Here is a 72,089-nt window from a genome sequence, read left to right as displayed (position 1 = left end):
GGACTTCAATCTACTCTCTCCTACATGCTGCAAGACGGAGGCTGCCAGAAGCGTAGTCTCCGACAGGATTAGCTATCCCCCTCTTATTCTGGCATTCTGCAGTTCAGTCCACTGATATGGCCTCCTTACACATATAACCATGCATATGTAGTGTAGTTCCTTGCTTGCGAGTACTTTGGATGAGTACTCACGGTTGCTTTCTCCCCCCCTTTTCCCCTTTCCTTTCTTTCTGGTTGTCGCAACCAGATGCTGGAGTCCAGGAGCCAGACGCCACCATCGACGATGATTCCTACTACACTGGAGGTGCCTACTACTACGTGCAGGCCGCTGACGACGACCAGGAGTAGTTAGGAGGATCCCAGGCAGGAGGCCTGCGCCTCTTTCGATCTGTATCCCAGTTTGTGCTAGCCTTCTTAAGGCAAACTTGTTTAACTTATGTCTGTACTCAGATATTGTTGCTTCCGCTGACTCATCTATGATCGAGCACTTGTATTCGAGCCCTCGAGGCCCCTGGCTTGTATTATGATGCTTGTATGACTTATTTATGTTTTAGAGTTGTTTTGTGATATCTTCCCGTGAGTCCCTGATCTTGATCGTACACGTTTGCGTGCATGATTAGTGTACGATTGAATCGGGGGCGTCACATTCTTCATAGTGATAATATGATAATAATCCCAAGTGACTCAACAAATATAGCTATGCTCCCTGGTAACGGCGCCAGAAAAAGGTCTTGATAACCCACAAGTATAGGGGATCGCCACAATTTTCGATGGTAGAGTATTCAACCCAAATTTATAGATTCGACACAAGGGGAGCCAAAGAATATTTGAAGGTATTAGCAACTGAGTTGTCAATTCAACCACACCTAGAGATTAATTATCTTCAGCAAAGTGATCAGTAGCAAAGTAGTTTGATAGTTTTGATAATAGTGACAGCAGCAATAGTAACAGTAACAGTGATAGCAGTAATTTTGTAGTAAGTGTAATAGTGATGATAGCAGCGGTTACTTAGCAGTAACAATAATGGAAAGTTCGTAGGCATTGGATCAATGACTTGTTGGATGATATTCATCATGAGACAGTTATAACCTAGGGCGATACGACACTAGCTCCAGTTCATCGATATAATGTATGCATGTATTCCGTAAATAGTCATACATGCTTTATTAAAAGAACTTGCATGACATCTTTTGTCCTACCCTCCCGTGTCAGCGGGGTCCATATTGGAAACTAAGGGATATTAAGGCCTCTTTTTAATAGAGAACCAGAACAAAGCATTAACACATAGTGAATACATGAACTCCTCAAACTATGGTCCTCACTGAGAGTGGGCCCGATTTTTGTCACTCCGGGGTTGTTGGATCATAACCTTAGTAGGCGACTATAACTTGCAAGATCAGATCTAGAACATGGATATAATGATGAATTCATAAACAGTCCAGATCTGAAATCATGGCACCCAGGCCCAAAGTGACAAGCATTAAGCATAGAAAAGTCATATCAACATCAATCTCAGAACATAGTGGATACTAGGGATCAGGACCTAACAAAACTAACTCGATTACATGATGAATCTCATCCAACTCCTCCCCGACCAGTGAGCCTACGAAGGAATTACTCACTCCCGGTGGGGAGCATCATGGAATTGGCGATGGAGAAGGGTTGGTGATGACGAAGAACGGAGACCCCCCCTCTCTGGAGCCCAAACGGACTCCAGATCTGCCCTCCCGACGAAGAACAGGGCTTGGCGGCGGCTCCGTCTCGTGGATCATGATAATTCTTTCTCCCTGATTTTTTTCTAGAAATACGTGATTTTATAGTATCAGGGGGTCATCAGCGGGGCCACCAGGTGGGTACAACCCACCTGGGCGCGCCAGGAGTGGGGGCGCGCCCTAGTGGGTTGTGCCCACCCAGGGGCCCTCTTTGGTGGGTCTTGGCTCTAGTAATTCTTATTATTGATATAAAAAAATCCTAAATTTTTTTCGTTCCATTCCAAGAACTTTTATTTCAGCACAAAAACAACACCATGGTAGTTCCGCTGAAAGCAACATCAGATCGGGGTTAGTTTCATTCAAATCATGCAAATTAGAGTCCAAAACAAGAGGAAAGTATGAGAAAAAGTAGATACATTGTAGACGTATCACTAAGCACTTCTCCCATTGCAAGAAAAACCAATCTAGTTGGCCAAACCAAACCGATAGTTCGAAGAGAATTACAAACATATCAAATCATGCATAAAAGAATTCAAAGAAGATTCAAATAATATTCATAGATAAGCTGATCATAAATCCACAATTCATTGGATCTCAGCAAACACACCGCAAAAAAGTATTACATCGAGTAGATCTCCAAGAAGATCAAGGAGAACATGGTATTGAGAATCAAAGAGAGAGAGAGAGAGAGAGAGAGAGAGAGAGAGAAGAAGCCATCTAGCTACTAGCTATGGACCCGTAGGACTGTGGTAAATTACTCATGCTTCATCGGAAGGGCAATAGAGTTGATGTAGAAGCCCTTCGTGATCGAATCCTCCTTTGGGAGGGTGCCGGAAAAGGTCCCTAGATGGGATCTCACGGGTACAGAAGGTTGCGGCGGTGGAGAAGTGTTTTCGTGGATGCCTCTGGTGGTTTGGGGATATTTGGGAATATATAGGTGAAAGAATTAGGCCAGGAGGGTCATGGGGGCCCCATCAGGTTGGGGCGCGCGCCCTACCCACCTGGGCGCTCCCTCCATCCTAGTGGCTGCCTCGTGGCTCCTCCGACTTCATCTCCAAGTCTCCTGGTTGTCTTCTAGTACAAGAAAAATCATAGCGAAGGTTTCATTCCGTTTGGACTCCGTTTGGTATTCCTTTTCTGCGAAACTCAAAAACAAGGAAAAACAGGAACTGTCACTTGGCTCTAAGTTAATAGGTTAGTCCCAAAAATAATACTCCCTCCGTCCCAAAATTCTTGTCTTAAATTTGTCTAGCTACATATGTATCTAACACTAAAACGTAACTAGATATGTCCGTATTTAGACAAGTCTAAGACAAGAATTTTGGAACGTAGGGAGTATAAAATAGCATATTAATGCATATAAACATCGAAAACAGATAATATAATGGCATGGAACAATAAAAAATTATAGATACGTTGGAGACGTATCAACAACCACCAGGGCGCGCGCCGCGTGCCTGGGCCCCCAGGCACGCCAAGGTGGGTTGTGCCCTCCTCGGGGCACCCCTCTGGTACCTCTTTGGCCCATCTTGTGTCTTCTGGTCCAGAAAAAATCTCCAGAAAGTTTCATTGTGTTTGGACTCTGTTTGGTATTGATTTTCTGCGAAGTAAAAAACAAGCAAAAAAACAACAAATGGCACTGGGCACTATGTCAATAGGTTAGTCTCAAAAAATGATACAAAGTTGCTATAAAATGATTGTAAAACATCCAGGAATGATAATATAACAACATGGAACAATCAAAAATTATAGATACGTTGGAGACGTATCACTCGGGCATCCCCAAGCTTAGGCTCTTGCCACTCCTTATTCCTTCATCCATCATGATCTCACCCAAAACTTGAAAACTTTAATCACACAAAACTCAACAAAACCTCGTGAGATCTGTTAGTATAATAAAGCAAATCACTACTTTAAGTATTGTTGCATACCCATTAATATTTTATTTTTTGCATTACACCTACTGTATTCTAACTTCTCCATGGCTTATACCCCCTGATACAATCCATAGTTTCATCAAAACAAGGAAAACAATGCATCAAAAACAAAATCTATCAAAACAGAACCGTCTGTAGTAATGTGAACAATGACCATACTTCTGTAACTCCAAAAATTCTGAAAAATTGGGACAACATGGAAATTTATATATCAATCATGTGCAAAAAAAATCAGAATTTTATCACGCTCTAGCAAATCTAAACAATTCTGCTATTGGATGCAAAAGTTTCTATTTCTGCACAAAATCAAAGCAACTATCATCCAAATCATCTCAAAGGCTTTACTTGGCACAGACACTAATTTAAACATGAAAGCACAATCATAACAGTAGCATAAATGTTTCCACTCAAGAAAACAGAAAAATAAACAAAAAAGATTACTATTGGGTTGTCTCCCAACTAGCGCTATTGTTTTACGCCCCTAGCTAGGCATAACACATAGTTTCAAGTGTTGTCATCTTTCTTCTTCTTTTCTAAGGATGTATGCTCATCAGGAGGCTTTTCAAAGATAATATGAAACACATCATCCATGAGAATTTTAGCATTACTGTGTTGACCATCCTCAAACCCCTCTTGATTCCCTTTTACAATCCAAGAATATTATTTATTAATACCATTAAAAACTTGTTGGATTATATTTAAGGGAGGGATCTCCTTTTTAGTATTCTCATCAAAAGTATGATCATCGCGAAATAAATATATCAACAAGTAATCACTATTGTATAAAATCTCATCTATCACTAGTTTTTCACGATTCATATCGCAAAAATCAAAGATCTCTCTAGCTTCCCACACTATGTAATCAAATTCACTCACGAGGACAAGGGTAGCTATCGTCTTAGCACTAGGATTTTTTATATCTGGCAATTCATAAAACAACCTTTGCGAAGTAGGATGGGTATGGATAAATATTCTCTCAAGTTTAAGAACAGGTTCAGAAATAGCTTTGGCACAATTTTTGGTTCTTTTCAGTATAGGAGTCTCATCACAAGCCAAAGTTCCAGTGCAATTAAAGAATTCTTGGATAAGGATTTTCCCTATAATGTTCCCATGTCCCATCACAAAAGTTTTAGCATCTAAATTGGTAGGAATTTCAACTTTAGGAGTTCTACCATCCTCACTTTTTTCCATACCAAAATCATCCATGATAGCAATTTCAAGCAAGCAAACAAGAAATGGATTTTTACTTCTGTGCCCCTGGTTCCTTAGCTCTACTCATTAATCCCCATGCTCTTAACTTTTGCTCACTTTTCCCCACTCTCTTGTGTGAAACCCTCAGAAATGGTCACAAACGGTGTATGCCGTCGGGTCAGTGCTTTGACCATTAACTCTGATGAGTGGTGTCGCGCTGGACTGTGTCGCCCGTTGGACCTGACAATTGGGGCCATGTCAGACGGTGCTGCTGTTTGCTCGTTGGACCATGGTTAGATTGTTGGGCCCTGCGCGCGCCGCAACGACATGAGCCTGCTATGCATGCACGACATGTCCAGCTAGCCTACTATGCATGCACGTAGCTAGCCTGCCTGCATGCACTGATGCCCGCCGCCACAATGTGCTAACCTCCCCTCTTTCTGCACGCGAGCCGCCACAGACGGTGACCGATCTCATTCTACACACGAGCCGCCAAGGACGCAGGGATGATCACTGCCGCTGGTTCATCTCATCTCACACACTTATCTCCTCGATGTAGAGCATGGTTTCAAACTTTTCGATCCACTCGCATCTATTCAACGTGGCAATTAAAGTGACATATCGGTCGATGCCGCTCATTTGAATGTAGCAAATCCGAAGCGCGGCCGGTGCCACTCCCCTTCCCTTCCCTTTATCTATTTAAACCATCCACGCCTCCACCTATTCTCCACACATCATTTGCTGCACCCCTTCTCTTCTTCACCCAAACCAGAGCACTCTCAAAGCCAGGCGAGGATGCAGTACAACAGCCCCACCTTCCCGCTCCCACCGACCGTGCTGGAGAGGCGGTATCCCGCCAGTGTCGTCGTGGAGACGGCGCTCCGCATGTGGGTGATACGTCTCCAACGTATCTATAATTTTGATTGTTCCATGCTGTTATATTATCAATCTTGGATGTTTTATAATCATTTTATATCATTTTTTTACTAACCTATTGACATAGTGCCAAGTGCAATTGCTATTTTTTCCATGTTTTTTACGTCGCAGAAAATCAATACCAAATGGAGTCCAAACGCAAAGAAACTTTACAGAGATTTTTTTGGACCAGAAGGAACATAATGGGCCCTGGCTGTGCCTGGGGGCGGTGCTCCGAGGAGAGCACAACCCACCAGGAGGCCCAGGCGCGCCCTGGTGGGTTGTGCCCACCTCGGGTGCCCCTCGGACCGCCTCTTTTCTCTATAAAGACCCCAATATTCCCAAAACCCGAGGGGAATCGACGAAATATTGATCCAGCCGCTACAGAGTCTAGAACCACCACATCCAATCTAGACACCATCCCAGATGGGGTTCACCACCTCCATTGGTGCCTCTCTGATGATGCGTGAGTAGTTCTTTGTAGACCTTAGGGTCCGTATTTAGTAGCTAGATGGATTCCTCTCTCTCTCTCTCTTGATTCTCAATACAATGGTCTCTCGGACATCCATATGATGTAAATCTTTTGCGGTGTGTTTGTTGGGATCGATGAACTTTGAGTTTATGATCAGATCTATCCTTTTATATCCATGAAAGTATTTGAGTTTCTTTGATCTCTTTTATGCATGATTGCTTATAGCTTCGTATTTCTTCTCTGATATTTGAGTTTCGTTTGGCCAACTTGATCTATTTATCTTGCAATGGGAAGAGGTGCTTTGTAGTGGGTTCGATCTTACGGTGCTTGATCCCAGTGACAGAAGGGAAACCGACACGTATGTATCGTTACTACTAAGGATAAAACGATGGGGTCCATATCTACATAAATAGATCTTGTGTTCATCATGTCATCGTTCTTATTGCATTACTCCGTTTCTCCATGAACTTAATACACTAGATGCGTGCTGGATAGCGGTCGATGTGTGGAGTAATAGTAGTAGATGTGGGCAGGAGTCGGTCTACTAATCTTGGACGTGATGCCTATGTAATGATCATTGCATGGATATCGTCATGAGTATTTGAAGTTCTATCAATTGCTCAACAGTAATTTGTTCACCCACCGTTTGCTATTTTTCTCGAGAGAAGTGATACGTCTCCAATGTATCTATAATTTTTGATTGTTCCATGCTATTATATTATTTGTTTTGGATGTTAATGGGCTTCATTTTACAAGCTAGACCTCTAGGGTTTAGCCATTACGATCTTGAGGTAGATCAACTCTTGTAACACTCATATTCATCAATATCAATCAAGTAGGACGTAGGGTATTACCTCCATAGAGAGGGCCCGAACCTGGGTAAACATCGTGTCCCTTGTCTCCTATTACCATCGACCTTAGACGCACAGTTTGGGACCCCCTACCGAGATCCGCCGGTTTTGACACCGACATTGGTGCTTTCATTGAGAGTTCCACTGTGCTGTCGCTAAGAGGTTCGATGGCCCCTTCAATCGTCAATAATGACGCCGTCCAGGGAGAAACCTTTCTCCCCGAACAGATCTTCGTGTTTGGCGGTTCGTATCACGGGCCAATTCGCTTGGCCATGTGGAGCAGATCGAAAGCTACGCCCCTGGCAATCAGGTCAGACTTGGGAGCTTGAACTACGTTGCGGACATCCGTGGAGACTTGATCTTCGCCAGATTCGAGAACGCGGTAGCCGCTCCCGGCCACTCCGATGATCATGACCTAAATCTGTCATCAGGCCGCGTCCAGGAGATCGCTCCTGTAACCGCTCTGGCCCTAGATCCGGAGCAAGCTGCGCCACCCAAAGACGGGAGGATCAACCCCACCACGGAAGCCACAGATTCCACGGTGTTGGAGCCGCATACAGACTTAACCTCTCACGACGTCTCTGTTAGCGGAACTCTGGACTCATATCCGGCTGAAAGTTTTGAACCACGTGAGCCCACGGACGCCGAGCTTGATCGTTTATCGATCTTCAAATTCGGCGCCGCGGGCATCTTCTAGCACTCGCCTTTGGGTGATGTGCTAAATTTGTTAAAGAACCTGTCCTTGACAGAGGACTCACAGCCTAACTATATCCGGCTCGAACTAGGGGCTGACAGTGGAGAATTTTGTTTCCCACCCGCCACCCACTACATAGCCACGGTCGAGGATTTGACCGACGAGCTTGACTACGACTCCGAGGACATCAACGGTATGGACGATGACGCCGGAGAAGAAGAGGTCCAGAACCCGTCGTTCACCGGACGCTGGACGACCACTTCCTCGTATGATGTATACATGGTGGATGCACCAAAGGAGAACAACAGCGAGGATAAGGAAGATCCCGCTGAGAATAAACCTTCTGAAACACAGTCCAAGCACCGGCGTCTGCGGTGCCGCTCTAAGTCACGGCGCAGCAAAGACAGCAATACCGGCACAGGAGACGACAACACTCCAGAAGGTGCCAAAGACAATGAAGACCCCGTTGATACAACTAATGAACAAGACGAACGGGAAGGCGGGCAGGTTAGCCCCGGTAAACAGGCCATGCATGAAGATTCGGAGGACGATAATTACCTTCCACTCTCCGAGGACGAGGTGAGCCTCGGCACCGAGGATTTCATCGTGCCTGAGGAGCCTCTTGAGCAGGAGCGCTTCAAGCGCCAGGTAATTGCCACTGCACGGAGCCTGAAAAAGAAGCAGCAGCAGCTTCAAGCTGACCAAGATCTGCTAAATGATAAATGGACCGATGTCCTAGCAACCGAAGAGTACGCCCTCAAGCGCGCAACCGAAAGCTACCCAAAGTGCAAATTGTTACCTCAGTTTGACGAGGAGGCGCCGAACTACATACCTCCATCGTACAATGCGGCGGACCGACCACCACGTGGTCGAGGCAAAACAGCAACTCACGCTGAACACCAGCCTACCCCGCCTCAGTGCACAGGTAGAGGTAAATTAGCCTATGGGCATACATATGACCTCCGGCAAACCCTGAATAATAAACCAGGACACACTAGATCAATCTACGGACCGCGAGGGCGTGCCTCGACACGCGACGATGGCCATCTATTCGGACATGACAAACTTAGTCAGACGCGGGCCGAAAACCGTAGACGGACTCCATCTGAGCTACGTCGTGATACGACTCGATATAGAGGCGCCGCACACCCTCATTGCTTCACTGATGAGGTCCTGGACCATGAATTCCCAGAAGGGTTCAAACCTGTGAATATAGAATCATACGATGGAACCACGGACCCCGCGGTGTGGATCGAAGACTTCATTCTCCACATTCATATGTGATAACCCACAAGTATAGGGGATCAATTGTAGCCTCTTTCGATAAGTAAGAGCGTCGAACCCAACTTGGAGCTAAAGGTAGAACAAATATTCCCTCAAGTTCTATCGACCACCGATACAACTCTATGCACGCCTAACGTTCGCTTTACCTAGAACAAGTACGAAACTAGAAGTACTTTGTAGGTGTTGTTGGATACGTTTGCAAGATAATAAAGTGCGCATAAATAAAAAGTAGGGTCTGTTTAGATAAAGACACAACTAAGTTAGTTTTAGTAAAGAGCTTTTTGTTACGAGAAAGTTATTTGTCCCTAGGCAATCGATAACTAGACCGGTAATCATTATTGCAATTTTATTTGAGGGAGATTCATAAGCTAACATACTTTCTCTACTTGGATCATATGCACTTATGATTGGAACTCTAGCAAGCATCCGCAACTACTAAAGATCATTAAGGTAAAACCCAACCATAGCATTAAAGTATCAAGTCCTCTTTATCCCATACACAAACAACCTACTTACTCGGATTTGTGCTTCTGTTAGTCACGCCACCCACCATAAGCAAATCATGAACATATTGCAAACCCTACAGCAGGAATCCCTCACGCTTGCGCGACACGGAGAGCACCATAGGACAGCACCAATAATAAAACACGCAACTCAAACCAATCACGATCATTAAATAACCCATAGGACAAAACGAATCTACTCAAACATCATAGGATAGCCATACATCATTGGGAAATAATATATAGCGTTGAGCACCATGCTTAAGTAGAGATTACAGCGGGTAAGAGTGGGGTTACACCGCTGCATAGAGGGGGGAAGAGTTGGTGATGATGGCAGTGAAGTTGTTGGTGAAGATTGTGGTGATGATGATGGCTGAGGGAGTCCTGGATTAGGGGGTCTCTGGACAGCCGGATTATATCCTTTGGACGGACTGTTGGACTATGAAGATACAAGATTGAAGACTTCGTCCTGTGTCCGGATGTGACTCTACTTGGCGTGGAAGGCAAGCTAGGCAATACGGATATGGATATCTCCTCCTTTGTAACCGACCTTGTGTAACCCTAGCCCCCTCCGGTGTCTATATAAACCAGAGGGTTTTGGCCCGTAGGACAGCATACAATCATACCATAGGCTAGCTTCTAGGGTTTAGCCTCTCTGATCTCGTGGTAGATCAACTCTTGTAATACTCACATCATCAAGAACAATCAAGCAGGACGTAGGGGTTTACCTCCATCAAGAGGGCCCGAACCTGGGTAAACATCGTGTCCCCTGCCTCCTGTTACCATCCGCCTTAGACGCACAGTTCGGGACCCCCTACCCGAGATCCACCGGTTTTGACATTGGCATTGGTGCTTTCATTGAGAGTTCCGTTGTGTCATTACCGTATGGCTTGATGGCTCCTTCGATCATCGCTAGCGATGCGCTCCAGGGTGAGGCTTTCCTCCTCGGACAGATCTTCATATTCGGCGGCTTTGCACTGCAGGGCCAACTCGCTTGGCCATCTGGAGCAGATTGAGAGCTACGCCCCTGTCCATCAGGTCAGATTTGGAAACTTGAACTACACAGCCGACATCCGCGGAGACTTGATCTTCGATGGATTCGAGCCCAGGTCGGACACGCTGTACAGTCTTGATGAGCATGACGAAACTCTACCGTCGGACAGTGTTCGGGAGATCGCATCCGCAGCTACTCCGCCCATCAATCCGGAGCAAGTTGCGCCATCTGAGAGCGGAGGACCCCGCCACGGAGGCCACACTCTCAGTGTCGATAGAGCCGGATACTCCTTCACCCCTTACGAGAGCCGTGTCGCCAAACCACTGGATTCATCTCCGACCATGGACTCCGAGCCGCTCATATCCGTGCCCGTTGAGTCCGACTGGGCGCCGATCATGGAGTTCACCTTCGCAGACATCTTTCAGCACTCACCCTTCGGGGATGTGCTAAATTCATTAAGGTCTCTCTCCCTGTCAGGAGAACCTTGGCCGAACTATGTCCGGCTAGAATGGGATGCGGACGACGAAGAAATTCACTGCCCACCCACCACCCACTTAGTAGCCACTGTCGACGACTTAACCGACATGCTCGACTTCGGCTCCGAAGTCTTCGACGGTATGGACGATGAAGTCGGAGACGAACAGGATCCACCGCCCTCGAGGCACTGGACCGCCACCTCCTAGTATGATATATACATGGTGGACACCCCAAAGAAGCCAATGGCGACGAGAAAGCAGAGGATGACCCCTCCATGAAGCAACCCAAGCGCCGATGTCAGCGGCGTCGCTCTAAGTCCCGCCACAACAAGAGCAGTGATACCGGCACAGGAGATAATAACACTCCAGATAGCGCCGAAGACAACAACAATCCCCTCCAGCACGGTGCAGAGCTAGAGGACGAACAAGCTAGCCCCCCCAGAGCAGGCAGCAGATGGAGAACCGGAGGAGGACAATTACATGCCTCTCTCCAAAGACGAGGCGAGCCTCGGCGACGATGAGTTTATCGTGCCTGAGGACCCCGTCGAGCAAGAGCGCTTCAAGCGCCGGCTTATGGCCATGGCAAGTAGCCTAAAGAAGAAATAGCAACATCTTCAAGCTGATCAAGATTTGCTAGCAGACAGATGGACCGAAGTCCTTGCAGCCAAGGAGCATGAACTCGAGCGCCCGTCCAAGAGTTACCCAAAACACAGGTTGCTACCTCACCTCGAGGAGGAAGCATTGAAACCTCATTCACCAGTGTACGATGCAGCTGACCGGCCACTACACGGCCGAGCCAGAGAGGCGTTTAAGCCTAAAGTTCAGACCGCACCCTTTCGCCACTCAGTCAAAAATACTAAGGCATGGGGCAACACAGAGGACCTGCGAGACATCTTGGACAACAAGGCAAAAATCGCAAGGTCAATATACGGGACACGAGCACGTGCGCCCACACGAGACGATGATCGTCGCATCAGATACACCAAGAGTAAATCCGGCCGGGCCGAATACAGCAGACAAGACTCATACGAACCACGTCGGGATATAGCCCGGCACAGAGGCGAGGCACACCCCCTATGCTTCACTGATGAAGTTATGAATCATGAATTCCCGGAGGGTTTCAAACCTGTTAATATCGAATCATACGACGGCACAACAGATCCCGCTGTATGGATTGAGGATTTCCTCCTTCACATCCACATGGCTCGCGGTGACGATCTACATGCCATCAAGTACCTCCCATTAAAACTCAAAGGACTAGCTCGGCATTGGCTGAATAGCTTGCTAGCAGATTCCATTGGTAGTTGGGAGGATTTGGAAGATGCATTTCTTGACAACTTTCAGGGCACTTATGTGCGGCCACCGGATCCTGATGACTTGAGCCACATAACCCAGCAGCCAGGGGAATCGGTCAGACAGTTCTGGACACGATTCCTGACTAAGAAAAATAAAATTGTTGACTGTCCAGATGCAGAAGCCCTAGCGACATTCAAGCATAACATCCGCGACGAGTGGCTCGCCCGCCACCTCGGCCAGGAGAAGCCGAAATTTATGGCAGCCCTCACAACACTCATGACCCGCTTTTGCGCGGGCGAGGACAGCTGGCTAGCTCACAGCAACAACACATCAAGGAATCCGGATACCTCGGATACCAATGACGTTAACGGTAGGCAGCGTCGTAATAGACCAAAGTGCCGCAATAACGGCGATAACACCAAAGATACGGAGTCAATGCCGGATTCAGAGGCTCTAAATCCGGTCAGCGGAAAAACCCATTTAAAAGAAATACTCCGGCTCCGTCCAGTCTGGATCGCATACTGGACAGCTCGTGTCAAATCCATGGCACCCCTGAGAAGCCAGCCAAACACACCAACAGAGAATGCTAGGTTTTCAAGCAGGCCGACAAGTTAAATGCCGAAAACAAGGACAAGGGGCTGCATAGAGATGACGAGGAGGAGCCCCGGCTGCCGAACCCAGGAGGACAGAAGGGGTTTCCCCCACAAGTGAAGACAGTGAACATGATATACGCAACCCACATTCCCATGAGGGAGCGGAAGCGTGCACTAAGGGACATCTACGTGATGGAGCCCATCGCCCCGAAGTTCAACCCATGGTCTGCTTGTCCGATCACCTTCGATCGCAGGGACCACCCCACTAGCATTCGTCATGGCGGATCCGCTGCACTAGTACTAGACCCCATCATTGATGGATTTCACCTCACTCGAGTCCTTATGGACGGCGGCAGCAGCCTGAACCTGCTCTATCAGGATACAGTGCGAAAAATGGGTATCGATCCCTCAAGGATCAAACCCAGCAAAACCACCTTTAAATGCGTCATCCCAGGTGTAGAGGCTCATTGCATAGGCTCAATCACACTGGAAGTGGTCTTCGGATCACCGGATAACTTCCGAAGCGAAGAGTTAATCTTCGACATCGTCCCGTTTCACAGTGGCTATCATGCACTTCTCGGACGGACACCATTTGCAAAATTCAACGCAGTGCCGCATTACGCATACCTCAAGCTGAAGATGCAAGGACCCCGCGCGGTCATAACAGTAAATGGAAACATAGAACGCTCGCTCCGTACAGAAGAGCACACTGCGGCCCTTGCAGCAGAGGCACAAAGCGGCATGTTCAGGCAGACCACTCATTCGGTGTTACAGCCCCCGGACACCTTCAAGCGAGTCCGGAACAATCTGCAACAGGATCGCCTGGCGCGATCAGCGCTCGCCTAGCAATCCGGCCCCCGTCCCAGTCCTAGTGCAGTGACGAAATTCGTACCGTGCGTACATAACTACGCATTGAAAATATCATGGACATAGGCGGGGGCACAATCAGGACATGCCCCACATTGTGGCTTAACCACACCAGGGGCTGTACACCTTTGACATTCCTTTTGTCTTTCAGGGCCTAACTCTTCGGAAGCCCTTTCCGGTAGTCCGATTGCCGGACACATCCCGGAAGCAACAACCAAGGCGGCAAGAAGCTAGGATGAACACGGGAACCGCCAGGTGGTCTCTAGTAATACTTGATATACCCGCTTTTCACTATTTATGCGTAGCTTGCCTTGGGATAGGACATTTCGAATTGTCCTACTTTATGCTTATTGCACTACTTGTACCAGTACGCTTCGACGTATTATTCAAATAACAATGCATATTATTAATCTGTCATTGCATTATTTAAGTTTTTCTCTTTCTCTTATATGTCCATTTATGACATTCCACACCTGCACGCTCGGGTGCGGTCAGTACGCCAGGGGCTCTCGTTTACCCCGTAATACGGCACAAGAAGTCCGAACACTTTCGACAGTGCGGCACCCCAAACTTATAGCATTATATGCATCAGCTCCGAATCATGTCTTGGGTCAAATGTTGGGTTTCCCGGCTCCCATGCTTTGGTACCTTACGTTCCGCTATATCGGCTAAGGTAGCGGTGGGAGAACTACTGCGATTGTGTCCCGGTTCTTCTGGACGAGCACTTCAGTAGAGAAAGCCAAAAACTGACTGTCATGATAAGGCGAGAGACTGGTCGCTGTTCGAGAGGTCTCAAGTCCTTAAAGACTTTTTCCGCTTCGGGCGAGGAGTCGGCCTTGTCCGGCCTAGGCGTGTATAGCGCCCCAAATTTGATCCTCCAAATACCAAGGGCTTCGCCAAAAATTTAAAATCATAGACTTCTATGGCTAAGTGAGAGTGATAAAGCATTATAGTCCGATTGCCTGGTTCGTTGCGCTGAACACCTCCCTTGAAGGACCCAAAATTGGGGTAAAGAGTGTTCAGATTTACCCCGAACACCCCAGTACTAGCTACATGGGGGCACAAGCCGACAACTGGCCAACTCTCAGATTTTATAAATGGCCGCACATAAGGTAATATTTAAAATTGAGAAAGGGTCGCATGGCGCAAAAGAACTCGTTTCATATTACAGGATCACATGGGCATGTTCATTCAAAAATTACATCCTTGGCACACTCATCTGCCACTAAGCGGGAACCCTTCAGGACGCTCTCATAATAATTCTCGGGGCAGCAATGCTCCTTGCCCTCCGGCGGCCCCTCCTTCACAAGCTTCACGGCGTCTAGCTTCGCCCAGTGCATCTTTGCCCGGGCAAAAGCTCTGCGTGCACCTTCGATGCAGACGGACCGCTTGATGACTTCAAGCCGTGGGCAGGCTTCCACCAGCCGCCTCACCGGACCGAAGTAGCTCCCGGACAGGGGCTCACCTGGCCACATCCAGACTATAAGGCCCCTCATGGCCTGTTCGGCCGCCTTGTGAAGTTCGACCAACTGCTTCAGCTGGTTGCTCAAGGACACGGGGTGTTCGGTCCCAGTATACTGAGACCAGAACAACTTCTCCGTTGAGCTCCCCTCCTCAGCCCAGTAAAACTCCGCGGCATCCAGCACACTGCGGGGAAGATCTGCAAACACTCCTGGAGAGCTCCGAACTCGGGTAACAAAAAGGAAAGTCTCCTTCACATGCTTGCTTTGCATATTGAATGCCTTACCCGCTGCTATCTTCTTCGCCGCATCAATCTCCTGGAGGGCCTTGTGGGCTTCGGCCTTGGCGCTTCGGACGCTTTCAAGCGCCTGCGCGAGCTCGGACTCTCGCATCTTGGAGTCAAGCTCCAAGGACTCGTGCTTTTTGGCAAGAGCCTCGAGCTCTTGCTGCAGCTCGCCCACTCGGGCTTCTTGTTTCTCCCGTTCAATGCGTTCTTTGGTCGCTTTGTCTTCGGCCGCGGACGACGCCTTCCTCAGGGTCTCCACCTCGGTCGTGGCCCCTGACAAATTCATGATGATCCTATTACTTTACACCGAACTTCTTTTTAACTATATAAACTGGGGTATATCTTACCTTTGCTCTCTTCGAGCTGCCCCTTGGTAAGGCCGAGCTCGTCCTCGGACCGCTTCAGGGCCTGCTTCAGCGCAGAGACCTCCGCAGTACGTGCGGCAGCGGCCAGCAGGGAAGCCTACACATACACATAGACATACTCTAATTAGACTCCTGAGTTATCATTTGATACTCTATTCGGCTTTTCTTCGCGAACGCCGAACAAAGCATCAGGGGCTACTATCTATGCGGTAATATTTTTATATTTTGAAAGCTTACCTCAAAGCTTGTTAGGAGGCTGGCGCAAGCTTCGGTCAGTCCGTTTTTGGCGGACTGAACCTTCTTGACCACTGCAATCATGATAGTGCGGTGTTCTTCATCGATGGAAGCGCTATGAAGCGCTTCCAGCAAGTTGTCCGGTGCCTTTGGTTGGATAGATGACACCAACACAGATGGTTGGCCCCCTTAATGGGGGACCACCTGCCGGAGTCCGAACCATTTAAGGTTCCGGCGCAGTGTCCGGCTGGGGCCTGAACTCGAAGCCCGTAGGAGCCTCGCTCCCTTGGTATCCAGGGTCCGGGAGGTCGCCGTGAGGCGCCCCCAGGATCGCCTCCCCTTGGGTCGGTGCCTTTTGAGACACCACCTCGGCGTTGTCCGTAGGGCGAGGGGTGGAAGCCGTCGGAGGAGAACCGCTGTTCATATCCGACGAGCCCAAAGAGCCGCTCGACAAGGGTACGTGGAGATGATCTCGGGCCGGACTGCATAATCAAGTTCGGCATGAGCAAAGGCAGTACAATAAAAACATACCATGAAGTACTATGGTGTCCGACAGTTACGATTTCGCCAGGGGCTTGTCCCTGGGTAGCCACTCGTCGCCGCTGTCGGCGGCCATCATGGCATAGTCCGGAGGAGGGTATTTCCCTTCTTGGACCCTTCGGCCTCCCCGGATGGGTCGACCTTCCTTTTCTTGTCTCCACCGGCTGGGGGGGGGGAGAACTTTTCTCCTCCTCCTTGTTTCCGTAGGAGGAGTGCGCGTCGGACTCATCGGATGATGAGTCCGACAGAACCACCTTGCGCTAGAGACCCTTTCGGGTCCCCGCGGCCTTCTTCTTGTCCGTCTTTTCTGGCACCTCATAAGGTGCCGGAGTCAGCATCTTCGTTAGAAGAGCGTTGGCAGGATCTTCGGGCAGGGGGGCTGGGCAATTAAGCTGTTCCGCTATCTTTATCCAGTCCTGTTAATGACATGAAAGCTTAGATCCAGCACATAACCAAACCAAGGTACATAAATACCCTGAGATATATAAAAGCCTACCGGATGGGCGCGGCGCATTGCGCTGAGTCCGCGGTCCTCGGTGAGGGAGGGAGGCATCTCGGCGCCCTTGAACAACACCCTCCAGACGTCCTCGTGCGTCGTGTCATAGAGCTCTTGCAGCATCTGGTGCTCAGCCGAGTCGAACTCCCACAAAACAAATGCCTGTTGTTGGCACGGAAGGATCCGGTGGAAGAGCATAACCTGGACCACGTTGGTGAGCTTAATTTTCTTGTTCGTCATGTTCTGGATGCAGGTCTAGAGTCCGGTCATCTCTACTGAAGAACCCCAGGACAGGCCCTTCTTTTTCCAGGAGGTGAGCCGCGTGGGGATTCCAGATCGAAATTTGGGGGCCGCCACCCAGTTGGAGTCGCGCAGCTCGGTGATGTAGAACCACCCCGATTGCCACCCCTTTATGGTATCCACGTTGGTACCCTCGAGCCAGGTGACATTAGGCATCTTGCCCACCATGGCGCCTCCGCACTCTGCTTGCTGGCCACCCACCACCTTTGTTTGACATTGAAGGTTTTCAGCCATAGGCCGAAGTGGGGCCTGATGCGGAGGAAGGCCTCGCACACGACGATAAACGCCGAGATGTTGAGGATGAAGTTGGGGGCCAGATCATGAAAATCCATCCCGTAGTAGAACCTGAGCCCGCGGACAAATGTGTGGAGAGGAAATCCCAGCCCGCAGACGAAATGGGTAAGAAAAACTACCCTCTCATGGGGTTCGGGCGTTGGGATGATCTGCCCCGCATTCGGCAGCCAGTGCGTGATATTCGCAGCTAGGTATCCGGCTTCCCATAACTTTTTGATGTTTTCCTCCGTGACGGAGGAAACCATCCACTTGCCTCCTGCTCCAGACATGCTTGGAGTGGTTTGAGAAGAAGAACGCGAGCTTGGGCGCTAGAGCTCGAGTGTGCGGGAATGGGTAAGCGAGAAGGAAGAAGGCGTGGGTGTAAAAAGTAAATCTTTGTCCCATTATAAGGACGGAGGAGGCGATGAGTCTCCCCACTTGCCTGGCAAAACCGCTTATTCCCCAGGTTCCGCAATTGATGGCACGGTTGGGTTACCCACGTCCGTATTGATGAGAATCTCGTGATAAGGGGAACACGATCTCTGCTTTGACAAGACGTATCAAGAAAACCGCGTCGCGATATGTGCGGAGCTGGTTGAGAAAAGCGGTTCGAATAATAACCAGGCCTTGAAGTGATGTCATACTATCGAAACCTGTCAACAGATTAGATTTGTGGAAGTATTATTCTCTCTATGGTGGTATGTGGAACTTATTTTGCAGGGTCGGACATTATCCTTGCATCCAAACTCTTCCATGGTATATTCGGAGGAGGAACCCGCCTTGCAATGCCGAAGACAACACTGCGCACCGGACTCATCGTCATTGAAGCCTGGTTCAGGGGCTACTGAGGGAGTCCTCGATTAGGGGCTCTCCGGACAGCCGGAGTATATCCTTTGGCCGGACTGTTGGACTATGAAGATACAAGATTGAAGACTTCGTCCCGTGTCCGGATGGGACTCTACTTGGCGTGGAAGGCAAGCTAGGCAATACGGATATGGATATCTCCACCTTTGTAACCGACCTTGTGTAACCCTAGCCCCCTTCGGTGTCTATATAAACCGGAGGGTTTTGGTCCGGAGGACAACATACAATCATACCATAGGCTAGCTTCTAGGGTTTAGCCTCTCTGATCTCGTGGTAGATAAACTCTTGTAATACTCATATCATCAAGAACAATCAAGCATGACGTAGGGTTTTACCTCCATCAAGAGGGCCCGAACCTGGGTAAACATCGTGTCCCCTGCCTCCTGCTACCATCCACCTTAGACGCACAGTTCGGGACCCCCTACCCAAGATCCGCCGGTTTTGACACTGACAATGGCCCCCGGTAGCATTCCGGCGCCACCGGAAGCGAGGGGGAGAGAGCCCCCTCCTTCTTCTTCTTCCTTGACCTCCTCCCTAGATGGGAGAAGGGTTTCCCCTCTGGTCCTTGGCCTCCATGGCATGGGAAGGGCGAAAGCCCCTCTGAGATTGGATCCATCTCTCTGTCTCTCTCTGTTTCTGCGTTCTCAGATTCTGCCCCTTCACCGTTTCTTATATTCCCGGAGATCCGTAACTCCGATTGGGCTGAAATTTTGACACGATCTCTATCCGGATATTAGCTTTCTTGTGGCGAAAGAAGGGAATCAACCGCCTTACGGGGTGGCCACGAGGGTCAGGGGCGCGCCCCCTGCCTCGTGGCCCCCTCGGCATCGTCTCGTGTGGATTTTTCTTCCCAAAAATCACATATATTCCAAAAAATCTCCATCAGGTTTTCTCCTGTTTGGACTTCGTTTGATATGGGTTTACTGTGAAACAAAAAACATGCAACAAACAAAAACTGGCACTGGGCACTGGATAAATTTGTTAGTCCCAAAAATATTATAAAAAGTTTCCAAAAGTATATGAAAGTTGTATAATATTGACATGGAACAATCAAAAACTATGGATACGACGAAGACGTATCAGCATCCCCAAGCTTAATTCCTGCTCGTCCTCGAGTAGGTAAATGATAAAAAAGATAATTTTTTATGTGGAATGCTACCTAGCATAATCTTGATCATGTAATCTAATCATGGCATGAATATTAAGACACGAGTGATTCAAAGCAATAGTCTATCATTTGACATTAAGATAATAATACTTCAAGCATACTAATAAAGCAATCATGTATTTTCAAAATAACATGGCCAAAGAAAGTTATCCCTACAAAATCGTATAGTCTGGCTATGCTCCATCTTCACCACACAAAATATTCAAATCATGCACAACCCCGATGACAAGCCTAGCAATTGTTTCATACTTTTGATGTTCTCAAACCTTTTCAACTTTCACGCAATACATGAGCATGAGCCATGGATATAGCACTATAGGTGGAATAGAATATGATGGTGGAGGTTGTGTGGAGAAGACAAAAAGGGAGAAAGTCTCACATTGACGCGGCTAATCAACGGGCTATGGAGATGCCCATCAATTGATGTCAATGTGAGGAGTAGGGATTGCCATGCAACGGATGCACTAAGAGCTATAAGTGTATGAAAGCTCAAACTGGAAACTAAGTGGGTGTGCATCCAACTTTCTTGCTCATGAAGACCTCGGGCATTTGAGGAAGCCCATCATCGGAATATACAAGCCAAGTTCTATAATGAAAATTCCCACTAGTATACGAAAGTGATAATTCAAGAGACTCTATATGAAGAACATGGTGCTACTCTAAAGCACAAGTGTGGTAACAGGATAGTAACATTGTCCCTTCACTCTTTTTCTCTCATTTTTTTGGCCTTCTCTTTTTTTGGCATTTCTCTTTTTTCTTCTTTTTTTTCTTCTTCTTTTTTCTTTTTTTTCGTCCGGAGTCTCATACCGACTTGTGGGGGAATCATAGTCTCCACCATCCTTTCCTCACTGGGACAATGCTCTAATAATGATGATCATCACACTTTTAGTTACTTACAACTCAATATTACAACTCGATGCTAGAACAAAGGTATGACTCTATATGAATTCCTTCGGCGGTGTACCGGGATGTGCAATGATCTAGCGTAGCAATGACATCAAAAAACGGACAAGTCATGAAAACATCATGCTAGCTATCTTACGATCATGGAAAGCAATATGACAATGAATGCTCAAGTCATGTATATGATGATGATGGAAGTTGCATGGCAATATATCTCGGAATGGCTATGGAAATGCCATGATAGGTAGGTATGGTGGCTATTTTGAGGAAGGTATATGGTGGGTTTAAGGTACCGGTGAAAGTTGTGTGATACTAGAGAGGCTAGCAATGGTGGAAGGGTGAGAGTGCGTATAATCCATGGACTCAACATTAGTCATAAAGAACTCATATACTTATTGCAAAAGTTTATTAGCCCTCGAAGCAAAGTACTACTACGCATGCCCCTAGGGCGATAGATTGGTAGGAAAAGACCATCGCTCATCCTCGACCGCCACTCATAAGGAAGACAATCAATAAATAAATCATGCTCTGACTTCGTTACATAACGGTTCACCATACGTGCATGCTACGGGAATCACAAACCTCAACACAAGTATTTCTACTAATCCACAACTACCCACTAGCATGACTCTAATATCACCATCTTTATATCGCAAAACTATTGCAAGGAATCAAACATATCATATTCAGTGATCTACAAGTTTTATGTAGGATTTTATGACTAACCATGTGAATCATCAGTTCCTGTCATATCTCTAAATAGATATAAGTGAAGCAAGAGAGTTTAATTATTTCTACAAAAAAGATATGCCCACGCTCTAACAAATATAAGTGAAGCAAAAGAGCATTCTACAAATGGCGGTTTTCTATGTAAAGAGAAATAGGCAATCCAAACTTCAAATGATATAAGTGAAGCACATGAAGCATTCTATAAAGCCATACTCAAAAGATATAAGTGAAGTGCATAGAGCATTCTATAAATCAACCAAGGACTATCTAATACCAGCATGGTGCATAAAAGAAAAGTGAAAACTAAATGCAAAAGACGCTCCAAGATTGCACATATCGCATGAACGAAATTAATCCGGAAACACACCGATACTTGTTGAAGAAAGAGGGGATGTCTTCGGGGCATCCCCAAGCTTAGACACTTGAGTATCCTTGAATATTTACTTGGGGTGCCTCGGGGATCCCCAAGATTGAGCTCTTGCCTCTCTTCCTTCTTCTCATATCGAGACCTTCTCGATCATCGAACACTTCATCCACACAAAACTTCAACAGAAAACTCGGTAAGATCCGTTAGTATAATAAAGCAAATCAATACTCTCAGTACTGTTGTAAACTAATTAATATTTTGTTTTTGCATTATATCTACTGTATTATAACTTTTCCATGGCTTAATCCACTATTATAATTCGATAGTCATCAAAACAAGCAAACTATGCATCAAAAACAGAATCTGTCTAAAACAGAACAGTCTGTAATAATCTGAATATTCACCATACTTCTGTTACTTGAACAATTCTGCGAAAATTAGGCAAAATAAAAAATTTGTATAGAAATGCAGTTCAAAAAGAATCAGAACCATTTAACGTTCCAGTAAAAAATGTAAAATTTCGCACTACAGCCAAAGTTTCTGTCCTGCACCGTACAAACCAACAAGCAAAGTAAACATCCTAAAGGCAAACCTTGGTCACTTACGAAAGTGAGATCTGATAGATATGATAAGATAATATATTTGGTATTTTTATGATAAATATGCAAAGTAAAATAAAAGGAAATAAAAATAACTAAGTATTGGAATATTAATATGACGGAAGATAGACCCGGGGGCCATAGGTTTCACTAGTGGCTTCTCTCAAGAGCATAAGTATTCACGGTGGGTAAACAAATTACTATTGAGCATAGTTATGAGAATATCTAGGTATGATCATGTATATAGGCATCATGTCCGAGACAAGTAGACTGACTCCTGCCTGCATCTACTACTATTACTCCACACATCGACCGCTATCCAGCATGCATCTAGAGTACTAAGTTCAAGAGAACAGAGTAACGGTTTAAACAAGATGACATGATGTAGAGGGATAAACTCATGCAATATGATATAAACCCCATCTTGTTATCCTCGATGGCAACAATACAATATGTGCCTTGCTGCCCCTACTGTCACTAGGAAAGGACACTACAAGATTGAACCCAAAGCTAAGCATTTCTCCCATTGCAAGAAAGATCAATCTAGTAGGCCAAACCAAACTGATAATTTGAAGAGACTTGCAAAGATAACCAATCATACATAAGAGAATTCAGAGAAGATTCAAATATTGTTCATAGATAAACTTGATCATAAACCCACAATTCATCGGTCTCAACAAACACACCGCAAAAGAAGATTACATCGAATAGATCTCCGTAAGAGAGGGGGAGAACTTTGTATTGAGATCCAAAAAGAGAGAAGAAGCCCTCTAGCTAATAACTATAGACCCAATGGTCTGAGGTAAACTACTCACACTTCATCGGAAGGGCTATGGTGTTGATGTAGAAGCCCTTAGTGATCGATGCCCCCTCCGGTCGAGCTCCGGAATAGGCCCCAAGATGGGACCTCGTGGATATAGAAAGTTACCGCGGTGGAATTAGGGTTTTGGCTCCGTATCTGGTAGTTTGGGGGTACGTAGGTATATATATGAGGAAGGAGTACGTCGGTGGAGCAACAGGGGGCCCACGAGGGTGGAGGGCGCGCCCAGGGGGGTAGGCGCGCCCCCTACCTCGTGGCCTCCTGGTTGATGTCTTGACGTAGGGTCCAAGTCCTCTGGATCACGTTCGTTCCGAAAATCACGTTCCCAAAGGTTTCATTCCGTTTGGACTCTGTTTGATATTCTTTTTCTGCGAAACTCTGAAATAGGCAAAAAAATAGCAATTCTGGGCTGGGCCTCCGGTTAATAGGTTAGTCCAAACAATAATATAGAAGTGTATAATAAAGCCCAATAATGTCCAAAACAGAATATAATATAGCATGGAACAATCAAAAATTATAGATACGTTGGAGACGTATCACGTGCCCATAAGGACACTGTGCTCATCCACAATGGAAGCGCCTTGCAACGCTTCCAGCAGATTATCCGGTGCCCCTGGTTGGACAGGAGTCACCGGGGGAACATGCATCCCCCTTCTCTCGAACGAGGTTGCATGCCGGATTCTGAAGTAGCCCCGGTCTCCGGAATTGAGTCCGGCTGAGGGTCGAACTGAGTTCGGCCCTCCCCACCAGCCTCCATGGGGATTGACTCCCCTTGGTGTCCGGCGACAAGATTTTCACCTTCTGGCGCCTCCTGAGCCTTTCCCCGCCTGGAACAGTCCTTCCGGACAGCACCTCCACATCATGCTTGGCCTTGGGGGAGTGAGTGGCTGGCGGCGAATCGTCGACCATCGCCTTGGAATCCAGCGACCCTCCTGACGAGGATTCCAGGGAGTTGTTGTGGGCTGGACTACAATAAAATGTAACCAATCATTTAACTGTAGTAAAGAGGAGAAACTTTATGGGTGGATACAAGTCTTAGTACTTACGATGTGGCCCGAGGCTTAGCACGAGGGCTGATACGTCTCTGTCGTATCTACTTTTCCAAACACTTTTGCCCTTGTTTTGGACTCTAACTTGCATGATTTGAATGGAACTAACCCGGACTGACGCTGTTTTCAGCAGAATTGCTATGGTGTTATTTATGTGCAGAAACAAAAGTTCTCGGAATGACCTGAAACTTCACAGAACATCTATTCAGAAATAATAAAAAATCCTTGCAAAAGATGAAGACTAGGGGGCCCACCACCTGTCCACGAGGATGGGGGCGCACCCCCTACCTCGTGGGCCCCCTGGAGCTCCTCCGACCTCAACTCCAACTCTATATATTTGCTTTCGGGGAGAAAAAAATCAGAGAGAAGGATTCATCGCGTTTTACGATACGGAGCCGCCGCCATGCCCTAAAACTTCTCGGGAGGGCTGATCTGGAGCCCGTTCGGGGCTCTGGAGAGGGGAATCCGTCGCCATCGTTATCATCAACCATCCTCCATCGCCAATTTCATGATGCTCACCGCCGTGCATGAGTAATTCCATCATAGTCTTGCTGGACGGTGATGGGTTGGATGAGATTTATCATGTAATCAAGTTAGTTTTGTTAGGGTTTGATCCCTAGTATCCACTATGTTCTGAGATTGATGTTGCTATGACTTTGCTATGCTTAATGCTTGTCATAGGGCCCGAGTGCCATGATTTCAGATCTGAACCTATTATGTTTTCATCCATATATGAGAGTTTTTGATCCTATCTTGCAAGTCTATAGTCACCTATTATGTGTTATGATCCGTTAACCCCGAAGTGACAATAATCGGGATACTTACCGGTGATGACCATAGTGTGAGGAGTTCATGTATTCACTATGTGCTAATGCTTTGTTCTGGTACTCTATTAAAAGGAGGCCTTAATATCCCTTAGTTTCCATCAGGACCCCGCTGCCACGGGAGGGTAGGACAAAAGATGTCATGCAAGTTCTTTTCCATAAGCATGTAAGACTATATTCGGAATACATGCCTACATTACATTGATGAATTGGAGCTAGTTCTATGTCACCCTATGTTATGATTGTTATGTGATTAACTGCATCCGGCATAATTCTCCATCACCAATCCATTGCCTACGAGCTTTCCGTATATTGTTCTTCGCTTATTTACCTTTCCGTTGCTATTGCTATCATCACTACAAAATACCAAAAACGTTACTTTTGCTACCGTTACCACTACTATCATATTACTTTGCTACTAAATACTTTGCTGCAGATATTAAGTTTCTAGGTGTGGTTGAATTGACAACTCAACTGCTAATACTTGAGAATATTCTTTGGCTCCCCTTGTGTCGAATCAATAAATTTGGGTCGAATACTCTACCCTCGAAAACTGTTGCGATCCCCTATACTTGTGGGTTATCAACACTATTTTCTGGCGCCGTTGCCGGGGAGCATAGCTCTATTCTTTGAGTCACTTGGGATTTATATCTGCTTATCATTACGAAGAACCTGAGAGATCCAAAAACCAAGATTTATCCCTCAACTACGAGGGGAGGTAAGGAACTGCCATCTAGCTCCGCACTTGATTCACCTTCTGTTTTGAGTAACCTTGCGACACCTAAACTTGCTTCTGCTATTCGTTCTGATATGTCACATGTTATTGATGATGCCACTTCTGCTATGCATGATACTTATGATGAAACTACTTCTATGCTTGATACTACTGTGCCACTTGGTGAATTTCTTGATGAACAACTTGCTAGGGTTAGAGAGAATGAAAATATTGAATCTGATAATATTGATGAAAGTGATGATGAAGACTTGCCCATTATTCCTAAGGGTTATGTTTTTGATAAAGAAGCTTCTTTAGCTATTTTAGCTTGCAAAGATAGTTATGAACTTAAGAGGTTATTAGCTAAATGGAATAAGCAATCTCTAAATGCTAGGATGAAACCTGAACCTGCTTTTGCTACTTCACCTATCTTTGTTGCTGATAAGGATTATGAATTCTCTGTTGATCCTGATATAATTACTTTGGTTGAATCTGATCCTTTTCATGGCTATGAATCTGAAACTATTGTGGCACATCTCACTAAATTAAATGATATAGCCACCCTGTTCACTAATGATGAGAGAACTCGTTACTTTTATATCCTTAAAATATTTCCGTTCTCATTAAAGGGTGATGCTAAGATATGGTTTAATTCTCTTGATCCTGGTTGTGTGCGTAGTCCCCAGGATATGATTTATTACTTCTCTGCTAAATATTTCCCCACTCATAAGAAACAAGCTGCTTTAGGGGATATATATAATTTTGTGCAAATTGAAGAAGAGAGTCTCCCACAAGCTTGGGGGAGGCTTCCACAATTACTTAATGCTTTGCCTGATCATCCTCTTAAGAAAAATGAAATACTTGATATCTTTTATAATGGACTAACCGATGCCTCCAGAGATTACCTGGATAGTTGTGCTGGTTCTGTTTTCAGGGAAAGAACGCCGGATGAAGCTGAAATTCTATTGAATAGTATGTTGACAAATGAAAATAATTGGACACTTCTTGAACCAACTCCTGAGCCTATTCCTAAATCAACTCCGAAGAAGAGGGGTGTTCTATTTTTCAGTCCTGAAGATATGCAAGAGGCAAAGAAATCTATGAAAGAAAAAGGTATTAAAGCTGAAGATGTTAAGAATTTACCTCCTATTGAAGAAATACACGGTCTTAATTTACCACCTGTTCAAGAAACATATGACCTTAATCTATCTCCCATTGAAGAAACTCATGGTCCTAATAACCCGACACAAGTAGTAAAGGTAAATTCTCTCTATAGTTATGATAAAGCTGAAATCCCGTTTACTAAATTTGCTAGCCCATGCTTAGATGAGTTTGATAAATTTATGGTTAAGAAAGAAGATTTTAATGCTTATTTTGGTAGACAATTGAAATACAATTCAGATATGCTTGAACACTTGGGTAATTATATGGCTAATGTCAAAGGTGAACTTAAACTTATTAGTAAACATGCTTCTATGGTTACCACTCAAGTAGAACAAGTACTTAAAGCTCAAAATGATTTGCTCAATGAATTGAATAGTAAGAATAATGATAACGCTATTAGAGTTATGACTAGAGGTGGTAGAATGACTCAGGAACCTTTGTATCCTGAAGGCCACCCTAAGAGAATTGAGCAAGATTCTCAGAGAAATAATGTGGATGCACCTAGTCCTTCTAATAGGAACAAAAAGAAAAATGATATGACTTTGCATGCTTCTAGTGAACCTATTACTGAAACACTTGAGAATCCAAATGATATTTTTATCTCTAATGCTGAAACACAATCTGGTAATGAACCTGAAACTAGTGATAATGTTAATGATAATGTTCGATGATGCTCAACCTAGTAATGATAATGATATAGAAATTGAACCTGCTGTTGATCTTGATAACCCACAATCAAAGAATCAACGTTATGATAAGAAAGACTTTGTTGCTAGGAAACACGATAAGGAAAGAGAGCCTTGGGTTAAGAAACCCATGCATTTTCCTCACAAACCATCCAAGAAAAAGGATGATGAGGATTTTGAGCGCTTTACTGAAATGACCAGACCTATCTTTTTGTGTATGCGATTAATTAATACTAGTCATAAACCCATGCACCCGCATGGGCTAGAACTTTAATTATTTATTGCTTGAGAAACTTATATAAATTCTTTGTCAAAAAATAATACACTTATATTGTTTAATTGTTTGTTTTTAAATATGCATGTACAATTTTTTCCTTTGTTTACCATACATGATATGAGTTACATTGTGCCATAGCACCTCAGGTTTATCAAGGATTTGAAAATATGAGTATGGAAACTTTATTAGTGTTAGAAGGCAGTGTTTCCATGATTAAATAGCTTCAAATGCACATTTACTCATAAACTGCAATTCTATTCAAGCGGCAGAAATGAAATTGTCTCTTGCAGCATATGCTACCAATTATGGCACGACAAAATGATGGAGACTGATGGAGTTATTTTGACCTACAAATATGCAGTTACAATGACCATACTTTTTGTGGTAATTAATATTGACTTACAACATGCATATGCAGAAGTGCACTGCAGGCAACATAGAAGAGCATATTTTTTTATTATGGAATACTCTAAAAAAACTTGATCGATACACATAATATAACAACTGAGGGATTTGTGAGTATTGTTATAGAAAGTGAGGATGAATTAATAGTTGTAACTCCTTGATGGGAGAACCGGAGTACATGAGTTTTACTCATGTACACACATGTTTTAATTAATTGGAAGTTCAATTTCATTGTATATATAAAGAACGCTGTCGGTGTCAAAACCGGCGGATCTCGGGTAGGGGGTCCCAAACTGTGCGTCTAGGCCGGATGGTAACAGGAGGCAAGGGACACGAAGTTTTACCCAGGTTCGGGCCCTCTTGATGGAGGTAAAACCCTACGTCCTGCTTGATTAATATTGATGATATGGGTAGTACAGGAGTAGATCTACCACGAGATCGGAGAGGCTAAACCCTAGAAGCTAGACTATGGTATGATTGTTGTTCTGTATGTTGTCCTACGGATTAAAACCGTCCGGTTTATATAGACACCAGAGAGGGCTACGGTTACAAAGTCAGTTACAATGGTAGGAGATCTACATATCCGTATCGCCAAGCTTGCCTTCCACGCCAAGGAAAGTCCCTTCCGGACACGGGACGAAGTCTTCAATCTTGTATCTTCATAGTCCAGGAGTCCGGCTGAAGGTATAGTCCGGCATCCGGACACCCCCTAATCCAGGACTCCCTCAGTAGCCCCCGAACCAGGCTTCAATGACGATGAGTCTGACGCGCAGATTGTCTTCGGCATTGCAAGGCGGGTTCTCCTCCAAATTCCGTGTACCTGTTGAATAAAGTCTGGTTTCTTGTAAATGTTGTGCTCCTTGGCTTCTACGCCCAATAATGGCCATCTCCCACGTGTCAAACGAATATGAAAAGTCGGAGTGTTTTTACATCCACACCCCTAGCCGCGTAAATGAGCCGTCCATTTAAGGGGACGAGGATTTAGATCCAAACCACACCTTCTCCCCTTCGCAAGTGTTCATCAGAGAGCATCCGACAAAGGTCCATACCACCATGGCCAGCTGTCACAACTCCTCCTTTCGCCCTTCCATCCCTCAGCCTGGATATTGGGAGAGATGCTCCATCCCGCATAGCGAGCTAGTGACGCTCCAGACTAAGGGATTTCTCCCCCCGGCCTATATGGTCCCGGTTCGAGCCGGTCTTGCCATCTATAATGGCAGAGAGCAAGCGGAGAGTGCCCCTAATCCCTCCAAAGGAGAGCGGGTATGCCTCGTCCCTTATTTAATAAGAGGGCTCGGATTTCCAATCCATCCGTTTCTCCGGGGGCTCCTGGAGTTCTATGGCCTCCAGCTACGCAATCTTACGCCTACCTCCGTATTGCATATCGCGGGCTTCGTAGCCCTTTGCGAGCTGTTTTTGGGTGTTGAGGCTCATTTCGGGCTGTGGAAAGAGCTATTCTGCCTTGTGCCCCGTTCTCAGAAGGGGTCAATATATCAAGTGGGCGGAGCCGAAGTGTGGCGCGTCGCCGGGATCGGATATCTATCCAGAACCCCAAAGAAGGCGTCCGAGGACTGGCCTTCGGAATGGTTTTACATAGAGGACGTCCCGCTGCCGGATCCTGTCCGGATCGGCCTCCCTGAGTTCGACAGTGCTCCACTAAAGAAGCGCCTAAGTTGGCGTCCACGGAGCCCTCAGAGGGAAAGTGACAAGGACGCCCTTTACCTGATGGACCGGATAAGATTGTTAGCTCATTCCGGACTGACCATGATCGGGGTCATGGCCGCATGCATCATGCGAGGGGTGCAACCGCTACAGTATAGAGGCCACCCCATGTGGGATTTCAACGGGGAGGACGACGCCACCCGCTACGGCCGTAAGGGACCGGATTCGGCTGCGGCCCTAACAAAGACCTTGTCCGCTTTGTACAAGGGAGAAGAGGAGGAATTTCTCCGCGTCAACCCACAGGGTGCATTTTCTATGTACAATCCCCCAAGCTAGGTAAGTGGCCACATTTACTTGCTCATCCGTTTTATATTCCCATTGTTAAATATTCAGTCCAATGACTTCAACGCAGGAACTGCGCCAGGCTGTTGAAGAAATAAACAGCCCTCCTCCACAACCCAAGGACCCAGGACGGTCCCTCGACCCGGCCATCCAGACTTATCTGTGGAGCTGATTGATGGAGTGTTCCATCAATTGAGCAAGGACAATGCCTTGGTGGCCATTACGGCCGATTACCCAGGGCTAATCCCGGCCTCCCAGGTAACTGAGATCGAAGTCCCAGTACCCCGAATAGGGGTCCGCCCTCTCGTTTTTTTAGTTTCCTGATTACAACCAAGCTTTGCAGGGGAGGTATTTGAGACGGGAGGCCAAACCTATGGCGACAAGCCAACGAGGGGCCGTGGGGCCCCGTGGGCAGAAAAGAGGTGCAGTCCGGACCGAGGCGTCAGCGCAAAGGTATGGCGCGCCCCCTTATCCCAGGTGTTATACCTTCAAGGCATATTAACACTCGTGCTCTCTTCAGGACAAAGAGACCTTGCCGGACTATATCCGGAGAGGCTGCCAATCGCGCCTCCACCAGCCAGGCTCCAAAGCCTGGTCCGGAGGCAGAGGCGAACACAAGGCACACACCGGACGCTCCTCCGACGGAGGATGTGGACAGGTTGTCTACCGCCAACTCTGAGGTGGAGAGTGCCATGAACCACAAGCATCGCCGGACAATTCTTCGCGACGCTTGTTTCTCCCGAGAGGCATTAGATGCCTTCAATTCGGGAGATGCGTACCTCCATCCGCTCAAAATGGTCTAGCCAGAGCCACGGAGCAATATGTAAATGACATACGGGTAAGAAAATTTTGGTAATTATATATATATATACCAGTAGCCCCCGAGACTTGAAACATTAGAATAACTGATTTAAGGATCATTTGTTATGCAGGTTCTTATAGAAAAGAATTCCCTACTGTCCCAGGAGCTGGAAGAGTGCAAAGCCCAACTTGAGGCCGCACTAGCCGCGACAGGGGAGCCCCAGGAGACCCCCTCTGGTAATATACACTTTGAAAGATAAGTATTTTGCGAAGCACGACATGGGTGCGAATCTGACAAATGAAATTGCAGATGGCGCCGGATTGAGTCCGGAATGGCAACAACTCCTACGCCAGTTGAAGGCTGGTGAGAAGGTGCTGACAAAGGTGAGGAGGGAGAAGAACGATCTCCAAGATGCCAACACCAAGCTGGGCGTCGACCTGAGAGATGTTCGTGCCCAGCTGTCAGACTCCGTTAAGGAGAATCAGTGGCTTCGGCGCGACATATTTAGTAAGTTCTTGAACGAACCTTTGAAAAAAAGTTCGGCGGGGAAGTCGACTAACAAAGTAATGTCTATAGGTGTGCTAACAGGTCGTCCTGCAGAGGAGATGCCCAGTTCTACGGGTGACCTTCTTCCCGAGCTCTCGCAACTGCTCGAGCAAGTTCGGCAGACGATGCAAGGCGTCTCCCAGGCCCTGTGGCCATCCATCTCCATGCCCGAAGGTCTTGGAGAGCTTGTAGAGAAGCTAAAGGGAGCATGACGGCGCTTCCGATTGTGGAAGATATCGGCGTGCCGTCAAGGCGCTAGGGAGGCCTGGGCCATGGTGAAGACGCGGTACACAAAGGCTGACCCCAACCACATGGCCAAGGTCGGTCCTGTGGGGCCCGATGGGAAGGAGATCCCTGTAAGCTTAGTATACAGCCAAGTAGAATTGGCCGCAAAGTATTCCCAGCAGGACTGCAAATTAGACAGCCTGTTAGATGGTATTGAAGAGGAATACAATCAGTCAGAATGACTATGTAATTTAATTTACATTTATAATGCCTTCTAGCCGGATTGTAGATCGTTTGTCATGGCCGACCTTTTCTCTTCAGCCTCGGGACCTGACGGTCCGGAATGTGTCCGAATTCCCATGCGGTTATATAAGAACCGGGGAATGCATGGAGACCAGGTGTAGGGGTCATTAGTGCGTGAACAGACAAGTGCCTGACTAGTTATGTTATATTACATGGTTAGTAAGAAACATCTTCCAGGGAGAATAGTTCCGTTAGGGGTTCCTTTCCCTGGGAGGCATGCCCTAAAGTGCATGCCCATTCTGTGAAAAAGACGCGGGAAAAAGCATCTGGGCGCGCATAAATAAATAAGTGAAAAGATCATCTTTTAGGTCACCGACCGAATATTCCCTTAAGAATGCTAGCTTTCGGCTTCACCCAGTCTGAGGTACACATCCGGCTGATCCGGCAGTAACAATCGCAGAGGTGCTCCCTTTACCGCCTAGCCGAATAATCGGGAACATAGGGGTAAGCACAGGAGCCAGGCAACCCAGCTTGGCCAAAACTTAAGTCATATCTATGCATATAATGTTGAAATAAAAGGAACATGCGGAAGTGTAACACATGTGTTGGGCATGAAGCCCGTATAAATAAGCTTCTGTTAAAAGAAGCCCCCAGGTTTAATGAGTGCGAATAGCACGTCATTTGATGAGCCTTTAAAGGCTATAAGAGAAAGGAAGGGGAGAAGGAGAGAAATGTAAGACAGACAGTATATAAAAAATGGACAGAGGAAGGAGATGAACACAGAGTCCGGCGCTAGGCATAGAATCTTCGGAGACGGGCTGCGTTCCATGGGTTCGGCTCAAGTCGGTTATCTGATGCATCTCGCAGGCGGTACGCTCCACCAGTCAGGACTTGGTAAATTATGAAGGGACCTTCCCACTTGGGCTTGAGTTTGTCCTTTTTCTTGTCCGGCAGGCGTAGAACTAATTTGCCAACGTTGTAATTTTTGGCCCGTACTTCTCTGCTTTGGTATCTTCGAGCCTGCTGTTGATAGAATGTGGAACGGGCTTTTGCCACGTCACGCTCCTCCTCCAATGCGTCCAAACTGTCCCGCCGATCGAGCTCGGCTTCTCTTTCTTCGTACATGCGCACTCGAGGTGAGTCATGAATTATGTCGCAAGGCAAAACTGCCTCTGTGCCATACACCATAAAGAATGGTGTGTATCCGGTGGTGCGATTCGGCGTGGTCCGCAGCCCCCAAAGTACGGAGTCGAGCTCCTCTACCCAGTGCGTGTGAGATTCCTTGAGGGACCGCACTAATCTGGGTTTGATGCCGCTCATGATAACACCATTTGCACGTTCGACCTGGCCGTTAGTTTGTGGGTGATAGACGGAAGCATAATCGAGCTTGATGCCCATGTTTTTGCACCAGAGTTTTACCTCGTCGACCGTAAAGTTCGTGGCGTTATCAGTGATGATGCTGTGGGGGACGCCGTAACGGTGTACAACCCTGGATATAAAGTCTATCACCGGTCCGGATTCGGCCGTCCTAACAGGCTTGGCTTCTATCCATTTGGTGAACTTATCCACCATGACCAGTAAGTATTTTTGCTTGTGGGTTCCGCCTTTAAGGGGTCCAACCATGTCAAGACCCCAGACCGCGAAGGGCCAAGTGATGGGGATAGTTTGGAGGGCGGTGGGTGGCATATGGCTTTGGTTTGCAAAGAGATGGCAACTAACGCATCGTTGGACTAAGTGCTGGGCGTCTGCCCGGGCCGTCGGCCAATAAAAGCCTGTACGGAAGGCCTTGCTTACAAGGGACCGAGCTGCAGCATGGTGACCGCCGAGTCTGGCATGAATTTCAGCCAGGAGGTTCCGCCCTTCCTCTTCGGAGATGCACCTTTGGAGGACTCCAGTAGTGCTTTTCTTATAAAGCTCTCCCTCGTGGACTTTGTAGGCTTTGGATCGCCGCACTATGCAGCGTGCCTCATTTTGGTCCTCGAGGAGTTCCTGCCTAGTAAGGTAGGCGAGGAATGGTTCTGTCCACGGGGCGATGACGTCCATTATTACGTGGGCTGAAGGTGTTATTTCATTGGCAGAGCCTCCGATTGTGTCAGAATGTTCGGTCTCAGGCAGTGCGGTTGGGTCCGGGCTATTATTGTTCGGCTCCCCTTCCCATACTACGGATGGCTTGAACAGCCTTTCCAAGAAGATGTTGGGGGGGGGGGACTACATCGCGTTTTGCACCGATGCGTGCCAGGACATCTGCCGCCTGATTATTTTCCCGGGCTATATGGTGAAATTCAAGCCCTTCGAACCGAGCTAACATTTTTAGGACGGCGTTGCAGTAAGCTGCCATTTTTGGATCCTTGGCATCGAAGTCTCCATTTATTTGGGATGTTGCGAGGTTCGAGTCCCCGCGCACCTCTTGGCGTTGAATGCCCATGGATACTGCCATCCGGAGACCATGTAAAAGGGCCTCATATTCGGCTGCATTGTTGGAGTCTGTGTACATAATCTGGAGTACGTATTGAACTGTGTCTCCTGTGGGGGACGTCAAAACGACGCCAGCCCCTAGTCCGGCCAACATCTTGGAGCCGTCGAAATGCATGATCCAATTTGAATATGTGCCGTACTCTTTAGGGAGTTCGGCCTCCGTCCATTCTGCGATGAAGTCGGCCAATACTTGCGACTTGATGGCTCGTCGTGGCTTATAAGTTATGTCGAATGGGAGGAGCTCAATGGCCCATTTTGCAATTCGGCCTGTTGCGTCACGGTTGTTTATAATATCGTTAAGTGGTACTTCCGAGGCTACTGTTATTGAACACTCTTGAAAGTAGTGTCGTAGCTTCCGGGATGCCATGAATACCACGTAAGCAATCTTTTGATAATGCGGGTACCGTGATTTGCACGGAGTGAGGACAGTGGACACATAATAGACCGGCTTTTGAAGGGGGAATTTGTGTCAGTCCGTTTCTCGTTCGACGACGAGCACTACGCTTACAACCTGATGTGTTGCTGCAATGTACAATAGCATTAGTTCGCCAATGTTTGGCGCAGCCAGGACTGGGTTTGTTGCCAATATGGCTTTTATTTCATCGAGTCCGGCCGTGGCTGCATCCGTCCATTCGAAGTGTTCGGTGCGCCGAAGGAGGCGGTAAAGGGGTAGGGCCTTTTCTCCCAAGCGGGAGATAATGCGGCTTAGAGTCGCCACGCATCCGGTTAACTTTTGTATTTGTTTGAGGTCCTTTGGGATATCCAATTGTGACAGAGCTTAGATCTTGGCTGGATTTGCTTCAATTCCTCTACCGGATACAATGAAGCCCAAGAGCTTTCCGGCTGGGACGCCGAAAACACATTTTTCCGGGTTGAGCTTGATATCGTATGTTCGGAGGTTATCAAATGTGAGCCTCAAGTCGTCTACAAGAGATTCAACATGTCTTGTTTTGACGACCACATCATCTACATATGCCTCCACTGTTTTGCCGATCTGGTTTGCCAGACATGTCTGAATCATGCGCTGATATGTTGCGCCGGTGTTTTTGAGCCCGAAGGGCATTGTGTTGAAGCAGAATGGGCCGTATGGTGTGATAAATGCCGTTGCGGCTTGGTCTGATTCTGCCATCTTGATTTGATGGTAGCCGAAATATGCGTCGAGGAAACACAACGAATCATGTCCTGCTGTAGCGCCGATAATTTGATCGATGCGGGGGAGGGGGAAGGGATCCTTTGGGCAAGCCTTGTTAAGGTCTTTAAAATCAACGCATAGGCGCTAGGATTTGTCCTTCTTTGGTACCATCACCAGGTTTTCTAGCTAGCCCGGATGTTTTATATCTCTGATGAATCCGGCCTCCAATAGCTTTGCTAGCTCCTCTCCCATGGCCTATCTCTTAGGTTCGGAAAAACGCCGAAGAGCTTGTTTGACAGGTTTGAATCCTTTTAGGATATTTAAGCTGTGCTCGGCCAGCCCGCATGGGATTCCTGGCATGTCTGAAGGGTGCCAGGCAAAAATGTCCCAGTTCTCTTGTAGGAACTCTCACAGTGCAGCGTCTACATCGGGGTTTAACTGTGCCCCGATGGAAGCTGTTTTATTGGGGTCCGTTGGATGGACCTGGAATTTGACTATTTCGTCTGCCGGTTTAAAGGAGGTGGACTTGGATCTTTTGTCGAGTACCACATCGTCCCTATTCACCATGGAGCGCAGCGCAGTCAGTTCCTCAGCCACTAGGGCTTCGGATAGTGCCTCGAGGGCCAGAGCGGCTGTCTTGTTTTCGGCGCGGAGTGCTATGTTCGGATCACTAGCGAGAGTGATGATCCCGTTAGGCCCGGGCATCTTGAGCTTCATGTACCCATAGTGGGGTATTGCTTGGAAGATTGTAAACGCTTCCCGCCCTAGCAGAGCGTGATAACCGCTGCTGAACGGAGCCACATGGAATGTGACCTCTTCGGACTTGTAATTATCCGGTGTGCCGAACACCACATCTAGTGTGATTTTTCCTGTACAGCGCGCTTCCCGACTGGGGATTATTCCTCTAAAGGTTGTGCTGCTTCACTCAATGCGGTTCCAGTCTATTTCCATTTTTTGAAGGGTTTCCTCATAAATGAGGTTCAATCCGCTGCCGCCGTCCATGAGTACGTTGGTAAGACGAAAGCCGTCCACTATTGGACTGAGGACCAATACGGCTGGTGCTCGGGCTGTTCGGAATTTAGGTTCATCACTGGCGTTAAAGGTAATAGCCGTGTCACTCCATGGGTTTATTGTTGCAACTTGGTAGACTTCAGCAAGGCTGCGGAGTGTCCTTTTTTGCATATTATTTGATGCGAAAGTCTTGAAGACTGTTAATACCGTATTGGTGTCTCTGGGGTGGCTTTCTGTGGCCTCCGAAATTAGGAGATCTTCGCCAATTTTGGCCACCTGCCGGAGTATCCAACATGCTCTAAGGCTGTGAGTTGGTGTGGCGTCCTCTGTACTGTGAAATTTACAGGGTCCATTAAGCCATCCTCCCAGTACGGTTCCATGCCCTATAGAGGGTTTTTGCTTTTTGGTGTTTGACCCGGGTGTCTGGCGATGATGCACCCTTTTATTTCGGACTGGGTTTGTATTCAGGGCCGGATCGTCCCAAAATTTTATTTTGGTTTTCCAGGCGCTTTCCATCGCACAGTACTTTCGTACAATGGACGCTAAGTCAGCGAAGCGTGTAATATCACGGCGACTTATGGCGTTGAGGATTCCCTTGTCCGTGCAATTATTGCAGAAGATTGAGATTGCGTCTTCCTCGCGGCAGTCCCTTATCCTGTTCCTAACCAGGAGGAATCTGGCCCAGTAATGATGTACTGTTTCATCGGGCTCTTACCTGATTTGGGATAGATCGCTTTTGTTCGGGTGGGTGGGTGGAATTAAATCCGAAGCCTCACCCAATCTGAGGCTCAGAGGTCGAGGAATTTCCAAACTCGAAAATTTGGATTCCTAGATGTTCTCCAATGAATCTAGCCCGTCGCCTGACTCTAAGTTCAGGTCTTGAGTGATATCCTCCCCTCCACGGGTATCCGGCTTGGAGGGATCGGGAATCCGGACGTAGCTAGTCCTTAAGATAGATGAAGGGTCACCGCACTGTCCCTCTACCACGGCAACGTGATGGGTGACTTGGGGAGAGTTAATCTCTCTCAGATCGGGTTTAGGCCTAATCTGGTCATAATCCGTAGCGACTCCCAGGGCGGCGATGCGATCCAAGAGCTCGTTTATGGAGGAGAGCTCCATTGGATCTAACTGCTCGGCAAGTTCCGAGCTGACATGAAGATTGTTTTCGATGGCTCGAGAGGTCATCGTCGGCGCAGAAGCTGAACAGGCGGTCATAAGAAAACCACCTAGCCGGAGGGTTTGGCCGACAGCCAAAGCTCCCTTAGCAATGGTGCCGTCTTTAAAGATGGGGCGAGGCATCCTTCCTGATGGCGACGACACAGAGGAACTCTCAATGAAAGCACCAATGTCGGTGTCAAAACCGACGGATCTCGGGTAGGGGGTCCCGAACTGTGCGTCTAGGCCGGATGGTAACAGGAGGCAAGGGACACGAAGTTTTACCTAGGTTCGGGCCCTCTTGATGGAGGTAAAACCCTACGTCCTGCCTGATTAATATTGATGATACGGGTAGTACAAGAGTAGATCTACCACGAGATCGGAGAGGCTAAACCCTAGAAGCTAGCCTATGGTATGATTGTTGTTCTGTATGTTGTCCTACGGACTAAAACCCTCCGGTTTATATAGACACCAGAGAGGGTTAGGGTTACAAAGTCGGTTACAATGGTAGGAGATCTACATATCCGTATCGCCAAGCTTGCCTTCCATGCCAAGGAAAGTCCCTTCCGGACACGGGACGAAGTCTTCAATCTTGTATCTTCATAGTCCAGGAGTCCCGCTGAAGGTATAGTCCGGCCATCCGAACACCCCCTAATCCAGGACTCCCTCAAACACATTACATGATTGAAGCAAAAACCAAGAACCTCATTGTTTATGTACATATGAATCATCCTGTGTGTTTATAGCTCGCAAGTAGCGAACACTTTCCCGACTACAGACTATAATGACACCAATCTCTTAAAAGAAGAAACTACTAACCTAAAACTGTCACATACATCTTTGTTTAAAGGAATATGTATTTCTATGTGTGACCTTTGCATCATCAGGATGCACACAACCTACCTATTCATGAATTCATCTGCAAAACATGTTGCTCCGATTTCTTCGTATATCTTTTATATGAACCTGTTTATTCCAAAATAAAAGTGTGAACATTCCGTCCTTTGGCATGTACTGTATCGATCACATTAGACAAATAACCGAAATTATTTATATTTCTTGGAGATAATACCCGCAAACCGGTTTCATAGAATCAACGAATGAGAGTAAATTCACCTAAAAATGATCTGTCCGTTGGTCTATTTTCAACCAAAAGTGTGGAGGTCCACCAATGAATGACATACCAGCACCCAGTAAACAGTAAAGTTTGGTCGTCTAAGAAATACATACTTGCTAACATAAACGGTGCCAGGTAAATGTGTGTAGGATATTTTACGCACCTCCATTATGCCAACCGTACTGCTCTAATGATAATTATGAATGAAACATGCAGCTAGGATGCTTAGATGTGGTGATGTTTTGATGATTTTCTCAACAATTGAATATCACCATGGATCAAACTGTACATACCAAGAACCTTATATCAATCATGTATACTCTCGAGGCTTCTTTCCTGTGACACTCACACATCAGCTTCAGGAAGAACAACTTAAAATCCCATAATTAACAGATTGGAAAACCTAATTAAATATCCATTGCTGATTGCAAACAACACCAATAGTTCACTCACCCCTCATGGCATACGTACATACATCATAAGAAATCCCTTTGCTTAAATGATGAAAAAAATTGATTTACCCTTAAGAAAACATGCATGGCGTGTGATATTAATCAGCTATAGCCATAGAGTAATACGAACTGCTCAACCCGATGTCTGAATTGATTAAACCTTAACATAAAAACACAAACTTGCACACTTCCCGTATGATAGGGATGATGAGATTTAGAAGTTAACTAACTGACGAAAAATATCTTTTTACATGCATAGAACTCATTGCCCTAGAGCTACAACCCAATTTATGTTAATACTACCAAAACTTACACATTTTTGAAAGGAAGGATAATTTACAATGGTCAGGAAGGAGGTGCATATTGTTTATTTTCCTTGGCCATAGAAAGTCTCTAGAAGTTCCAAGTACCAACCACGTGATATGATGTCCTATATATTAATGTCTCACATGAAAGATATAAGATCCATAGGAGCTTCTAATTATGAACTGTGGAGGAGAAAGCTAATGGGAGAAGCCATACCATGCAGTATGTAGGTGATTGCATGATGTGTCCACACAGTTGTGTGTGCGTCCATCAGTGGATTGCATGGCATGTACGTGTGTTCATAAGTAGATTAGGTGGTGGATTCAGGGATTGGTAGTCATGGCCACCAGCGCTATTGTTGTCTGGGCCAATGCCCAGGGTCTCATCCTTGGAGGCATCGCTAGCAGATGTCAGCATGCTGGACGACGCCTTGTCCTCTGAATACTCGCACGCGATGCTGGAGTGTAGTCTGGCATTCTGTGGATTGAACTCCAAAATTCAGGACAACATGAAGAAGCTTGAGGAAGCAATCAATCTTCAAGGGAGTTGTTTCTTTTCTGTATACACATGAAAGAGTTCTATTATATTTACATGCAAGACAACTCCCTATGTATTTAATCCAATAGCTGTAAATAACTAAAATGAAGATTGGATGGATGATTTACAAAAAAATGTGCGTGTAGAAAACATAGTAGTCATATGAAATAGAAGTTAATTAGTATTACTCAGGAAGATGCCTATGAATTATTGCAGGCAAACTTTGTACAACTGAAGAATCGTCCCCAACAATTCTATTCTTCTAGCAACATGGCACATTCAATTAAATTATACCAATTCTGTATCTATACAAAAATCATGTATATAGAAGACATAACTGTGATATGGATTTGGCAGAAACTTAGTTGTCTTTCATAGGACAGGAGCAATGTTGTGTATATTTTGCAGTTTTCTTGAACAGCTGTGCATGGACGGCTCACAGAAGCTGCTGACCGATCTGCTTCGAACTGTCCTTACTACACTCCTACTCCTGTTAGATCCGATTCATCTGGTGACCAAAAATACATGCCGGATTGCAGCCTGGTCAGACATGGAAGGTGAGGAGATCCAAACATTATTGAGGAAGGGGATTATAGAGACCTGAAGAGGCTGGAGTGGGTCGTACTTTTTACACAATGAGATCCAGTTTGGATATTGAAGATGATTACGGCATGGAGATTGATCAACTGCATCAACCATCAGGGAAAAGTAATAATCAACTGAATACATTGGACTGATGCGTGTTCAGAACTTGTAAAGTAGGGAGATTCAATGGATGAAATATAGCTACTGTAAGCATTGCGTGCCTCAGTTGGAGAAGATGCAGATCACCCCTATTGATTCCCTAGTTCCCAAGAGTTCATGATCTAGTCACGAACCGTACTGATAGATCGATATCAAGAATAACAACTTTTGTTTATTCTATGTTATTATGTATTAATCAGATTTATATGGGGAGGGGTGGGGAGATTTTTGATTAATTGAACATGTTGTAGAACAGATCACGGATTACTTGCCTGCTTTCTTAGGATAATAGTGGCCGGCGAAGAACTCTAGTGTATGTTAGGTAAACCACCAAGCCATAATCTGCCATAGTTCCTCCACTCTGCAGGACGAGATGAAGTGCGAGGGTTCAGTGCATTCGATGGGAGGAATATGGAAGAGGGCAGCGCTAGGGCTCGAAGCATCTTGGTGTTCTTTTTTATTAATTGAAGTGGTGCGTTGGAGGGGTTTGATTAGGGGAGGAAAGAGACTGCCGTAGGTTTGTTCTTTTTTCTTTGTACATTAAGGTGGGATGTTGGATGAGGACTCTTGACATTAAGGTGGGATGTTGGATGAGGACTCTTGAGGCATCACATCCGACGGTGCAAGACAATTAATTCAAAGATCAGACGGCTAATTTGCTTAGTTTTCAAGTATTAACATGGTGTCTCGTATGATGCCTCCGATTAGTAAATATAAGATTCTCAAATGAATCCTTATGCTAAGTATATGAAAGATATTGTTACAAATAAAAGAAAGATACCAGAAGCTGAAATTTCCACCATGCTTGCTAATTATACTTTTAAGGGTGGAATACCAAAGAAACTTGGAGATCCCAGTGTACCAACTATACCATGCTCCATTAAAAGAAACTATGTTAAAACTGCTTTATGTGATCTTGGAGCCGATGTTAGTGTTATGCCTATCTCTTTATATCGTAGGCTTGATTTGAATAAGTTGACACCTACTGAAATATCTTTGCAAATGGCTGATAAATCAAATGCTATACCTATCGGTATTTGTGAGGATGTGCCCGTTGTGGCTGCAAACGTTACTATTTTAACGGACTTTGTTATTCTTGATATTCCCGAGGACGATAGTATGTCTATTATTCTTGGAAGACCCTTTTTGAATACTGCAGGGGCTGTTATTGATTGCACTAAAGGCAATGTCACTTTTCATGTTAATGGTAATGAGCATACAGTACGCTTTCCGAGGAAACAACCTCAAGTTCCTAATATCAACTCTATTGGAGAAATTCCATCGATTATATTTGGAGGTTTTGAATTTCCTCTTCCTATTGTCAAGAAGAAATATGATATTCTTATTATTGGGGATGTGCATATCCCCATTGAGGTAACATAGTGTTATTCGAAATTTCTCCGGTTCCATGTTATTCGGAATGAGTTCGTTAACAAGACTTGAGCAACCTTGTTAGTGGATTCCTTTTGATGAGCATGAGATGGATGAAACTAGAAGGCACAACCTGCTGTACCCTCCTCTTACTTTCTGTTATTTATATTAAATAAAATAAAAATAGTATTTTTCTGTCTGTTATCTGATTTATTCGTGCAATATAAAAATACCCCGAAAATAAAAGTTCTCCAAATGCCCTGAAATTCAAATATGATTTTTTCTGGAATATTCAAGAATATTTGGCTCTGAGAACACAGGAGGAGGAGCTGGCACCTGGCCACGAGGGTCAGGGGCGCGCCCTACCCCCTGGGTGTGCCCCCATGCCTCGTGGGCCCATGGTGGCCCTCCTGCACTTATTCCTGCACCCACACACTCCTTCCTCCTCCCACACACACGAATAGCCAGCTCAAACCCGAGTCCAAACTCATTTTGCTGCCATTTTCGATCTCCTTCCTCAAAGCACCTATCACAAAACTGATTGGGGAGATTGTTCCTTGGTATGTGAGTCCTCCATTGGTCCAATTAGTTTTTGTTCTAGTGCTTTATTCATTGCAAATTTGTGCTGCTTAGGTGACCCTGTTCTTGAGCTTGCATGTAAAATTTATATGGTCAAAAGTAGTTTTGATGCATGATATAGGCACTAGGCACTTGTAGGAGTAGTGGCTATCAATTTTATTGAGTTTGGTTCACTTTTATTTTGAAGTTACTAAAAATTTTCAGAAATTTTTCAGAGGAAGAAATATGTTTAGGAAAATGTACCAAGGGGGCTCTTCAAGGAAACAAGAGCCCAGGCTTGCAATGCGTCATGCTGATGATGAGCCACCAAGAAACGCTCCAGTGCGTCCTTGTGAATGGCCTTCGGAAAACTTTATGGATCAAGCGGGAATTAAGGAAGAATTTAACGCATATTTGCGTAACACTGATCTTGTGAGCTTCGAGGTAGAAAAATGCCGTCAGTACCACTATCTCACTAGTTCCTTTGTGAGGAGGTTTGAATTTTGATCTTCACGTAATTCTCCAACTGTCCTGTTTGATCTTTATGAAAATTCTTAAACTATGGACTTAAAGGATTTTACCACTGCTTGCAAACTTCCACAATGGGGTAGTATCAGGGAACCTCACAAATCTAAATTTAGAGATTTTCTTGCAAGTATAACTATGGGGGAATCTAGAGATATAACACAAGCTACCATAGGGAGCATTTGTTTTCCTGCTATAAATTATTTTGCTCTCTTCATAGGTAGATGCATTAATGGTAAAGATGAAGCATGTCACATGTGTGTCCCTGACCTCAGTATTCGTAGGAGTGCTGTGTTGGGAGATAAATATTATAATTTGGGAGCCATTGTTGCACGTAGGTTGCATCTGAATAGATTTAATGGAGATTTCTTTGGTGTAATTTATGCAACCCGCACCCGCTTAGCTGATTTTCTTGGTGTAACTATATGTAATAATGATATTGAATTACCTCCTGCTTACCTAGACTTTAATGCTATGGTTCACCACCAGTTTGTCGAGAGGAATGAATCACCTCTCCAGTATCGTTTAATCTTTGATAGACGTCGTGTTGTCCGTATTACTCTCCCTGCTCCCGCCTTCTTTGATTATCAGGCAAAAGGAAGATATGTTATTACCAGAGAGGAGGCAGATTAGTACGAGAGGAAGGCGGAAGCCGCTCGTCGCCATGCTGCAGCTCAGGAGGCGATAGCCGCTGCATCTTAGTACGAGCCCAACTATTATTATGGATATCCGCTAGGCCAACCATGGCCATAGACCAACTTAGGCCAAAAGCCTAAGCTTGGGGGAGTACGCAATTCTCACCGATACTATATTCATGTTCACACACTCATTGCTAGATGTCAGTGCTCATACTTTTTCATTGTATCATCCATGCTAGTTTATTTTCCCTTTTATGCTCTCTTCTTGTGTGTTTGATAAACCTTAAGAACAACCAAAAAAATTAGTTGTAGCTTTTAATTATTTTACTTTCCATGCTTGTAGTAGTAATTAAAAAGAAAACCCAAAAAGATTTCCTGTTCTTCTTTTGCTTGTTGGGAGATTTCCCGTGTAAATAGTTTTATTTCTTTTGTTTTTTTGGGGTCGATAGGAGAAGACCATAATTAAATTGTTGAAGTAGCTCTTATATGCATTATTGTTGATCTGACAAAAGAGCCCATATTGCCTTGTCTTCTCCTGTTTATTGAATGCTTGCAGATTCCAGCTTATAGTCCAATGCACGTGCACTATTATTATTCACACTATTCAGTCGTGCAAGCGAAAGGCAATTATGACAATATATGATGGTCTGACAATTGAGAAAAGCTGGTATGAACTCGACCTTTCTTGTTTTTGTAAATATGATTAGTTCATCGTTCCTGATTCAGCCTATTATGAATAAACATGTTTGCAATGATAGCTAGAGATCATAGTTTCTTGTGCCATGCTTGATTAGCTAGGAGCTTATAATCGTTTACCTTGCATGCCAACATGCTATTAAAATGGTCGTGATGTGGTATGATAGGGTGGTATCCTCCTCTGAATGATTTAAGTGACTTGACTTGGCGCATGTTCACACATGTAGTTGAAACAAAATCAACATAGCCTTCACGATATTTATGTTCATGGTGGATTATATCCTACTCATGCTTGCATTCGGTGTTGATTAATTTTAATGCATGTTCATGACTGTTGTCGCTCTCTAACTGGTCACTTCTCAGTCTTTTGCTAGCCTTCACCTGTACTAAGCGGGAATACTACTTGTGCATCCAACTCCATAAACCCCAAAGTTATTCCATATGAGTCCACCATACCTACCTATATACGGTATCTACCTGCCGTTCCAAGTAAATTTGTATGTGCCGAACTCTAAACCTTCAAATAAAAATCCCATTTTGTATGCTCGAATAGCTCATGTATCAACTAGGGCTGTCCGTATCTTCCATGTTTGGCGGGTTATTCTCAAGAGGAGTGGACTCCGCTCCTCACTCACGAGAAAGTGGCTGGTCACCGGGATGCCCAGTCCCATGCTTTATGCAAATCAAATCAAAATAATTGCAAACAAAACTCCCCCTGGGATTCTTGTTAGTTGGAGGCACTGGTTGTTTCGAGCAAGCCATGGATTGATGCTTGTTGGTGGAGGGGGAGTATAAACTTTACCATTCTGTTTGGGAACCGCCTATAATGTGTGTAGCATGGAAGATATTGCCATCTCTTGGTTGTTATGTTGACAATGAAAGTATACCGCTCAAAATATTATTCATCTCTGTTTCACAACCGAGCTCTAGCACATCTACAAATCCCTGCTTCCCTCTACGAAGGGCCTATATATTTACTTTCATGTTGAGTCATCATATTCTTATTAAAAAGCACCAGTTGGAGAGCACCAGTGTCTTTTGCATTCATTATTGTTAGTTTACATTGAGTATGACTTGACTGGATCTCTTTTACCATGAATTACAATGTCTAGTCGGTCTTTGATCTTTAAAGGTGCTCTACATTTATGATTTGCAGTCTCAGAAAGGGCTAGCGAGATACCATCTTGTTATATCATATTATGATTGTTTTGAGAAAGTGTTGTCATCCGAGATTTATTATTATCGATCGCTAGTTGATTATGCCATTGATATGAGTAAACTTGAGACCTAAGCGTTATTGTGAATGTGGTTAGTCATTATCTTTGCTGAAAACTTGAATGCTGGCTTTACATATTTACAACAACAAGAGCAAACAGAGTCTGTAGAAGTTTTTCTTTATCACTTTCAGTTTATCAACTGAATTGCTTGAGGACAAGAAAAGGTTTAAGCTTGGGGGAGTTGATACGTCTCCGTCGTATCTACTTTTCCAAACACTTTTGCCCTTGTTTTGGACTCCAACTTGCATGATTTGAATGGAACAAACCGGGCTGACGCTGTTTTCAGCAGAATTGCTATGGTGTTATTTATGTGCAGAAACAAAAGTTCTCGGAATGACCTGAAAATCAACGGAACATCTATTCAGAAATAATAAAAGATCCTTGCAAAAGATGAAGACCAGGGGGCCCACCACCTGTCCACGAGGGTGGGGGGCGCGCCCGCCCCCTAGGGCGCGCCCCCTACCTCGTGGGCGCCCTGGAACTCCTCCGACCTCAACTCCATCTCTATATATTTGCTTTCGGGGAGAAAAAAAATCAGAGAGAAGGATTCATCGCGTTTTACGATACGGAGCCGCTGCCAAGCCCGAAACCTCTCGGGAGGGCTGATCTAGAGTCCGTTCGGGGCTTCGGAGAGGGGAATCCGCCGTCATCGTCATCATCAACCATCCTCCATCACCAATTTCATGATGCTCACCGCCGTGCGTGAGTAATTCCATCGTAGGCTTGCTGGACGGTGATGGGTTGGATGAGATTTATCATGTAATCGAGTTAGTTTTGTTAGGGTTTGATCCCTAGGATCCACTATGTTCTGAAATTGATGTTGCTATGACTTTGCTATGCTTAATGCTTGTCACTAGGGCCTGAGTGCCATGATTTCAGATCTGAACCTATTATGTTTTCATCAATATATGAGAGTTCTTGATCTTATCTTGCAAGTCTATAGTCAGCTATTATGTGTTATGATCCGTTAGCCCCGAAGTGACAATAATCATGATACTCACCGGTAATGACCATAGTCTGAGGAGTTCATGTATTCACTATGTGCTAATGCTTTGTTCCGGTACTCTATTAAAAGGAGGCCTTAATATCCCTTAGTTTCCATTAGGACCCCGCTGCCACGGGAGGGTAGGACAAAAGATGTCATGCAAGTTCTTTTCCATAAGCACGTATGACTATATTCGGAATACATGCCTACATTACATTGATGAATTGGAGCTAGTTCTATGTCACCCTATGTTATGATTGTTACATGATGAACCACATCCGGCATAATTCTCCATCACCGATCCAATGCCTACGAGCTTTCCATATATTGTTCTTCGCTTATTTACTTTTTCGTTGCTATTGCTATCATCACTACAAAATACCAAAAACATTACTTTTGCTACTGTTACCTTTTGCTACCGTTACCACTACTATCATATTACTTTGCTACTAAATACTTTGCTGCAGATATTAAGTTTCGAGGTCTGGTTGAATTGACAACTCAAATGCTAATACTTGAGAATATTCTTTGGCTCCCCTTGTGTCGAATCAGTAAATTTGGGTTGAATACTCTACCCTCAAAAACTGTTGCGATCCCCTATACTTGTGGGTTATCAGGGGCATCTCTCCAGACTGTTGTCAACTTCCCATGTGGAGTTATCCACGAGGGAGCCCTTCCCCTTCTTGGGCGCCTCCGCCTCTAGAGTCGTGGTGGCCGCCCTCTTCTGCGTCCCCCCATCAAGGGGAGTGTCGCTTTCCTCCTCGTCGTCTTCGGCGGCGGGGAACGGGCCTTGTCTACGGACGTCACGTCCGGAGTGCCCTTGCGGCGGGGCCCACTTCGAACCCCCTTGGCCTTTCCTGTGGCCTTCTTCTCTGGTGCCTTATAAAGTGCCAGCTCCAGCATCTTCGCTAAGCACGGGATGACTGGTTCTTCAGGCAGGGGAGCCGGACACTGGATCTGCTTTGCCTTCTTCAGCCAGTACTGAAAAAGCAATGATAATAAAATCTCAGATACCACCCTTGAAACAAGCAAGTAGGGGATATGTTGAAGATAACATACCTCGTTGGGGAGGTGATTTATGTCGTGCCCATGGTTCGAATCTGTGGCCGGCGGTATCTCGTTACCCTTGAAGAGCAACCTCCAGGCATCTTCGTGAGTTGTTTCGAAGAGCCTTTCCAAGGTGTGGTGCTTTTTTGGGTTGAAATCCCATAGAGGGCGGCTTCGGCTCTAGCAGTGGAGGATCCGGCGCACCAGCATCACTTGAATTATGTTGACGAGCTTGATGTCCCTATCGATCATGCTTTGAATACGCATTTGCAGCGTAATCAGCTCGTCTGACGAACACCATTTCAGGCTCTTCTCGACCCAGGAGGTAAGTCGCACAGGAGCGCTGGAGTTGAATGCGACAACCGCGACCTAGGTGGCGCCGCGGGGTTCGGTGATGTAGAACCATTGTTTCTACCATTCCTTGACAGACTCCACGAATGTACCTTTTGGCCAAGGGACATTGGTGAGCTTGCTCACCATGGCGCCCCGCACTCTGCGTGTTGTCCGTCCACCACCTTGGGCTTCACGTTAAAGGTTTTGAGCCATAGCCCGAAGTGGGGGTGGATGCGGAGGAAGGCCTCGCACACGATGATAAACGCCGAGATATTGATGAAGGAGTTCGGGGATAGATCGTGGAAGTCTATCCCGTAATAGAACATTATCCCACAGACGAAGGGGTGGAGTGGAAACCCTAGCCCGCGGAGGAAACGGGGGAGGAACACTACCCTCTCGTCGGGCTTCGGCGTGGGAATGATTTGTCCTTGGGCTGGAAGACGGTGGGTGTCGGTGTCAAAACCGGCGGATCTCCGGTAGGGGGTCCCGAACTGTGCGTCTAGGCCGGATGGTAATAGGAGGCAAGGAACATGATGTTCTACCCAGGTTCGGGCCCTCTTGATGGAGGTAAAACCCTACGTTCTGCTTGATTAATATTGATGATATGGGTAGTACAAGAGTAGATCTACCATGAGATCAAGGAGGCTAAACCCTAGAAGCTAGCCTATGGTATGATTGTTGTATGATGAAGTTGTCCTACGGACTAAAACCCTCCGGTTTATATAGACACCGGAGAGGGTTAGGGTTACACAAAGTCGGTTACAATGGTAGGAGATCTTGAATATCCGCATCACCAAGCTTGCCTTCCACGTCAAGGAAAGTCCCATCCGGACACGGGACGAAGTCTTCAATCTTGTATCTTCACAGTCCTGGAGTCCGGCTGAAGGTATAGTCCGGCTACCCGAACACCCCCTAATCCAGGACTCCCTCAGTAGCCCCTGAACCAGGCTTCAATGACGACGAGTCCGACGCGTAGATTGTCTTCGGCATTGCAAGGCGGCTTCCTCCTCCAAATTCTTCATAAAAGTTTGTAAACACCAAGAGTAGTGTCCGGCTCTGCAAAATAAGTTTCCACGTATTTCCACAGAGAGAATAATATTAACACGAATCTAATCTGCTGACGTATTCCGCAGCGTGACATCACACTACGGCCAAGACTTTATTCGAATTGTTTTCACTTTTCCACCTCAGCGTGTTTTGCGAGGCGGTTTCCTTGGCACGTCTTGTCAAAGCAGAGATCATGTCCTCCATTTAAGGGATTCTCATCAATGGACGTGGGTAACCTAACCGCGCCATTTATCACGACGCTTGGGAGGCAAGCGAGTTTTACTAGGCTGGTGGGGACGCATAGTCGCATCCACTCATATAAGGGGATAAGGATCCAGCTTTTTACCTACGCCTTCTTCCTCCTTTGCCTATCCATCTTCTGCTCACCCGAGCTCCAGCGCCCAAGCCCGCACTTCCTACCTCAACCTTCTCCAACAATGTCCGGAGCGGGAGGCAAGTGGATGGTCTCCTCCGTCACGGAGGGCCATGTCAAAAGGCTAAGGAAGGCCGGATACCTGTCCAAAGACATCGTGCACCGGCTTCCTGAGGAGGGGCAGCTTCTCCCCACCCCAAGGCCCCATAAGAGGGTAGTATTTCTTCCCCACTTCCTCCGCGGACTGGGTTTTCCCCTCCACCCATTTGTCCGCGGGCTCATGTTCTACTATGGCCTAGATTTCCATGATCTGGCCCCGAACTTCATCCTCAATATCTCGGCGTTTATCATCGTGTGCGAGGCTTTCCTCTGCATCCTCCCCCATTTCGGCCTCTGGCTCAAGACCTTCAACGTCAAGCCAAAGGTGGTGCGCGGCAACCATGAGGAGTGCGGAGGTGCCATGGCGGGCAAAATAGCCAACGTCCTATGGCTCGAGGGCTCCTTTGTGGAGACCTTGAAGGGGTGGCAGTCTGGGTGGTTTTGCATCACCGAGCCACGCGATCCGAAGTGGATCGCAGCCCCTGAATTCCGATCCGGACCCCCTACGCGGCTCACGTCCTGGAAGGAGACGGGCTTGTCATGGGGCGATGAAGAAGAGGTGACCGGACTGCAAAAATGCATCCAGTCCCTGGTGAACAAGCAGCTCAAGCTTGTCAACGTAGTCCAGGTCATGCTCGTCCGCCGGATCCTTCCATGTCAAGAACGGGACTTCAATTTGTGGGAGTTCAACCCGGCGCAGCACCGAACTCTAAGCGGGCTCTTCGACACGACGTACGAAGATGTCTGGAAGGGGCTAACGAAAGGCGCCGAGGCTCCCACATCCGCCTCCGAAGACCACGGATTCAGCTCGCAGCGTCCTGCTGGCGAGGTAAATTATTTTCATCTTTTACAGGATGTTAAGTTTTCTTCATAGTTTGACTCTATGCGGGATCTAAACTCCCTCACCTTTGACAGGATTGGCAGGCGAAGTCCGGACTGATTAACTGTCCGGCTCCCTTGCCCGAAGACCCAACCCCTGCTCTCCTAGTGAAGCTGCTGGTTCCGGCACCTTATGTGGTGCCGGAGAAGAAGGCCAAGAAGAAGAAGACAACGAGGACTCGAAAGAGTTCCCGGCATATGGTGGTGTCGGACTCGTCGTCCGATGAGTCCAAGACGCACTCCTCCCGTGAAGACGAGGAGGAGGAAGAAGAGACCTCTCCCCCTCCAGCGGGGGGAGGAAAGAAGAGGAAGGCCGCCCTAGTAGGGGGGTCCGAAGGGTCCAAGGAGAGGAAAACCCATCTGCCAGACTACGCCCCCGACACCGACGAGGACGAAGAGGAGTGGCCGGACAGGGCCAAGCGTCCGGCGAAATCGTAAGTGTTCGGATACCAGAGTAACTCATGATATTCCTTTTGTTGTGCAGCTTTCCCTAATGTCGAATATAATCATGCAGCCCGCCCAAGGACGGGTTCGACGAGTCGTCGAGCGGCTCCCTGGATTCATCAGACGTGAATTCAGTTCCGCCCGCTGCCTCCCCCTGTGCTGCGGATGATGCTGAAGTGGCGTCGCGACCAGCTCCGGGGCAAGAGGAGGTGGTCCAGGAGGAGCCGCGAGGTGACCTCCCGGACTCCAGGAGTTATGGGGACAAGACCCCCCAGGGCTCCAAGTCCGGCTTTAAGCCGGACACCGCGCCGGAATCATCAACGGTTCCGGACCGCGGCAGTCGAACTCCTGCCAAGAGGAGCAAGCCTATTGAGCCGGTGTCCTCCGTCCAATCGGAGGCGCCGGACAATCTGCTGGAGGTGCTTAAGGGCGCCTCCATCGACGAGGAGCACCGTACCATCATGAGTACGGTGGTCCAGAAGGTTCGGTCCACCAAAAGCGGACTTACTGAAGCTTGTACTAGCCTTCTAACAGGCATCGAGGTAAGTAGAAATATGTAGAAATATTACCGCATAGACAGTAGCCCCTGATGCTCTATTTGGCGTTCGGAAAGAAAAGCCGAATAGAGGATCTATTAAATATCGCAGGAGTCTAACTAAAAAGGAGTCAATATACGTATGCGGACTTCGCTGCTGGCCACCGCCGCACTGACTGCGGAGGTGGATGCCCTAAAGCAGGGCCTCGAGCGGACCGAGCAAGAGCTCGGCCTTGCCAAACAGCAGCTCGAGGAGAAAGAAGGTAAGAGATACCTTATAAAAAAATGCCTATAAGAAGACGCAATTGCAAAAAATTACAGGAGTATATTGCTTATTGTAGGGGCCACAACTGAGGTGGCGACCCTCAAGCAGGCGATGTCCGAGGCCAAGAAGAGAGCGGCCACGGAGCGCACCGAGCGGGAGAAATTTGAGGCGCAGGTCGGCGAGGTGCAGCAAGAGCTTCAGGCTCTCATGAAAAAACATGAGAGTTTGGAGCTCGACTCGAAGACGCGAGCGTCCAAGCTTGCTGCGGCCCTTAAAACTGCCAAATCTGCCAAGGCCGAAGCCCAAAAGGCCCTCCAGGAATTGGATGCGATGAAAAAGATAGCGGCGGGTAAGGCATTCTCTATGCAAAGCAGACATATAAAAGTAAACTACTTGTTACTTACCCGAATCCGGAGCTCTCCAGGGGCATTCGCAGATCTTCCCCACAGCGTATCCGATGCCGCCGCATTCTACCGAGCCGAGGAAGGCAGCTCGACGGAGAAGGTGTTCTGGTCTCAGTACGCTGAGGCTGGACACCTTGTGCCCTTGAGCGACCAGCTGAAGCAGCTGGTCAATCTCCACAAGGCGGCCGAACAGGCCCTGAAGGGCTTCATAGTTTGACTGTCGCCTAGAGAGGCCCTGCCTGGGAGCTACTTCGGACTGGTGCGGCGGCTGGTGGAGGCTTGTCCAAGGCTCGAGGTCATCAAGCGCTCCATCTGCATCGAAGGTGCCCGTAGGGCCCTTGCCCGTGCAAAGGTGCACTGGGGTAAGCTGGATGGTGAGAAGCTTGTGAGGGACGGGCCGCCGCCGGGGAAGGAGCATCGCAAGCCCGAGAACTATTACAAGGATGTTCTGGCCGGTGCCCGCCTTATGGCGGATGAATGCACCAAGGATGTAATTTTTGAATGAACTCGCTCGTGTTATCCTGTGCGCTGAAAACTTGTTCATATGCGCTAAGCAATGCTTGAATTTAAAATATTACTTTCTGTGTGGCCGATTATCAAAAATTTGAGAGATGGCCAGTCGTCGGCTTCTGCCCCCATGCCACTAGTGCTGGGGTGTTTGGGATAAACCTGAGCGCTCTTTTTCCCATGATTGGGTCCGTCGAGGGAGGCGCTCAGCACAACAAACAAGGCAATCGGACTATAATGCTTGAACACTCTCACTTAGCCATAGAACTCTATAATTTTAAATTTCGGCGAAGCCCCTAGTATTCGGAAGACCGAGTTCGGGGCGCTATCCACGCCTTGGCCGGACAAAGCCGGTTCCTCGCTCGAAGCGGCATAAGTCTTTAAGGACTCGAAAAACCTCACGAACAGCGACCGGTCTCTCGCCTCATCATGACAATCAGTTTTAGCTTTCTCTACTGAGGTGCTCAGCCTAGCTCAACTGGGGCACAATCGCAGTAGTTCTCCTAGTGCTACCTTAGCCGATATAGCGGAACGTAAGGCACCAAAACATAGGAGCCGGGCAAACCCAAGTATTGACCCAAATCATGATTCGGAGCCGATGCATATAGTGCTATAAGTTCGGGGTGCCACACTTGTGAAAGTGTACGGACTTCTCACGCCATATTGATGGGTACTGAAGCCCCTGGCGTATTTTTGCCATACCACAGTGTACGGATGCAACATGTTATTGATAAACATATATATAAAAAGAGGATAGTGCAAAAAATAGACAAAAAGCTATGCATTGTTTATAGAAAGGCCGCTATGAAAGCGGAACGACACAAATAGTGCGATAAGCAAAAGAAATTGGACTATTTAACATGTCCTGGCCAAGGGCAGGCCGTGGAATTGTATTAAAAAACAGGTATACTGCTCGCAATAGAGACCACCTGGGACTTCCATAATGCGGCGTGGCTTGTCTGCTTTCCTGGATCTTGCATCGTTTGTGCGGCAGTTGAATTGCTGAACGGGTCATCCGAAGTATGGAGTCCTGAGAGTAAGAGAAAAAAAGAAAAGAAAAAAAAGGAATCCGGCAGCCCCTGGTGAGATTTAAGCCGTATTTCGGGCGTGCCGTGATAGTGCCCCTTCCCCTGTGCCCATGGTATTTCAAGAGCATAGTTATGTACGTGAAGCACTGGTTTCGCTATATCGCGAGGGCTAGGGTTGGGGCCGCATTGCTACGCTAGCTCAGAACGTGCCAGGCGGTCTTCTTGTAGGGTACTCCGGGCGCGCTTGATAGTGTCCGGCTTTTTGAAGGCCGAACTGGAGAACTGCCTAGAGAGGCTGCCTTGTACTTCTGCTGCGAGCGCTGCCATGTGCTCCTCCGTTCGTAGGGAGCGTTCAGTGTTCCCATTGACCGTGATTACTCCTCTAGGGCCTGGCATCTTGAGCTTGAGGTATGCATAGTGTGGTACCGCGTTGAATTTTGCGAATGCGGTTCGCCCAAGCAGTGCGTGATAGCCACTGCGGAACGGGACTATGTCGAAGATTAACTCCTCGCTTCGGAAGTTATCCGGAGATCCGAAGACCACTTCCAGTGTGACTGAGCCTGTACAGTTGGCTTCTACACCTGGTATGATGCCTTTAAAGGTCATTTTGGTGGGCTTGATCCTCGACGGATCTATCCCATTTTTCGCACTGTATCCTGGTAAAGCAGGTTCAGGCTGCTGCCGCCGTCCATGAGGAGTCTTGTGATATGAAATCCATCAATGATTGGGTCTAAAACCAATGCGGCAAAGCCGCCGTGGCGGATGCTAGTGGGGTGGTCCCTTCGATCAAATATACGTCCCGTAACGCACGCTTCCGCTCCCTCTTGGGGATGTGGGTTGCGTATATCATATTCACCGTCCTCACTTGCGGGGGAAATCCCTTCTGTCCATTGTTGTTCGGCGGCCTGGGCTCCTCCTCGTCGTCGCTATGCAGCCCCTTGTCTTTGTTTTCGGCTCTTAACTTGCCTGCCTGCTTAAACACCCAACAGTCCCTGTTGGTGTGATTGGCTGGCTTTTCGGGGGTGCTATGTATCTGGCACAAGCGGTCGAGTATTCGGTCCAAACTGGACGGGCCCTGAGTATTTATTTTGAATGGCTTTTTCCGTTGACCGGATTTGTAGCCTCGGAATCCGGCATTAACTGCCGTATCCTCGTTGCTGTCGCAGTTAACGCGGCGCTTTTGTTTGTTCCGACGCGACCTGTCGCTTTTGTCCTTGGTATTCGAATTACCAGGGTTCTTGGTTAAATTGTTGCTACGAGCTAGCCAGCTGTCTTCTCCCGCGCAAAAGCGGGTCATGAGTGTCGTGAGGGCTGCCATAGATTTCGGCTTTTCCTGTCCCAGGTGCCGGGCAAGCCACTCGTCACGGATATTATGCTTGAAGGACGCTAAGGCCTCTGAGTCCGGACAGTCGACTATCTGGTTTTTCTTTGTTAGGAACCGTGTCCAGAATGCCTGGCCGATTCCTCTGGCTGCTGAATTATGTGGCTTAGGTCATCGGCGTCCGGTGGTCGCACATAAGTGCCCTGGAGGTTGTCAAGGAATGCGGCTTCCAGGTCCTCCGAAGAACCGATTGAGTCTGCTGGCAGGCTGTTAAGCCAAATGTCGGGCCGGTCCCTTAAGTTTGAGTGGGAGGTATTTGATGGCGTGTAGATCATCACCGCGGGCCATGTGGATATGAAGGAGATAATCCTCGATCCATACCGTATGATCCGTTGTGCCATCATACGATTCAATGTTTACGGGTTTGAAGCCCTCAGGGATTTTATGATCCATTACTTCATCTGTGAAGCATAGTGGGTGTGCGGCGCCTCTGTATTGGGCTATATCACGATGCAGCTCGAAGGAGCTTTGTCTGTTGAGTTCGGCCCGGCCGGATTTATTGCATCCGGAGTGACGATCACCGTCACGTGCCGTGGGGCGCCTGCGCGATCCGTAGATCGATCTTGTTTGCCTTGCCTTGTCCTCCAGTATGTCGCGCAGGTCGGGTGCATTTTCCCGTGCCTTAGTATGCTTGACACGGCGTCGGGGCATGGCTTGAGTGGAGGGCCAAGAGGCCTCTCTGTCGCGGCCACGAGGTGGCCGGTCGGCCATGTCATGCGCTGGTGATGTAGGTGCTTCCTCCTCTAGTCGGGGTAGCAGCCTGCGCTTTGGTGAACTCTTGGAGGGGCGTTCGAGTTCATACTCTTCGGCCGCAAGGACTTCAGTCCATCTGTCAGCTAGCAAATCCTGATCAGCTCTAAGTTTTTGCTGCTTTTTCTTGAGGTCGCTTGCCATGGCCATAAGCCTGCGTTTAAAACACTCTTGTTCGGCGAGATCCTCTGGCACGACGAACTCGTCATCGTCGAGGCTTGCCTCGTCTTCGGAGGGAGGCGTATAATTATCGTCCTCAACCTCTTGGTCCGCCGCCCTCTCGTGAGGGCTGGCTTCCCTGTCCTCCTGTGCTGAATCTTGCTGGAGGGGGTGTTCTTCGGCGCTACCCGGAGTAGTATTATCTCTTGTGCCGGAATCACCGTTTTTGCTTTGGCGGGATTTAGAGTGGCGCCGCTGACGCTGGCGCTTGGGCTGTTTCTTAGAGGTATCGTCCCCCGCTGTTCCATCGCCATCTCCATCCTTTGGAGTGTCCACCATATATATGTCATATGACGAGGTGGCCTTCCAGCGCCCTATAGGTGCTGGTTCTTGTTCGTCTCCTGCATCGTCGTCCATGCCATCGATGTCTTTGGAGTCGAAGTCAAGCATGTCGGTTAAGTCGTCGACAGTGGCTACCAAGTGGGTGGTGGGTGGGTTTTGAATTTCTTCATTGTCCGTATCCCAACCTTGCTGACCGTACTCCGGCCAGGGCTCTCCTGATAAAGAGAGAGACTTTAGAGAATTCAGGATGTCGCCGAAGAGCGAGTGCTGAAAGATGTCCGCGGCGGTGAACTCCATTATTGGCGCCCAATCGGATTCGATCGGCAGGGGCGTGGGGGGCTCGGAGTTCGGAGAGGAATCCGGCTCCTCGGAGTCACGAGCCATGCGGAGTGTGGGGCTGGAGTTCGGCTCGATCGCCTCTGAGATCGCAGCCCCTGAGGCAGCGTCCAGCCGCTGATCCTCGATCGGCGCAGTAGGCTCTGAATCAATGGTCGGTACCGATGCGTGTGCGGCCTCCAAGGCGCTGTTCGGCGGCAGAGCTATATCATGCCCATCGAGACAGTGTGGCGTGCTTGGCTGTGGCTCGAATCCGTCGAAGATCAAGTCCCCGCGGATGTCAGCCGTGTAGTTTAGGCTTCCAAACCTGACCTGATGGCCAGGGGCGTAGCTTTCGATCTGCTCAAGGTGGCCAAGCGAATTGGCCCGTAGTGCGAAGCCGCCAAAGACGAAGATCTGTCCGGGGAGAAAAGTCTCACCCTGGACTACATTGCTGTTGATGATCGAAGGAGCCATCGGGCCTGAAAGCGACGACACAGAGGAACTCTCAATGAAAGCACCAATGTCGGTGTCAAAACCGGCGGATCTCGGGTAGGGGGTCCCAAACTGTGCGTCTAGGCTGGATGGTAACAGGAGGCAAGGAACACGATGTTTTACCCAGGTTCAGGCCCTCTTGATGGAGGTAAAACCCTACGTCCTGCTTGATTAATATTGATGATATGGGTAGTACAAGAGTAGATCTACCATGAGATCAAGGAGGCTAAACCCTAGAAGCTAGCCTATGGTATGATTGTTGTATGATGAAGTTGTCCTACGGACTAAAACCCTCCGATTTATATAGACACCGGAGAGGGTTAGGGTTACACAAAGTCGGTTACAATAGTAGGAGATCTTGAATATCCGCATCACCAAGCTTGCCTTCCACGCCAAGGAAAGTCCCATCCGGACACGGGACAAAGTCTTCAATCTTGTATCTTCATAGTCCTGGAGTCCGGCTGAAGGTATAGTCCAGCTACCCGAACACCCCCTAATCCAGGACTCCCTCAGTGGGCGATTTCCTTCGCCAGGTACCCAGCTGCCCGAAGCTCAGCGATGTCCTCCTCCGCCCATCCACTTGCCTTGACCTCCGGATCTGGACATGGTTGAGTTGTTTCTCGAGTGGTAAACAGATGAGAACCTGGGCGCTGGAGCTCAAGTGTGGAAAGGCAGGAGAAGAAAGAAGTCGTGGGAGAAGAAAGGGGAATCTTATCTCCTTATAAGGGCAGTGAATATTGAACGCCACCCCACTCTCCTCAAAATCCGCCTGCTCCCGAGGGCTGTGTAAACGACACGGTTGGGTTATCCACGCCCGTATTGATGAGAATCCTGTAATAAGGGGACACGGTCTCTGCTTCGACAAGACGTGCCAATGGCAACCGCGTCTCGAAACATGGAGTGGCAGGCAAAAAAGGGTTCGAAATTATGACCGGATGGACGTGATGTCATGTTGTAAAAGTTGTCAGCAGATTGGACTCGTGTATTATTATATTCTCTCTATGGCTGTGTGTGGTGTGTGTTACATATCCGTACACAATCAATTCATCCGAAGACTATTCTAGAGTTCGGAAGGAGGAACCCGTCTTGCAATGCTGAAGACAGCACTATGCGCCGGATACCTTGTCATTGAAGCCGGGTTCAGGGGCTACTAAGGGAGTCCTGGACTAAGGGGTCCTCGGGCGTCCGGCCCATTAGCCATTGGTCGGATTGATGGGTTGTAAAGATACGAAGACCGAAGACTGCACCCGAGTCCGGATGGGACTCTACTTGGCATGGAAGGCAAGCTTGACGACCGGATATGTAGATTCCCTTCTTTGTAACCGACCTTGTGTAACCCTAGATCCTCCAGTGTCTATATAAACCAGAGGACTTAGTCTAGATAGGATACTCATGATCATAGCCATACAAGCTAGACCTCTAGGGTTTAGCCATTACGATCTCGAGGTAGATCAACTCTTGTAACACTCATACTCATCAATATCAATCAAGCAGGACGTAGGGCATTACCTCCATAGAGAGGGCTCGGACCTGGGTAAACATCGTGTCCCTTGTCTCCTGTTACCATCGACCTTAGACGCACAGTTCGGGACCCCCTACCCAAGATCCGAAGGTTTTGACACCGACAGTGGCCACGAGGCAGGGGGCACACCTACCCCCTGGGCCCACCCTCCCCCCTCATAGGCCCCTCGTGACTCAACCGACCTACTTCTTCCTCCTATATATGTTCACATACCCCGAAAACATCCAGGAGCACCATGAAACCCTATTTCTAGTGCCGCAACCTTCTATACCCAAGAGATCCCATCTTGGGGCCTTTTCCGGAGCTCCGCCGGAGGGGGCATTGATCACGGAGGGCCTCTACATCAACTCCATGGCCCCTCCGATGATGTGTGAGTAGTTTACTTCAGACCTTCGGGTCCATAGCTAGTAGCTAGATGGCTTCTTCTCTCTCTTTGGATCTCAATACAAAGTTCTCCTTGATCTTCTTGGAGATCTATTCGATGTAACTCTTTTTGCGGTGTGTTTGTCGAGATCCGATGAATTGTGGGTTTATGATCAAGTCTATCTATGAACAATATTTGATTCTTCTCTGAAATCTTTTATTCATGATTGGTTATTTTTGCAAGTCTCTTCGAATTACCAGTTTGGTTTGGCCTACTAGATTGATCTTTCTTGCAGTGGGAGAAGTGCTTAGCTTTGGGTTCAATCTTGCGGTGCTCGATCCCAGTGACAGAAAGGGAAACGACACGTATTGTATTGTTGCCATCGAGGATAAAAAGATGGGGTTATCATATTTCTTGAGTTTATCCCTCTACATCATGTCATCTTACCTAAGGCGTTACTCTGTTCTTATGAACTTAATACTCTAGATGCATGCTGGATAGCGGTCGATGTGTGGAGTAATAGTAGTAGATGCAGGCAGGAGTCGGTCTACTTGTCACGGACGTGATGCCTATATACATGATCATGCCTAGATATTCTCATAATTATTCGCTTTTCTATCAATTGCTCGACGGTAATTCGTTCCCCCACTGTAATACTTATGCTATCTTGAGAGAAGCCACTAGTGAAACCTATGGCCCCGGGTCTATTCTCCATCATATAAGTTCCCAATCTATTTTACTTTGCAATCTTTACTTTCAATCTATATCATAAAAATACCAAAAATATTTATCTTATCATTATTATCTCTATCAGATCTCACTCTCGTAAGTGACCGTGAAAGGATTGATAACCCCTTTATCACGTTGGTTGCGAGGTTCTTATTTGTTTGTGTAGGTACGAGGGACTTGCGTGTGGCCTCCTACTGGATTGATACCTTGGTTCTCAAAAACAGAGGGAAATACTTATGCTACTTTGTTGCATCACCCGTTCCTCTTCAAGGGAAAACCAACACAGTGCTCAAGAGGTATCAAGAAAGATTTCTGGCGCCGTTGCCGGGGAGTCTACGCACAAGTCAAGACATACCAAGTACCCATCAGAAACTCTTATCCCTTGCATTACATTATTTGCTATTTTCCTCCCGTTTTCCTCTTCCCCACTTCACACTTGCTGTTTTATTCGCCCTTTTTCCGTTCGCCTTCTTCCCATATGTATCTTTCTTTATGTTTGCATGTGCCTTCTTTTTGCTTGCATCTTTGCTTGCTAAAAATTGATTGATATGGATCCACTTAAAGTGTTCTACATGGATCATCTTCGATCCTTATGCGCTCGTGCTGAAACCCCAACTAGCCTAGTTGATGGGAAATCTTTAATTGAGCATGCTCATTTTGTGCATCACCGTTTGTCTAAAAAGGGAGACTCTTATGGGATCAAATAAATAGATTGCTATGTTATGCTTGGAATCTTTGTGAAATTTGTGATCTTACTTGTTGCTCTAAGAACCCTAAGAAACATCTCCCCTACCTATGTGAGTTTAATGATAATGAAATCTTATCTTCTTATGCAAATGGTGTTTATAGTTACTATGATATCGAACAAATTGAAGAATATGTTGCTTTTAAGGGTGCTTATAAACTTTCTTCTTTGATTGAAAAGTATGATATTATTCTCTACGAATCTGAAAATTTTGACATACTTAAATATTGCTATGAAAACTATGCTCATAATGTCTATGTCAAAGAATTTAATGAAAGAATGACCGTTGCTTCGGAAGAAAATAATGATATGCATGAACCTATAGATAACTATGATTCTGATGATTTGATTGAAATATCCCTTGATGAACATGATGCTTGCTGTTCTTGTGGCCATGATGCCAACATTTATGAAGATGAGTTTGCTATAGTTCCTTATGTTAAACATGAGATCGTTGCTATAGCACCCATACTTGATAGTTCCTTCGATGAAAATCATGATTGTAATGATGTTATTATAAATTCTCTTAATGTCAATTGTGCTAATAATATGCAAAACCCTAAGCTTGGGGATGCTAGTTTTGCTATGTCTACTATTTGTTGCAATGATCATGATTGGGGTGATTCTTCTTATGATCTTGAAAATTCATTTAAGCGCCACGATGAGTATGAGATTGATAATAGTGTTTGCAATATTGAAAGTGGGTTTGGAAGAGTGTCAACTTTTGATCCCACGTATTTGGATAATGTTCAATCTTATGCAATTTTCGATAAAAGTGGGTTTGGAGAGGTCATGACTTTAGTTAATGTTAATCCCACTACTTTGGAAGACTTTGCATGCATGTGGATCGTGTTGAAAATATTTTATGTGATAGCTATTTTGTTGAATTTTCTTATGATCCCACATGTAATTATTATGATAGAGGAAAATATGATTGTATAAATTTTCATGTTATTAAATTACCTCTCATTATGTTGAGATTGCTATTGTTTCTTTCCGCTTCCTTGCATATGCTAGTTTTTGCTTGCTATGATAATTTGTTTGCCTATAAGATTCCTATGCATAGGAAGTATGTTAGACTTAGATGTGCTTGTCACATGTTTTATGATGCTCTCTTTGTGCTTTAATTCCTCTCTTTCTTGTGAGCATCATTAAAATTATTTATGCATAGCTAGGGACGTTAAACGATAGCGCTTGTTGGCAGGCAACCCAATTTTATTTTTGTTTCTTGCTTTCTGATTCTGTTTAGTAATAAATAATTAATCTAGCCTCTGTTTAGATGTGGTTTTATGCTTTTATTTAGTGTTTGGCCAAGTAGAACCTTTGGGAAGACTTGGGGAAAGTCTTTCCGATCTTTCTGTAAAAAACAGAAACTTTAGCGCTCACGAGAATTGCCGCCGTTTTTTATTGGAGAGTGCTATTTAGTTAATTCTTTTTGAAGATGATTAATAGATAATTACTAACGTCCAGAAATTTATTTTAGTTTTTTTAGGTCACAGAAGTATTCGAAACCTACAGATTACTACAGACTGTTCTGTTATTTTTACAGATTCTGTTTTTCGTGTGTTGTTTGCTTATTTTGATGAATCTATGGCTAGTAATAGAGTTTATGAACCATATAAAAGTTGTAATACAGTAGGTTTAACACCAATATAAATAAAGAATGAGTTCATTACAGTACCTTGAAGTGGTGGTTTGTTTTCTTTTACTAACGGAGCTCACGAAGATTTTCTTTTAAGTTTTCTGTTGTGAAGTTTTCAAGTTCGGGGTAAAGATTTGATGGATTATGGAATAAGGAGTGGAAAGAGCCTAAGCTTGGGGATGCCCAAGTCACCCCAAGGTAAAATCGAAGGACAACCAAAAGCCTAAGCTTGGGGATGCCCCAGAAGGCATCCCCTCTTTCGTCTTCGTCCGTCGGTAACTTTACTTGGAGCTATATTTTTATTCGCCACATGATATGTGTTTTTCGTGGAGCGTCTTGTATGATTTGAGTATTTGATTTTTAGTTTTCCACAATCCTACTTGATGTAAACACCTTTTGGGAGAGACACACATGAATTGGAATTTATTAGAATACTCTATGTGCTTCACTTATATCTTTTGAGTTGGATAGTTTTTGCTCTAGTGCTTCGCTTATATCTTTTAGAGCACGGCGGTGGTTTCATTTTATAGAAATAATTGATCTCTGATGCCTCACTTATATCATTTTGAGAGTCCTTTAGAACAGCATGGTAATTCACTTTGGTTATAAATTTTAAATGCTAAGAGAAGTTGGATGCTTGATAGATGGTTTTGAGATATAAAGGTGGTAATATTAGAGGTGTGCTAGTTGAGTAATTGTGAAATTGGTGAATACTTGTGTTGAAGTTGGCAAATGCCGTAGCATGCACGTATGGTAAACGTTATGTGACAAATTTGAAGCATGGGGTGTTCTTTGATTGCTTTCCTTATGAGTGGCGGTCGGGGACGAGCGATGGTCTTTTCCTACCAATCTATCCCCCTAGGAGCATGCACGTAGTGCTTGGTTTTGATGACTTGTATATTTTTGCAATAAGTATGCGAGTGTTTTATGACTAATGTTGAGTCCATGGATTATACGCACTCTCACCCTTCCATCATTGCTAGCCTCTTCGGTACCGTGCATTGCCCTTTCTCACCTTGAGAGTTGGTGCAAACTTCGCCGGTGCATCCAAACCCCGTGATATGATACACTCTATCACACATAAGCCTCCTTATATCTTCCTCAAAGCAGCCACCATACCTACCTATTATGGCATTACCATAGCCATTCCGAGATATATTGCCACGCAACTTTCCACTGTTCCATTTATTATGACACGCATCATCATTGTCATATTGCTTTGCATGATCATGTAGTTGACATCGTATTTGTGGCAAAGCCACCATGCTCAAAATTTTCATACATGTCACTCTTGATTCATCGCAATCCCGGTACACCACCGGAGGCATTCACATAGAGTCATATTTTGTTCTAAGTATCCAGTTGTAATTTGAGTTGTAAGTAAATAAAAGTATGATGATCATTATTAGAGCATTGTCCCATGTGAGGAAAGGATGATGGAGACTATGATTCCCCACAAGTCGGGATGAGACTCCGAATGAAAAAAGAGGCCATAAAAAAGAGATAAAAGAAGGCCCAAATAAAAAAAGAGAAAAAGAGAGAACGGACAATGTTACTATCCTTTTTCCACTCTTATGCTTCAAAGTAGCAACATGATCTTCATGATAGAGAGTCTCTTGTTATGTCACTTTCATATAATAGTGGGAATTTTTCATTATAGAACTTGGCCTGTATATTCCAATGATGGGCTTCCTCAAATGCCCTAGGTCTTTGTGAGCAAGCAAGTTGGATGCACACCCACTTAGTTTCTTTGATGAGCTTTCATATATTTATAGCTCTAGTGCATACATTGCATGGTGATACGTCTCCGTCGTATCTACTTTTCCAAACACTTTTGCCCTTGTTTTGGACTCTAACTTGCATGATTTGAATGGAACTAACCCGGACTGACGCTGTTTTCAGCAGAATTGCAATGGTATAATTTTGTGTAGAAATAAAAGTTCTCGGAATGACTTGAAAATCAACAGAGCATTATTCTGGAATATATAATGAATATTGGAAGGAAGATCCACGTCAGGGGGTGCCCCACCTGTCCATGAGGGTGGGGGGCGCGCACCCCTGCCTCGTGGGCCCCTTACGCTCCACCGACCTCAACCTGGACTCCATATATTCACTTTCGGGGAGAAAAAAAATCAAAGGAGAAGGATTCATCGCGTTTTACGATACGAAGCCGCCGCCAAGCCCTAAACTCTCTCGGGAGGGCTAAGATGGAGTCCGTTTGGGGCTCCGGAGAGGGGAATCCGTCGCCATCATGATCATCAACCATCCTCCATCTCCAATTTAATGATGCTCACCGCCGTGCGTGAGTTATTCCATCGTAGGCTTTCTGGATGGCGATGGGTTGAATGAGATTTATCATGTAATCGAGTTAGTTTTGTTAGGGTTTGATCCCTAATATCCACTATGTTCTGAGATTGATTGCTATGACTTTGCTATGCTTAATGCTTGTCACTAGGGCCTGAGTGCCATGATTTCAGATCTGAACCTATTATGTTTTCATCAATATATGAGAGTTCTTGATCCTATCTTGCAAGTCTATAGTTACCTATTATGTGTTATGATCCGTTAACCCCGAAGTGACAATAATAGGGATACTTACCGGTGATGACCGTAGTTTGAGGAGTTCATGTATTCACTATGTGTTAATGCTTTGGTTCGGTACTCTATTAAATGGGGGCCTTAATATCCCTTAGTTTCCAATAGGACCCCGCTACCACGGGAGGGCAGGACAAAAGATGTCATGCAAGTTCTTTTCCATAATCACGTATGACTATATTCGGAATACATGCCTACATTACATGGATGAACTAGAGCGAGCTATTTCTGTGTCACCCTAGGTTATGACTGTTGCATGATGAACCACATCCGACATAATTCTCCATCACCGATGCATTGCCTACGAGCTTTCCATATATTGTTCTTCGCTTATTTACTTTTCCGTTGCTATTGTTATCATCACTACAAAACACCAAAAATATTACTTTTGCTACCGTTACCTTTTATCACCGTTACCACTACTATCATATTACTTTGCTACTAAATACCTTGCTGCAGATATTAAGTTCCAGGTGTGGTTGAATTGACAACTCGGCTGCTAATACTTGAGAATATTCTTTGGCTCCCCTTGTGTCGAATCAATAAATTTGGGTTGAATACTCTACCCTCAAAAACTGTTGCAATCCCTTATACTTGTGGGTTATCAAGACTATTTTCTGGCGCCGTTGCGGGGGAGCATAGCTCTATTCTTTGATTCACTTGGGATTTATATCTGCTTATCGTTATGAAGAACTTGAAACACGCTAAAACAAAAATTTATCCCTCAACTACGAGGGGAGGTAAGGAACTGCCATCTAGCTCTGCACTTGATTCACCTTCTGTTTTGAGTAAGCTTGCGACATCTACACCTGCTATTCATTCTGATATGTCGCATGTTATTGATGATGCGACTTCTGCTATGCATGATACTTATGAGGAAACTACTTCTATGCTTGATACTACTGTGCCACTTGGTGAATTTCTTGATGAACAACTTGCTAGGGCTAGAGAGAATGAAATTATTGAAACTGATAATATTGATGAAAGTGATGATGAAGACTCTCCCCCTAGATATGAATTACCTATTGTGCCTGAGGGCTATGTTATGGATGAAGAAACTGCTAGAGATTTTCTTGCTTGCAATGATAGGAGTGATCTTAAGAAATTATTAGCTAAGCTAAAATAAAAAACTCTGAATGCTAGAATGAAATATGATCATGCTTATGCTACTTCACATATCTTTGTTACTGATAAGGATTATTATTAATCTGTTGATCCTAAGATAATTACTTTAGTTGAATCTGATCCTTTCTATGGCTATGAATCTGAAGCTGTTGTGGCACATCTTACTAAATTAAATGATATAGCCACCCTATTCACTAATGATGAGAGAACTCGCTACTTTTATATCCTTAAATTATTTCCGTCCTCATTAAAGGGTGATGCTAAGATATGGTTTAATTCTCTTGATCCTGGTTGTGTGCGTAGTCCCTAGGATATGATTTATTACTTCTCTGCTAAATATTTCCACGCTCATAAGAAACAAGCTGCTTTAAGGGAAATATATAATTTTGTGCAAATTGAAGAAGAGAGTCTCGCACAAGCTTGGGGGAGGCTTCTCCAATTACTTAATGCCTTGCCTGATCATCCTCTTAAGAAAAATGACATACTTGATATCTTTAATAATGGACTAACCGATACTTCCAGAGACCACCTGGATAGTTGTGTTTGTTGTGTTTTCAGGGAAAGAGAACCAGATGAAGCTGAAATTCTATTGAATAATATGTTGACTAATGAAAATAATTGGACACTTCCTGATCCAATTCCTGAACCAACTCCTATGCCAACTCCGAAGAAGAGGGGTATTCTATTTCTCAATCCTGAAGATATGCAAGAGGCAAAGAAATCTATGAAAGAAAAAGGTATTAAAGCTGAAGATGTTAAGAATGTACCTCCTATTGAAGAAATACATGGTCTTAATTTACCGCCTATTGAAGAAGTACATGGTCTTAATCCATTACCTATTGAAGAAATACACGGTCTTAATTTACCGCCTGTTGAAGAAGTACATGGTCTTAATCCATTACCTATTGAAGAAATACATGGTCTTAATTTACCGCCTGTTGAAGAAGTACATGGTCTTAATCCATTACCTATTGAAGAAACACGTGGTCTTGATAACCCGGCACAGGTAGTAAAGGTAAATTCTCTCTATAGATATGATAAAGCTAAAATCCCATTTACTAAGTTTGCTAGCCCATGCTTGGATGAGTTTGATGACTTTATGGTTAAGCAAGAAAACTTCAATCCTTATTTTGGCAGTGAATTAAAACGCAATGCTGATATGCTAGAACACTTGGGTGATTATATGGCTAATGTTAAAGGAGAACTTAAACTTATTAGTAAACATGCTTCTATGGTTACCACTCAAGTAGAACAAGTACTTAAAGCTCAGAATGATTTGCTCAATGAATTAAATAGTAAGAAAAATGATAATGTTGTTAGAGTTATGACTAGAGGTGGTAAAATGACTCAGGAACCTTTGTATCCTGAAGGCCATCCTAAGAGAATTGAGAAAGATTCTCAGAGAAATATTATTGATGCACCTAGTCCTTCTAAAAGGAAGAAAAAGAAAAATGATAGGACTTTGCATGCTTCTACTGAACCTATTATTGACACACCTGAGAATCCTAATGATATCTCTATTTCTGATGCTGAAACACAATCTAGTAATGAGCATGAACCTAGTAATAATGTTAATGATGATGTTCATATTGATGCTCAACCTAGTAATGACAATGAGTAGAGATTGAACCTGCCGTTGATCTTGATAACCCACAATCAAAGAATCAATGTTATGACAAGAAAGACTTTGTTGCTAGAAAGCACGGTAAGGAAAGAGAACCATGGGTTCAGAAACCCATGCCTTTTCCTCCTAAACCATCCAAGAAAAAAGGATGATGAGGATTTTGAGCGCTTTGCTGAAATGATTAGACCTATCTTCTTGCGTATGCGTTTGACTGATATGCTCAAAATGAATCCTTATGCGAAGTATATGAAAGAAATTGTTACAAATAAAAGAAAGATACCGGAAGCTGAAATTTTCACCATGCTCGCTAATTATACTTTTAAAGGTGGAATACCTAAGAAAGTAGGAGATCCCGGAGTACCAACTATACCATGCTCCATTAAAAGAAACTATGTTAAAACTGCTTTATGTGATCTTGGAGCCAGTGTTAGTGTCATGCCTCTCTCTTTATATCGTAGACTTGATTTGAATAAGTTGACACCTACTGAAATATCTTTGCAAATGGCTGATAAATTAACTACTATACCTGTTGGTATTTGTGAGGATGTTCCTGTTGTGGTTGCAAACATTACTGTTTTAAAGGACTTTGTTATTCTTGATATTCCCGAGGACGATAGTATGTCTATTATTCTTGGAAGACCCTTTTTGAATACTGTAGGGGCTGTTATTGACTGCACCAAAGGCAATGTTACTTTTCATGTTAATGGCAATGAGCATACGGTACACTTTCCGAGGAAACAACCTCAAGTTCATAGTATAAAATCTATTGAAAAAATTCCATCGATTATTTTTGGAGGTTTTGAATTTCCTCTTCCTACTGTCAAGAAGAAATATGATATTCTTATTGTTGAGATGTGCATATCCCCGTTGTGGTAACCTAGTGTTATTCAAAAATTCTCCGGTTCCATGTTATTCGGAATGAGTTTGTTAACAAGACCTGATCAACCTTGTTAGTGGATTCCTTTTGATGAGCATGAGATGGATGAATTTAGAAAACACAACTCCCTGTACCCTCTTTTTACTTTATGTTATTTATATTAAATAAAGCAAAAATAGTAATTTCTGTCTGTTTTCTGAGTTATCAATGCAATAAAAAATACCCCAAAAATAAAAGTTCTCCAAATGCCCTGAAAATTAAATATGATTTTTTCTAGAATATTTGAGAATATCTGGCACTGAAAACACAGCAGGGGGAGCAAGCACCTGGCCACAAGGGTGGAGGGCGCGCCCCCCTGCCTCGTGGGCCCATGGTGCCTCCCCTCCATTTATTCCAGCTACCACACATTCCTTCTTCCTCCCCAAAACACCACTAACCAGCTCAAACCCGAGTCCAAGCTCATTTTGCTGCCATTTTCGATCTCCTTGCTCAAAGCACCTCTCACAAAACTGCTTTGGGGGATTGTTCCTTGGTATGTGACTCCTCCAATGTTCCAATTAGTTTTTGTTCTAGTGCTTTATTCATTGCATATTTTTGCTGCTTAGGTGACCCTGTACTTGAGCTTGCATGTCAAATTTATATGGTCAAAAGTAGTTTTGATGCATGATATTGCCTCTAGGCACTTGTAGGAGTAGTTGCTATCAATATTGTTGAGTTTGGTTCACTTTTATTTTGAAGTTACTAAAATTTCAGAAATTTTTCAGAGGAAGAAATATGTTTAGGAAAATGTACCAACATGGTCCTTCAAGGAAGCAAGGACCCAGGCTTGCAATGCGCGATGCCGACGAAGAACCACCGAGGGAAGCTCAAGTGCGGGCTTGTGAATGGCCTTCAGAGGACTTTATGGATCGAGCAGGAATCAAGGAAGAATTTAATGCATATGTGTGTAATGCTGATCTTGAGAGCTTCGAGGCAGACAAATGCCGCCAGTACCACTAGCTCACTGATTCTTTTGTGAGGAGGTTTGAATTTTCATCATCACGCAATTCTCAAACTGTCCCGTTTGATCTCTATGAAAATTCTTATACTATGGACTTAGAGGACTTTACCACTGCTTGCAAACTTCCACAATGGGGTAGTCCTAATGAACCTCGCAAATATGAATTTAGAGATTTTCTTGCTAGTATAACTGTGGGGCAATCTAGAGACATAACCCAAGCTACCATAGGGAGCATTCATTTTCCTGCTATACATTATTTTGCTCTCTTCATAGGTAGCTGCATAAATGGTAAGGATGAACCATGTCACATGTGTGTCTCTGACCTTAGTGTTCTCAGGAGTGCTGTATTAGAAGATAGACATTATAATTTCGGAGCCATCATTGCACGTAGGTTGCATAATAATAGATTTAGTGGAGCTTTCTTCGGTGGAATTTATGCAACCAGTCTAGCTAATTTTCTTGGTGTACCCATACGTGGGTATGATATTGAGTTGCCTCCTGTTTATATGGATTATGAGGCCATGGTTCGTCATCAGTTTGTTGAGAGGAATGATCAGTTCCTCCAATACCGACTAATCTTTGACAAACGACGCACCTATCACGTCGCTCTCCCTGCTCCTGCTTTCTTTGACTTTCAGGCAAAAGGGAGATATGTTATAACCAGGGAGGAAGTGGTCGAGTATAAGCGGAGGACGGAGACGACCCATCTCCAAGCGGCAGCTCATGAGGCAATAGCTGCTGCATCTTAGTACGACCCCAGCTACAACTTTGGATATCTGCCAGACTAGCTATGGCCATAGACCAACTTAGGCCAAAAGCCTAAGCTTGGGGGAGTATGTATTTCTCACCGACATTACATTCACGTTCACACATTCATTGCTAGTTGTCGGTGTTCATACTTTTTCACTATATTATCCATGCTAGTTTAATTTTCCTTTTTATGCTTTCTTCTTGTGTGTTTAATAAACCTTAATAAAAAATAAAAAAAATTAGTTGTAGCTTTTAGTTAGTTTACTTTCCATGCTTGTAGTAGTAATTAAAAAGAAACCCAAAACGATTTCTTGTTCTTCTTTTGCTTGTTGGGAGCTTTCCCGTGTAAATAGTTTTATTTCTTTTGTTGTTCTTTGGGGGTAGATAGGAGAAGACCATAATGAAAATGTTAGAGTGGCTCTTATATGCATTATTGTTGATCTAACAAAGAGCCCATATTACCTTGTCTTCTCCCTTGAATTGAATGCTTGCAGATTCCAGCTTAGTCCAATGCACGTGCACTATTATTATTATCCACACTATTCGGTCGTGCAAGACTGGTATGAACTTATATGAAAGTGATGATTATATGATGAACTTATTGAGATGAGAAAAGTGATATGAACTCGACCTCTCTTGTTTTTGTTAATATGATTAGTTCATCGTTCCTGATTCAGCCTATTATGAACAAACATGTTTGCAATGACAATTAGAGATTATAGTTGCTTATGCCATGCTTAATTAGCTAGGAGCTTATAATGGTTTACCTTGTGTGCCAACATGCTATTAAAATGGTTGTGATGTGGTATGATAGGGTGGTATCCTCTTTTGAATGATTCGAGTGGCTTGACTTGGCACATGTTCACGCATGTAGTTGAAACAGAATCAACATAGCCTCTATGATATTTATGTTCATGGTGCATTATATCCTACTCATCCTTGCATTTGGTGTTGATTAAATTTAATGCATGGTCATGACTGTTGTCGCTCTCTAGCTGGTCGCTTCCCAGCCTTTTGCTAGACTTGACCTGTACTAAGCGGGAATACTGCTTGTGCATCCAATTCCATAAACCCCAAAGTTGTTCCATATGAGTCCACCAGACCTACCTATATACGGTATGTACCTGCCGTCTCAGAAAGGGCTAGCGAGATACCATCCTGTTATATCATATCATGATTGTTTTGAGAAAATGTTGTCATCCGAGATTTATTATTATTGCTCGCTAGTTGATTATGCCATTGATATGAGTAAACATAAGACCTAAATGTTATTGTGAATATGGTTAGTTCATAATCTTTGTTGAAAACTTGAATGCTGGCTTTACATATTTACAACAACAAGAGCAAACAGAGTTCATAAAAGTTTTTCTTTATCACTTTCAGTTTATCAACTGAATTGCTTGAGGACAAGCAAAGGTTTAATCTTGGGGGAGTTGATACGTGTCCGTCGTATCTACTTTTCCAAACTCTTTTGCCCTTGTTTTGGACTCTAACTTGCATGATGAATGGAACTAACCCGGACTGACGCTGTTTTCTGCAGAATTGCAATGGTGTTATTTTTGTGCAGAAATAAAAGTTCTTGGAATGACCTGAAAATCAATGGAG

The sequence above is a fragment of the Triticum dicoccoides genome, chromosome 3A, assembly GCF_002162155.2.
Source record: "Triticum dicoccoides isolate Atlit2015 ecotype Zavitan chromosome 3A, WEW_v2.0, whole genome shotgun sequence".
In the NCBI taxonomy this organism is placed as follows: Eukaryota; Viridiplantae; Streptophyta; class Magnoliopsida; order Poales; family Poaceae; genus Triticum; species Triticum dicoccoides.
Note: the sequence above shows the minus strand (reverse complement) of the source record.